The sequence below is a fragment of the Labrus bergylta genome, chromosome 8 (assembly GCF_963930695.1).
Source record: "Labrus bergylta chromosome 8, fLabBer1.1, whole genome shotgun sequence".
NCBI classification, from domain to species: Eukaryota; Metazoa; Chordata; class Actinopteri; order Labriformes; family Labridae; genus Labrus; species Labrus bergylta.
The window spans coordinates 3,105,689-3,177,777 of record NC_089202.1 but is presented as its reverse complement, the minus strand read 5'-3'; positions in this window follow the sequence as shown (position 1 = coordinate 3,177,777).

The following is a 72,089-nucleotide window of genomic DNA, read 5'->3' as shown; positions in this document are numbered from 1 at the left end:
AATGGAACTGTATATCGCCTCATTAATAATGCTTAATATTGTTTATTAATTTGATATAAAACATAATTAAGTGTAGAAAAAATTTACTTAGAATAGAATTATCAAAAAATGTATTACTGACTGCTAACCTTTCAAAAATCATATAATTCAATTCATAAAATCAGATAGGTTATAGTAGCTTTTTTTCATTTGGTGTATGTGTTCCTGATAACTATTATCATATTGTGTTACTGCATACATTACTGTTCGAATAAAATCCTGTAAAATCCATGATAAACAAAACCATGACCACTAGACTTGCAATGGCTCTTATGTAACAGACGAGTAGATTAGGAAATCAAATTGTGTGAGACAATCTGTGTTTGTGTGCTCAACTGTTTCAACTTAGATGCCTTCCTGAGCTGATGTGGCAGCATAGTTGGTGAGTCTGTGCGGTGTAGAGGCCTGGGATTCAGTGAAATCATCATATCTGCGTCAGTGTGTGTGTGTGTGTGTGTGTGTGTGTGTGTGTGTGTGTGTGTGTGTGTGTGTGTGTGTGTGTGTCTGTGTGTTCAGCCCCCCTGCAGCAGTGCACTTGACACATGTTCAACACATGTGGGAACCCACAGACAATTCCACACTCTTACGCAAATGCTCACTTACTCTCGCATGAAAAAAAGATAGAAAATGTAACCAAATATTCTCAATGATGGAAAAATGGAGCCAGTTACAATATGCAGCTACATCAGGTAGAGGACAAAAGTTCTTACAGACTTTAATCACTGAGAACAAAAGAGTTTTTCCATGTTTATCTATTGCATCTGTACAGATGTGTTTCACTCGGCTATGGCCTTGATCCTTAATTGCTCTCTATATAAAGTAAGATAACCAAGACTTGTATCTTATTTTCATGGCAGTCTGTGGATCATGCCATGAATCAATCCTGGAGGGAAAAATAAAAATCTAAAAACCTTCAAATTTACTGTGTTCAACCATTTTGTCAATTTTAGTTATTGCCTGCATGGCGTCATCCAGGTGTTTCTGATCAGCTGATGTGTAAGGTAAAGACATTAGACACTATTAGACTTGATAATTACCTGAGCAACTCTGGAAACCTTAAAGCAGCAGAAAGTGCAATATGTGTTTCTGTGTGTGCGTGTGCATGTGTGTGTGAAGAAGCATGTATCGCCACAGCAACAGTATACAGCCAGCAGGCCAACTGCTACATTTGCTCCTGCAGCTGAAGTGATGATTGGCCGGTTAAAGTCCAGCTTACATCAGCTTTCACCACTGAGCCATAAGTGTTTGTTTTTATGTTATTTTTCTCTGGACTGTAACACACATATTACTTTTCATGTTGATGAATCAGAGTTAAGTCTACCCTCGGGAGCTTTTGGGGCTGATTCTATAATACGTGCTGCCGTTTGTAAGCCCATTGTTTGACATTGCACTGTCAGCTGATCGCACAGGCTTAGTCAGTGGAATTGTCAAGTAATGAAGAAATTTCATACTGACTGTGTTTCTCTATAAAGGCACTTATTTTGCTCATATTTGAGGGGAAACAAAAATACATTCCAGCCATTCTTAGACTCATGCGCTTGCATTTAGCAAATGATTTTTGCAGAGAGCAAGTATACATGCATGTAAAGACTGTTTGTGCACTAAATGATTCTTTGCAAATTTTATACAATAATTCAATAGGCCATTGCAGGTCATAGAAATACTCTGTTTGACTCAAGTGACTCAATTATGATGCTTTCCCAGCTCAACATGGGGCTAAATGAGGTTATAAACAGGACACTGGATTGTTATTTCCATAACAAGACTTCAGTATGTTTGCCAGATTTATTTTTCCATTAAGCAATACATTACAATGGAATGTCCAACGTGCGAGGTGCAATTTCATTTTACTGTTACAATTTTTACGAGCAACCACAGAGAAGCAGACAAGGAATTATTTGAGGTGTGTCCATTTAAGAGGAATTTAACAAGTATAATCTTAGAGTGGGTTACAAGGCTAATTGTGTAAAAGTTAACACAACATGCCTTTCTGTTGCTCTTGGATGTTTTTTTTTTTTATATGTGGCAGCTTTTCCTCTTTGTTCAGCACACAGAGCAAATTGCTTGGCCTTTTTCCTGTTTTATCTGTGCTTCACTCGTGTTTGTGTGCTACCTGTTTGAAGTGAATATGTGTGACATTTGGGCATGGCACAGTGTGAACAGACAGGCCATCATTGGGACGGGGCTGTCGGCTGTTTGTTTAATGCCCTGCCTACTGTGAAAGTCTCCCTGAAACAGGCGCAGTAAATATCCCCATTGATCCAGAGGCAGGAGGCCCTACGATGATGTAGTGGCAAAGAGCCACAGGAGTAAATCTAACCGACAGTAATCCAATCCCATTCTCAAGGCTCTGGGATCTGAGATAGGTGCTTTAAATCCAAAAGTGTGCCTTTTTGCACATTTTCTCCGTCTTTGTTTGTGCAGCTTCTTAGGCTTTTTTACGTCCATGTCTCAGCACTTGAGTCAATACATAGCTTGCTGGGATGCTCCGCTAGCTGTCCTTTATATTTGTTTAAAAATCAAAGTTCCATAATGATGCTGAACACTCAGCCTTAAGCTGTCAAACTCACTCCAATACCAACTTAGAGTCTGTCCTAAGCATGTGCATCCACCTGAAGTACAAATGCCAAAGTTAAGAGAGTGTGAAAGGTGTGTGCGTGCATGTGTGTGTGTGTGTGTGATAACACTCCTTAGGTAATCAGTGTTGTATGTGGATGGTAGACTGATACACTGGAAACTCTGAAACCCCATTAAGGCTGGAATTCCCCTTTGATGGCCAAAAGCTGGCCCACCTCGCACTTGAATGGTTGCTTGGCTGCTCTAGCAAGTGTAAGTTTTCATGCAGGCTCTCAAGATGACAAAGTTATGCACTCCAGATCCCCCTGGAATAGGATTGTGTGGTTAAAAAAATCAAATGCTTTCCTGTATGGATTGTTGAGAGTTGCTGAGGCATAGTGCACTCAAGCCTTGGGTGCATTTTGAAACATTAACAGTTTGGTATCCCTCACCAAGCAAGATGCCTCTAATTGACATTTAGACATATCTTTATTACACTTCACTGCATGCACCCAACGGTAGTCAGCGGTTCTATTACCGTAATTTAGAAAAAGTTCTTACTCCCAACTTATCAAATTCGGGAGCTTGTTCTGTGGCCCAATTCTTCAAATAAAAAATATGGCAATCCAGGTACCACTGTAGTGTCAAGCTAGTTATTAGACATGTGTTTAGACCTTCAATATAGTTGTGAAGTAGGGGATGATAATAATAAGCAACATCCAGAATGGAGCTTTTTGACAATTTACTATTTAGCATAGAAAATAAAAAAGTGCAAAATGGTAACAGTTCGACTACATTTCAGCACCAAAAAGACTTAAAGATAATGGTTTGGGTTTCAATTAGTAGCCCAATTATGTTCATATGATAGCAACTATCCTGATGTACATGCGTAGCCAGGTAAGTAACTAACGTACTTTGCATTACTAGTTACGTAACTTATGTAAGCTACTTAACAAAAGTGTGTTGCGTAAGAGGTAATGTTCAATTTTGAAGTTACTATTATACGTAAATTTAGACACCAATGTTTGTTACGCTGTGGCTCAGTTGATAGAATCGTTGAGTTGATAGAATCGTTGCCTCTCAACCAGAAGGTCGAGGGTTTGATCCCCAGCTGGGAAACATATCCGATGTGTCCTTGGGAAATACACTTAACCCCAAATTGCTCCCTCTGCTTCTATGGCAGTGTATGAATGGGATTAGTTACTTCTGATGGATGATACTACATAACGATCAGTCCAGTCCAACCTCCCTTTTGAAGATCCTGTGTTTTATTGACCCTTTTATATTTCCCCACCAGAACCAAAACTGGGTTCTTCATACTATGTTACCTGAATTCAGAGGAACAAAAGAACAATGATGTAGAGAACAGTATCAAGAAATGATACTGAAAAGGTAACTACAGTGTCATTTTTTTAAAGATTTAATTTGGGGCCGTTTATGGCCTTAATTAAGAGATAGGCTAGTGGACAGAGTCAGAAAGCAAGGAGAGAGAGAGAGTGGGGAATGACATGCTGGAAAGTAGCCACAGGTCGGATTCAAACCTGGGCCATCCAACTCAAGGACTTAAGTCTCTGTACACGCATTCACCGCTATGCCATTTGCACCCATACAGTGTCATATTTGAATGTGTTTTTCTACTGATCAAGTTGCTTTATGAAAAGTGACGTCTGGCATCAAATGTGAACATCACAGAGTGCTGCAAGAGGGAGATGCAGAAAGTTTGAAAACAAAACATTGCCAGTGAAGTAACAAAACACAAGATATATTTTTCACAAGTGCTGAGCCAGTTTTGACGCAAGATTTCGTCGCCCTTTGTGTGTGCATGTTGAACAGCTTTCCCGCTAACTCCTCCATCTCTTCGAGGAGTGTGAGCAGATAAAACCCCCTTGACTTTTGCTCACTTCTCCCAAATCTTTGAAGTTGGTATACCTAAAAGGCCTTGATGCTAACAGAGGCACTGTATATCCATTTGTGAAAGTCTAACAATGGTTGGTCAAAAGCTCGTTGAAGGACTCTCACCATGTTGTCGAGGTCTAGTCAAGGTGGTGGTGGGTTTATCTTTTCTAGATAGGTGCTTAAAAAAGTGGGAACGAGTAGTTGGGGGGAAAGGTGGGGGTGTTTAGGAAAATGGATGAATGTCTGGGACATAGTGGTGGTCTAACTGAAAGGCATCACGTCATCAATTAAACAAACTTGGTGAACAGGGCCAATTCATCAGAGAGCGGCGTGGATCAGCTATTGGGTTCAGCTTTGACGTGACAAATGCCGGACCTCCTCTGTGTGCCCAAGGTTGCCAATCGATAGAGATGATCATTGTGATGTGGCCTTTTATCTCACACAACCTGCTCCCTCAAGCTTTATATTATTCTATTCCCAACACAGAGATCTCAAAGGAAGAGGGGGGTGAGAAGGGCACGGTTCTGGGCACGGTTCTGATTGTATCCCTCATTCTCAGAATCTATTGGCAACATTTGTTCAAACTACTTCTGTGACTTCTAATGACCACCTCAGTCCTAAAAGAGGGAATCTTTCATACCTGCTGCTGCAGTTTGTTTCATCCTGGGATTATTCCCCAGCAGATGAATATCGCTTTGGTTAACATGTTGTTGCCCGCTGAGGGATTGACTCTCTCCTGCTCCCCCTCAGCGGCACTTATTCAAATGTGTCAAATCCGACTGAGAGGAAAGCCTCCTGGGTTGCTATTGATCCGCGCCATTATGGAATTCCATGCCAATAAACTGTCATGACTTACTGTAACAGTCCAATGATTAGGCTCCACTTCGGCCATGTGACCATGCAGAGCTTCCTCATTATCAGAGGCCATTATGAGAAAATGGAGTTTTGCAATTGAGTTATGCAATGATAAATATTGACTTATTTAGGCTTTAATTGTCTGCTTTAACTGTGTTATTGGGCCTGTAGAGTTGCCAGTAATTCCAGTGCTGTGTGCCTCATGACCCTCTTCTTGACTCTTTTTTCAACCCTCCTTTTTTTTAAATAATGCCAGAAAACATATCAACTTTTATTTTGCCTGCCGTTACAATTACCTGTGGTGTTAAATACAAACTCTCCAATAACCTTTTTCCAGAGATGCTAAATGAATACTAACTAAGGTGAATGAATGTAATGCTGTTTTTTGCAGAATGGTTCAAATTTCAGGAAAGCCGCGACTGACTTGTGCTTTTTTTTCCGGACATAACTTTGGCCATACCAGCCACACTCAAAATGCAAACAAGAAGCAACCTAAAACAAAAAAGGGCCCATTTAAATTGGGTATTAATCTCTCTTATGCCTTGCCATGCATATTCTCTGCACAGGACTAAACATAATTAGGGTTAATGGTTTATGAACAGCAGGGTTTTTTGATCTGCAAAAAAGAACGTGTTAGTAAATAGTTTTGCTGGCTGCTAAATCCGGCTAGTTTGGGCTGTTAACTACTTGCAGATTCAGTACAAACATGCTAATTTTACATTTATTTACACTGTCTATCTTTGTCAAATCTGTTCAGCTCCTTGCGAGTGCTGAAACGTTACACCTGCTCTGTAGTGTAAAATATGCATGCACTATCAGTTACATGCTTCTAGCCTGCTCCAGCTGGGAGAAATTGAGGATATTACAACTCACTCTGTGTTTCACCAGCCAGCCCCAGTTTCCCACCACTGATTTGAAGCAGTCTCTGCTATCTGCTCTTCATTAGATGGGATTTCAGCCTCACTAGTAGCTGCAGGAACGAATAAAGACAAAACTTGAAAAATCTACCCCTGCAGTAGCACTTGGCCAGTATGGCAGAGGTTGCTTTTATCTGTTCCCACTGAAATAAAATGCCAACATGTGCAACACAACATACAACTGTTGTTATTTTAACTACTTAATGTAATGGTGGTTTAAGGTTTTAGTATTTTAGGGATTCATTTATCACCTCTTGATTTGTGTTACAAGGGTAAAAAGTCAGATCCATCCCCCAAACGAATACACACTTCTTTCTACTATCTTACAAACGTTTTCTTTGAAAAACAATAACTAGCTCTTTTGACTTCTTAAAGTGGCAGGAAACTACACAGAGGAATGACAGATACAGAGCACTGTAAAAGAGGGAGATGCAGAAAGTTTGGCCTTAAATCTCATTAAAGATTACGGTGTGCATAAAATAGAAGAAGCCCGGCCTCAGCAGGTCCCATGCTCTTAACTGATGCTGTTTTGGATGCAGCCAGATTGGGAACAGCACTTGCTGATGTATGGAATTTGAAGAGTTCAAAGTTGTCACTGTCAGTGATTGACATGATGGAAGGATCAATTTAAAAGCCTTCCTGCCAAGCAATAATCCATCCAAACTGATCACGCTTAAAATTGCCTTGGGGTATTGATTACATGTGCAGGCCCAGAAAACACCGTAAGCATTGTGCAATAACAATCAAGTTGGCTAAGGAGGCAGATTGTTTTCCAATTTCCTCTTTGGCATTGCTCATTCTCTTCATTTCATACACACTGTGTATTATAAGTTTTTCACTTAAACAACAGGGGCCAGTTGGTTACTTTGTCCAGTTTGCAAAAGATTGGCTTAAAAACTCACACTTTAGTATGAAAGTTATGTGTAGCACTTATGAATTTCAGTATTCATAAAGTGGTGTAAAAATGCAAATGTTTTTTGCAGACCTCACTTTTGTATTTTTTATGTATTTGATGAGTTTTGTCTTAAGTGGTAGTGGAAAATTAAATAACTAATACATGCATGCGGCCAAACTAGAAGTCAAGCACCATATGGGCAATTTTAATTTAGAAATTTCATTAGCTGTAAAAAGTAATTTTAAGGCACTTATTTGCACATGGTGTGAAAGAGTTGTTGGAAGTTATTGTTCCCTAGAATGTCTGGGCTAAGCTTATGAAGAATATATGTCAATAATGTTGTTTGTTGTCTTATTACATGCTAGAGTTAGCCCAAACAACTGTCTTCCAGAGGTGAGAAAGAGTTTCTCGCTATTTATGTTGAGGTTCTGCAACCCTACCCTAGCTCAGCTGTCAATCCGCCTTTGGTCTTTGACATTGGGCCTTAGATTGGCGCAACATTGGCGTCCCAGTGTATTTTACATTGTGCTACAGTGTTGCAGAAGCCTGAGAGGAATGAAACACATCCACAGAAACACACACAGTGCTGGTTTTCAGTGACACTGTTTCACCTCTGTGCTCAGAGGGCAGGACAACATTGCCCCACCATTACCTACCCCTCTGTGGCATTTATATCGATGGCGAGGCGCACAGGTTCGGGAAAGAGTGTACGTCGCTTTGGATAAAAGTGCCTGTTAAGTGAATTGTAGAATTGTAGTAGAAAGTCCCATCTTGAAAGGCGGCGTAAAAGGGGCTTTTAATACCAATACTCTGATCAGTTACTGAACAAGAGGATCATATTGGGCCTAATGAAAGTAGTCGATGTATTTCAGATCAGGAAATCTAGATTAGACATAAAATCTACTGGGATAACACTCATCTCCTACTCACATTTGACAGGTAGAGAATCTAGAACCATAAACCAACCAGGTAATGACGATTCTTACTGCAGTCCAAACCAGTACATTCCAGGTGATAAAGATATGGTGCACCTAGTTGCCACCTTAGCAGCCTGCAATACAGTATGTAGGACATCGTCGTCCATGATCACAGTAGACCATTGCATTACACCTTATCATTTCCTCTGCAGCTGAAACTCAAACTGAGACTCATCAATAATGCACCTGATCTCCCATTCAGAACATCTCAATGGCAGATCAAGCTACTGTCGTATCTCCTGTTCGCTTTTTGCCTCAACTTCTCCCACATACTTTTTTTTTTTTTTTTTAAGAAAAATGTCCATACATGTAAATGCACTTTACTGACCACAATCTCCACACTAATGACTGCAAAATGTCCTGGACCCTCATTTGGGGGTTTAGATGTCTGCATAGATTTTCCCATTAGTCCAGTGCCTGAGATTCATTCTGTCTTTTTTTTATTAAACCCCACACAAATGGCTGTCTCCATAATGAGTTTTTTTCTCCCCTTATGCTGGCCACAGCGATATAATGCAGCTGTTGTCTCAGGACAAAATGATATCCCTGACTATATTGGGTGAGAGATGCTCCTCTATTAAGCTCTCTTACTCTCTAACTGAATTATTAAATACACAGAATCTGGTTAAGCAGTGTACATTTTCTTAAAGGTCAGAAAGTTCATTAACTATGGACTGTCATTGATTGCATCCTTATGCAGTCCTCTGCTTGGTGTAGGTTTTCAAACCTGGTTACTGAGTGTATACAATGGTTAAAATGAGACAAATAGTCTGTATATGACGGAAACATCTGGCTTTAGCTCTTACACTTACACTGTGTCTTATACTCTTCTGAATATGTATTAAAGGTAACACTTTAAAAGGCTGTTCTTTTCTTGTCAGTGAAGGCTTTTGAATCCGCTGCCCATTTAGGCTAAAGAACATTTCAAAGTAAAGTCCTTTTGCTGCCCCCCCCACCCCCTCGGCTGTATCTGTGGACAGGAAAATCCATAATGACTATGACAGCCGCAGTATCTGTTTCACAACAGTCCGCTCATGTCAATCAGCATGATGCCGATAAAGATCTGTATTTTGATTGAACGTGTGCAAAACTACTCATACTTTACACAAGCCACTTTGATGTTCGACCATTTGAAATCATATCAGATGCTGCAGGACGAAAGAACACCCAATCAACAGAGATGATTTCATAAAGGGGGCTCTAAGGTTTCAGCGTCATAAATAACTCATGGTAATCCCATATTTCTCTGACTTCTCTCATTTAAGCTTGGGATGGAAAGAGGGCAGTTGTGACAAACATTGTTAGCGGGGCTGCCAAGGCGTTCTGACCCGGCTTTATGTGTCTTGGCCGCTCTGGTTACTTTGCGTAAGGACCTATGAGGTGATGTCCCAAGTTATCCATATCCTCACCTTTTTTAACCCATGACATGCTCTGCTTATAGGGAAAAAAATAGAAGATTAAGCTGTAAGGATGATTTTAAATGAAATCCAGAGATGTTGTTTTGCCTCATATAAGTAAGTAAGGCGTATTTACAATCTATCCAGACAAAAAAGGACGCATTTGATATAATATCCATGCTCTTTCCGTAATGTGTCTCCTTTTGTTGGCCTGCTTCACACACATAATAATGACAATCATTTGTAAGGGTGTGTTCATGTGAGCGCACACGTGCCAGTCTGTCAAGATTTTTCTTATGGCTGGATTCATAAGTCATGAGTCCCCCCCTGCTGAGCCCTCTTCCTACACGTGCAATTTTCCAAAGCCAGCCACTCACCAAGCAATAATTATGCTGAAGTTTTCAATTACACTGCTTCCATTTCATTAACAAAAAATGTTTGGCTATTGTATAATTAGATATATGAGCTTACCACCTACATTTAACATAGCCACTACACAGCAGCTTGATGGGAAACAGAGAAGGGTTTTAGCATGTGTGCATTTACGGTGGTTTAGTAGTCTTCTATAAAGAAAAATCAGCTAGACGTTGTGCAGCAGGCCTCCCGCCTCCTTTTTTTTTCCATCATCTGCTCAGGGCCTCTGATCTACGAGACGTATACAGACCTATAATTGAGCATTATGAGATGTTGGATGAAGTATGGGAGGTTTTGTTAACATGCAAAGTACACATGTACACCCTCTACATGTTGCTGCCTATAAATTTATACGAGATCCGACATTTGAACCATGTGTGCCCATGATTATTAGTTACCTTAGCCTCTGGCATGACATCAAGTAAGGCACAAAAAACATCTTATATCATCAAAGGGGAATATATGTCTTACGTTAAAAAACCCATTTGAAAGAATGCTTAACACTTCAACTATGTCTCCCCTCTCTCCCTAATGCAAAGTATAACCTGTTGATGATATTATATAAAAAATTAAACCATCTATCATCGTGGCTATCTTGCCATCTTAAGTGGCTGTACCCTGTTACCACACAGGCTTGAGTTTCAGGGCAATGCAATTCAATACAAGCCACAGAAAGTCTCCTCTGTGCTGTCATTTTGTCTATTCCCCTTTCACATTCTTTGCAACAGGTTTCCATGGGAGGCCAAGAATGTTCTCAGTAAAAAAGGTATGTGTTGCTGCTTTACCTACAAAAGCAAGAAACCACAGAGCTTAATTGTGACTGAAAGTAACTTTAATATTTTATTAACTGTCCAGATAGGCTCAACAGTGAATGATTCAAACTGAATATAGAGGTTCCAAACACCACTTCAATATTGTTCACAGGAGTTGTTGCTTGACACCAGTGCATCTCTGATGGAAAGCAACACCTCTAGATGTGTCTGTGATGTCAAAAAGCTGACGGAGACCATGTTGGAGACAAAAAAAAAAAAAAAAAGAGAAAGAAATGGAGGAGGGAAGAGCGATCTGATGACGCAGAGATAAAGCTAGCAGGGGACAGTGTTTTAATGAGCTCGGCCTCTCATTGGAGAGACGGCGAGATGTTCAGTTCAGCTGGGTTGTAAAGTGATCCCAGCCATGATATTCCCCGGACATGTGACAGAATTATTAAAAGCTCATCCTCTTAATGCAGCATCCAGAGTGTCACCTTTCGCAGGTCCTCGGAGACACTCGCCCCAAGAGGATTGCTTAGTGCTTCTTTTTTTTTTCCACAGGTAAATTGGCAAAGAACAGACAAGTACCCAATCCAACATTAGTCAAGGCAAGGCGAGGCAACTTTGTTTCTATTACACATTCCATGCACAAAGGCAGCACAATGTGCTTAACACAGGGTAGATATTGTTAAACAAATACAGGGCTAAAATATTAAAATACAGATAAAGTAGGAGTACATAAAATCATTACCGAGTACGACCGATGACGGTAAATTGAACCCTCTCACCACGACTTGGAACATGACTTGCTTTCAGCCACACTTAATGCTCTCTTCTGTCAGTCAATGTTCGAATTATTATGTATATGAGCCCTAATTCCCTGTCATTAGAGTTACTGATTGCATTATGGTGGTCATCAGTTGCAAAAATGATCTCAAAGTGGTGTCCATTTTTGAGGCAATTTTGATACTAAATGGATTTGCCTCTCTGTGTATAGGGGTAAGTCCCCTCAAGCCTGTACTAATTACATCTATAATCAAATGCATTCTGTGCCTCCTTGTTAATGACATTGATCTTTTGGAATATCCGAGCCTATATTCTGTGAGATTATTGGATAAAGTGCAGGGCGAAGTCTGCGTGACCCCGGGAGGAAGACATCGCTGCAGACATAAGTGGGTATTAAATGGATATAATTAACAGTGACCCTTCCTGGCACTCTACGCCATCCGAGGCCTCTTGCTCTATGGATCATACAGCAGAGGGAAGGAATTAGCATGGGTTAGGAATGGGAAAATTAAAATTAAGAAAAGGGAGATGGGCTGAGAGATAGATCAATGCTGAGCCTTTGGGCTTATCAGCTGATGGGGGCCACAGAAGTTAGCAGTCAGGCTTCACTGATGAGGCACAATCCATCATTTAGAAACTTCTGTTCTTCATTTCACACCAAACTTCACCAGATACTTGGATGGGTTGGAATGAATGTTCATTTTCTTCATTTATGTTTTTGCATCAGCAACCCATGCATACTGGGTGGGCATTGACTCGGTTTGCTTATTGATCATTTTAAGGTCATGACCTTATAGCCCTAATCCATCGTGATGATGAAGACAAATGATTCGGAGAGCGATGAATCCAACCTTGCAACATATCATCTAAGTTTTCCCTTTAACAATAAAAAGGCTAATAAAGGCCGAACCTCTTTTGTAAATGCATGTGGTTTTACAGCTGAGTATTTCAGTTTATATTTGACACGTCGACCTCTCTTTTACAAGCCTATCAAGCGACCCCTCCAGCCCTGCACAGGTGGGTCCCATTGTGGCCTGTGTCTGCTGTTTGCTTTCCTGATGTACTGTTGGCATGATGAGGGTAATTGGAGTGTCGGTGTAGTGAATCAGTGCCAGCCTGGGTGGGCAGATTGCATATGATGATCATGTTCTGACCAGATGGCTAGCTGGCACAAGGGCTTGGATTGGCGGAGTGTGTGAGTGTGTGTACTATCATGTGTGTCTGTGTGTGAAGAGGATAGGGTTAAGTGGGTATGAACAGCAAATGCTCATTTAGAAATTTTTGTATATTTCCAACGCTGCACAGATACACACAGAGACTTTGAGCCTTGTGCAATAACAACACATATATTTTTTATGATTTATTAATCCCTGAGGGAAGTGCCCCGGCACCTTTCCAGCTACCAGAACAACTTCCATATTTTGGTCCGCACTGGGACTTGAACTGGCGAACCTCAAATTCCCAACCAATGTCCCTACAGACTGAGCTACTGCCGCCTATAACCACCAATATTTGTTATACAGTCAGTGTTTTGAAAAAATTTAATGCATTAACCAGTTTGCTTTTACTCTTTTCCCTTTTTTTTTTTAAGTACAAATTCATTATACAAGTGAGTCTTCAACCCGAAGACAAAGAGAACACAAAAAAAGAAGAAAATCAAAGTTTGATCCCTAAATAGTAATGCTATTTATATACAGTCAGATACACAATACAAGGTGTTTGGAACATAATGCATATAGTCAGGAGGAAAAAACATTCCTTCATAAAAATTTCTTTACCAAAATAAGTTTGGAAGTTTAGAGGAGTTTGGAGTAAGCTTTAATCAACCAAAATATAAGGTACAAACAGATTATTAAAAAAAAGAGTGCCTGCTTATTTGAAAGATGGAAGAACCAACATCTGCAAATTAAAAGTGGTGTTGGAATTGAATACAAAAATGAGCTACATCGGTAAATGTGTATGCGCCTATATCTTCCTTAACAAGCCTGATCTTTACTGATCACAAAAGGAATACAAATTGCTGTGAACATTTTATGCGCTTTATGTCTAGGTCTCTGAAGGAAACAGGGGCGGTGCATAGACAATGGCTGTAGAGCCCAGATGTGCTATGCACCTTGAGGAAATGCATGTAAAAAAAAAAAAAAAAACATCCAGTAGCAAATATTTGTAAGTTTGATTTTTTTGTATTTCTTTGTCCTTTTCTCCTCCTTGTACAAGTTTGGTATAATTCAGACTTCTCTCTCTGCATCAAAGCCGAGGACCACTCACCAACCACATTGTGGTGGCCAGTCTCATGTTCTTGTCTCAAACACAAGCCACTTGGAAATATATTACTTTCGAAGATGACAAATGGCTCCAGCAAAGTTTTGCACATGAGGCCGGATAAAGTTTATCTTTAGGGCATGTGCAGCTGCCAACAGAGCTTCCAGAAAACTTTAATCTTTCCTTTCAGAGGCTCACTTCCTATTTCTGTGCAGGGAACTTGATGGGAGGCAGACTGGGGGTGTTTTGACACCCGTCTGAGGAAACGAACGTAGTGAGTGGGCCTGCTGCTGCTGTAGTCATGAAGCATGTCTCCTGTGGTTCCTGCTGGCTGTTTTTGTGTTACTTAGCGCTCTGGCTACTTAATTAGAGCTTTAAGTTGAGAGGAAAAGAACCCGGTCGGAGCAGAAAAACCTCTCCGAGTAAGCCAGCCAACAAGAGGAAGGTGCTTTTATTTGGAAAGATCCATCAGTGGGATCTGATGAGGTGTTGATAAATGATTAACCTGCAGGCTACATGATAAGCAGCTTATAAATGTAACAGATATGTGATCCACGTGAAGCTAGATATGGTGTGGAGTTGAGCTGCTCGCCCTCACACATCAGCGGGGGCAAACATCATTACAGTGATGCTGTACGGCTGCACACAGAACAAATAAATTAAAAAAGCATGGAGCAAAGCAAACTGGCAACAGTAAACACTATTGATGTGGCCGGCAGATTTCATTACAACACTCTGCTGTTTCAACTAATGACTAACTTCTTCAGCAAAATCTCACATTGTGAAGGCTGCATCTAGAGGGAGAGGGAGGGAGGGGAGAGAGGGAGGGGGCATTAGTGGGGTATGGCTGTCAGTGGGGGGCTCAGGCCAAGTGGGAAAATGTCAGCACTGTCAATGGGAAGGAGGGCTTGATGTTGCAATGATAGGCCTCTGTAATGGGCACTTTGAAAGAACAATCAGTGCCTTCTGTGAATCATATAGCCCGGGATGTAATTCATGTTTGTGTCTGTGAATATGTGCCAAAGCATGAGAACAAAACTATTTGTAGTGTGCTGAGCTAAAGGTTATGCATGCCCTTATATGAATCCCAGCATCATGGCTCATGACTCATTGTACATCCTGACGTCTTTTGTTGCTGTTTTTATGTTTTGCTAGTTTCTATTATTATTCCAAGAATTTCCTGTTACATGACTTAGTGTTTTTTTTTTTTTTTTTTTTATTGTTGGGACATTTTGTAACAGGCCCTCCCCAGAAACTATCAGTTTCCAAAGCTGATTATGGGTATTTACAGTATTATAATGTTATATCGGGAACATTTTGAGCAGGTTTGGGTGGATGACAAAATAAACCACAGAGTGGAATGTCACTGCCAATGCATCAACAGCTTTCTGGGAAAGGTCTCTCACTGATGACATCATAGGCAAGTGCCAGCATAAAGTTGTGATCACCAGGATGTGAGCCAAAGTAGATTTAACATCTTCCAAAGTATGCTATAATCACTTTTTTTTTTTCCTTTTTTGAAAGGTGACACGTTTGCATTACAGATTTCAGTCATGTGTTCATTCAGGATAATCCGCATTGTTTTTATATGATCACAGAGTTCATTCATACATCTTTTGTTTTATGTTTGAAATAAGCCACTAAGTGATAGAGCTGTGATTCCTAACCTGGAGTACTTGTGTCCCCATAACTTCTTCAGGATTTCTTAGTGTTTATACAGATAGATAGTAAAGTAGCCTAAAAAAAAGTCTAAAAGAAGCAACAACAAACATGTACAGACCTCTTTGTGTAATGACAGAATGTATAAATGTTAGCAAGGCCAGAGGTGCCCAAACAGTTGGTTAAATTGGTACATGTTTCCAACTAATAAACAGTTAATATTTGTGTTCACAGTGATTGATGACTAGTTGTAAAGACTTAAAATGTCAGCTACATTTCTAAAATAGTTAGCTTAGTATGAGACAGTGTCTGTAGTTGAATAAAAGTAATGGATAACATTCTTAGATAAATGGTTGAAATGTGACTTAAGCGTGTTAAACAGCAGCAGAAGATACAAGTAATAGACAAATGGTCAAAATAGCTTCATATGCTGTATGCTATCACTTACATCGTTAACCTAAGCATAGTAAACATTTGCAGTACTTACAAGGCCATGGCAGGTTCTGTCACTACAAGAGGCCAACTCAAACACTTTTGCTTTAGTGTCAGTATTAAACAAAATCAAAAGAATTCACTGTATATTGCGGCTGTGTATTTGGAACATGATGGTGCCACAAAGGGGTATCATTTGTCCCAGCTATGGGGTAGCTACAATACTTGATTTGTTTGCATGGCACAGGTCATGTGAATTAAAAGCAATTAAAGTCAGACTGCAACAAAACAAGAGATGCAGGATAGTAATTAATAATAGATGTCTTCCTCCCACTGTGTGTTCAATTCACCTTAGAGAAAGAAAAAGATAAATCTCTATCACTTAAACCCCCTGCTCCTCCTACCAGATTAAAAATTCATAAGATATATTGAATTGGTGTGGAAATCCCAAAATATATGCAATTTGATCAAGTGGGGATTAAAAGTGTCATTGTGCCTGTCAATAAGGGGTTGGTGGTGACGTGGCAGTATCGCATTGACTCTTGCGTATTAATACTCAGTGTCCTATTGGGCCATCAGCTGATTGTTTGGAATGTAAATGATGCTGCTGATGGCTCCGGTGACTGATGGCTTAAATTCCAATTAATCAATTGCTTCATCAGTTTCCCTAATTCAGATCAAATATCTCCTGAGTGCACACTCTTCTTTCAGTGGTATTAGAAGAAATAAATGCTCCCAAAGTAATTTTCATCAATCTCGTGTACATGCCAATATCCCTCACAAGCCCCGGTCCAGGTTGAGGACTTAATGTCTTAAGTGTGTGTATGTGTGAGTGTGTATATTTGTGTGTGTGTGTGAGAAAGAGAGGGAGGGATTTGCATATTAGAGAGGGATGTGAGGGAGAAAAATTAGGTTCGTATTTGTGTGCATTTGTTTATTATGAAGTTATTTTCTGCCAGCAATAACTGTAAATGAGGAATACAAGATTTAAATTATGATTTTTTTAAATAATTAATTAGATGCATGGCACTTTTCAAGCTGTCAGTCCAAAGTTCCTCCCATGGACGGCATAAAAACCAACACATACACATTTTGAAAATTTAAAAATAGGAAAATTTAGGCAAACAATTTGAAAAGAAGGAACCTTAGAAATTAAAAATAATATGATTCAAATGAGAAAAAAAGATTTAAAATAGTGAACAGGTTCTGCCTTTTTAATATTAAAGTTCTGCTTGACAAGTGCAGTGTCTTTATGTTCTCATTTTGAAACAGAGGGATCATGATAAAAAGGTCGGTCTATGCATTCATTCTCTGTCAGAGAAGCAGGTAAGCATGCTCCACCCCCATGCCGCCTGATATTCCACCGCTCCATAAAGCAGTTATGACAGGTCATAAGATCCCCCCTGTATAAGGACACCAAGCAGCGGCGCTGAATGAACCTGACGTGAGACGGCCTTTTGTATCGCAGGACCTATACGTATTGCAGCATCTCAAAACCACAAGCTGCCACGGAAAGCCTCAGCACTGTGCGATAAGCCTTGTCAATTATACAAAATAAAATCAACTATTCATAAGTAGGCCGTAATAGGATATTGGCTGACAGATTTAATAATTCAGTTTTGCTCAGGCTTAACCGGTATTAGTTTGTAGCTAATGGTTGCCTTTGTAAAAAATTCATTGAAGACAATGCTGGAGTGAGAAGAACACATAATTATGCCTACTTCATTTACTTTAGCCCCCCTGCAATTTAAAAGTGACTTCTAAAGAGTCCTCGGCTGTTTAAGCATGCAGAAGCAAAGGTACTGTAATTTGATTTATGAATTTGATCCCACTAGCCCCTAATTTAATTCATCAATGTTTCAGGAGGAGCAATTATGCATTGTGCTGCTCTTCATAGCTCCATTATCCAGCCTGAATATCTTTGTCAAAGGGTGTGTAATGGTATTGCTACATATTCCATAATGGCCAGACGGGGCCTTGTCCCTCACACCCATTATTAGTGTGTCCTTCTACTTAAATTGGACTTCTTTTTTTTTTTCCTTTTTGAATAATAGCTTTTGACAACAGCAGATAACAAGGACATGACTGAAGTTTAAAAGCTGCGCTCTGCTTCAGTATGCACTCAAGGACTTTTGTTTCATGTTTAGAATAAATATGCCATTTGCCAAACTAAAAGCTTTGTTTGTGGTGTCCTTTGTCTGCTGGTGTATGAGCTGTAGTGAGTATGTATTTCACATCATGTTTTAATTTCTTTCAATCTGGAATAATGGCAACCAAAGGGTTTTAATCCAATTCAAAATGAATTCCTGCACCAATGGGATCAGAGCACATTTGTGCAAGACTTTTACCATTCGTTTGTACATTCATTTCTTTTCATTTGAGAGGCTTTCTGTGTTTGTTTGACCTCTCTACATTGCGTCTCATTGTCAAATGCAACAAAAAAAAAGAGCCACACGGTGAGGAAAACAACTGTTATCAAATTATCTAGGCATGAGCAGGTGGCCAACCAAAAGTAGCCATGAGAACAAGCAGTGATGCATATACCCGACCACACATCCGACCCCCACCACCTCCACCGCCCCTCGACAAATGCTCAGCGGTCGTGAACTACATCGATCTGGGGTATAATTCTCTATGAAATTGATGGATGAGGGCAGCCATTGACAGAAAGGGTAAAGACCACTTTGAGATGTCCCCTGTGAATAAGTATGATGGAAAATAGATTGTTGAAGAAGATTTATGTTTGTTCTCTGCTGCCACAGGAGAGGGCCATACCTTCCGCGTCCAACCGCTCGGCCCAGCACAGACCAATCAAAAATGTCATTGAGGTCAGATTAAACTCACGGGCTCCATTCAGCTGCCAGCTTTGTGATGATTAGCTCATTCTCCCAATCCGAAAAGAGAATGAATTTTTATGTAGACAATGTCTCCTGGAAGTAAGATTCACATGCAACTCATTTGCAACTTTAAAATTAGGGCTGAGCGAATAATCGCAATTTTATTTCATCATAATATGAGAAAAACACATCTAACTTCATCACAGTAAAAATACAAAATATTCTATGAAAAGGAGCAATGCTTTTTCACTCAGCATGCATATTATTGCCTGGGTATGTCCATGCTTTCAAACCATTTTAATGAAGTCAAATGAAGATAACAATACCTGTCATTCCTTCAGATTCATTGGTGCCAGTTTAATGATTTTAATTGTTACAGTATTTGAGTTCAGAAGGGACATGTTTGAATTAAACGGGTATTGTGTAAAACATTGAGAAGAGCAGCTATACATAAAACATGTAAGTCACAGCTATATACATATATATATATATATATATATATATATAGTATATCTTTGGTTTATTCCAATAAATACATATTTCTGGTGGCATTCCTTATAATTTCCCGTACAGTCTTTTCTTCTTCTGTCTTAGTTTATGGCGTACCCCCATATTTGCAGCCTCGTAATTCCACTACTGGTTTTCTTGAGTTTATTGGCATCTATTTGCACACAATGAAGACTTCAGTTTGTGTGTAACACTGCATTTCACTGAGAAGAAAGGCATCCAGCAGCTGAGCTTAGTAGTGAATGTGTGTACACTATGTGTAGCTCCTGTCCTGGCTCCTCTGTGCTGTAGTATTGTTTGGCTGCCAGCAATGTAATCAGATAATACCACTGAGAGGTCAAAAGCACTGCAAGCATCAGCTTCAGATTTCTGTCACCTTTTACAAAAACGACCAAAAGAACCATTTCAAAAAGTATCTGTGACCAGCAAGGTACAAATCAGTGAGCTTTTAAAAGCGATTATGTAATTTGTTTGATTTATGGACCCCCAAACACTGTATGATTTATCATGTTTACCAAAAATGTGCATCATTGTACTCTCTTCTGTTGATCAGTTTGTCATCTAATACCGCCATGACACTGCTATATCTTGAGGCTGTGACCCAGCATAGTGTTTATTGTGATGATTGGTCATGCGACCATTTGTATTTAACGCACCTGTGTATGCTGTGATTGTGCTGGGCAAACCTGATGAAGCTACAGGTGAAACGTGTTGTTCACTCACAAAAAAATACAGTAAAGTTATTTTCAGTTTGTCACAGACTTTTGATTTATTTTTCATGGTATGTTTCTGCAACCCTGTGCACCTGATAACGTGTTTAGGCTTTGCACGGGGTAGTCTGTTGGCCATTTAGATATAACTGTTTATCATCTATAGGCTACATAAATCCAAAATGTCAAAACCAGATGAATGAAAACATTGTCAATCATTTCTTCACTTCACCACTGAAATAATCAGGGCAACTTATTATACTTAATTTGTTGGCGTTTGTGTTTAGCCCTAAGCTAACAGCTATAGCTAGCTGAGCTAAGATGGTGACTTTGGTAGATATTTTTAGTTTGCTAAATATAAGAATGTTAACGATCGCTGTGTCCGAAACCGCATACTTTCATATTATCCAAAATCATAGTAGCCTATGCAATTTTGTGTATGCGAGAAATACCCGGATGTAGATGGTCCAGAATTTTAAAGTATGACACAGGAGTACTAGTCATACTAAACTGCCCCACAATGCACTGCGTCTCTGTCCAACTGCAGAGCTCGCCAGCCAGCCAACAAGAGGCTTAAAATAAAAGTTCCGTGCTGAAATACATTTTAACATGTTGCCAAATAATATCAAAATGATTTGGTGGCTATATTAGTAATTACACCGTTTGCATAGATTCTATTTACAGAACGAAGGTCGGGCTAGCTTGATGCTAGTTTATTGAAAACGGTGCTCGGACCGGAAGTATGTAGCGTGACCCATATTTTATTATGAAGCTGAAGGCATACTAATGGTCGGGTTAGTATGAAGTATGCAGTACATAGTTTGAGTGTGTAGTCAGTTAGTAGTATGTGGTTTCTGACATACCTCGTGTCTTTTTGAGCATGTTAGCATTTCAAAATTCGCATTTAGCTTATAGCAGTTGTTTGGAAAGTACATCATCACAGTGTCGCTATGACTGTAGACTAGTCATTTAATGCTTTTTGTGATACTTTTCATTAACTTTTTTAAGAAATCACAATACATTACTATCCACTCCTGATGAAAACATTCATGTCCTTTATGGGACAATCAATTTTTTTATACACTGTATGTGACATTTCTGTTGCCCATATAGTCCAGAGACAAAAGTCCTTTGCAACAGAAATAAAATGTGTGTTTGTGGACCTTTAACAGAAGCATCCCCCTGTTCAGTGTGAGTGCAGTGCTTTATATTAATATTGTGGTTAGTGGTAATTCAGCCATTGCATTATTTATGATGTCCTTCAAACAATATTAGGTCCAGATTTGTTGGTTGAGCTCATCTCATCTCCTTAAGAAACCAATACTCTGTTATTATTTTTAAGGATTCAGCAATTTTCAAATAATTATTACTCTATTACGACTGTATTCAGAAAGAAATCCAGCGCAAGCATGATGTCCATGTTTAACCTTTTGATGTCATGATCAGCATCTTGTGTGGGCTTTTGCCTGTAGCCTCTTCCCATGATGCTCTGCCGGTAGGGGTCCTCTCTTTGTGTAGCTTTTATTTACATAATCCTCTTATGAAAACATCACCTTTGGCTTCCCAGTGGGTTGAAACAGGATAAAACTAGTATCAATTAGACAGAGAAAAAAAATCTCTTCATACAAACTATAAACTTCTGACCTCAGTGGGTCTCTCTTTCATCGAGCTGCCAGAGGGTAAAGAGGTCTCTCCTTTGTTTATGTTTGATTTGGCAGCGGCTGCCAAGTATCATTTGTAGTCTGCAGAATATGGGGACAATGAGGAGTGTAGCCTCTTTTTTATTATACTATCTTGACTTCCAATTTTATGTGGTGCATAACCAGAACATCAGAAAGACCTTGTAAGACACTACATCAAAAATATTGACAGAAAATTTACTCTGTCAAACACACAAAACCAATTTCCATAATGCATGACCTGTAATTACTGATGAGGTCAGATGAATGTTCAAAGGGCTGTGTTTCTGCATGACCTGGACTAGTAAACCTATGTATTGCAAATTAGTGTGTGAATAAAAAGAGGCATTTGATTTCTTGTATGAAATATGCAATTTATTTTACCCACCTTCACAGTATGTGTATTTTTGGAAAGCTCTTTAAGAAGGACGCAATGTTATGACAGGGACAAAAACATGAGGAAACACTTTTGATTAAAGGTTATTCTAAGTTTTAATTCATTTAACGGCTTAAAGGTGAAAAAGGTGAATTGCTAAAATGTTAAAAGTTGCAAATGTGGATGATAATTCTCTGTAAGTTTATTAGTAAGTGATATTTTACAACAATACAAAATCAACCAATCAGTGTAGAGGGCTGGCTTTAAAATATTCACCTATTATCACCTGAGGTGATGAGAAAGGTGAAGTGAAAATCATCTCATTTGTGTAAATGTTAGTTGTCCTGTAAACAGTGCATACATTGTTTTATTCTAAAAGTGAAAAGAAAAGTATATCTAGCAGGTCTGAGGTTGGTTAGCTCATTCATGTCATTAATGTTTGTGACATCCTGTCACCTGCTCTTTTCATTTTTTTTTTTTTTTTTTTATCCAGGTTGATCCCACTGAGATTAATAATCTCTTTTCAAAGGGAGACCTGGCCAAGACAGTCAGCAGCAAAAAAAAAAGTGACAGACAGAGACACAAAGAGAGACACATACAATTTACAAAACATTAAACTTTAAAAGAGAATTATCAATGAGTCAAAACTGGGAGTCAGTAGTTCAAGTAGTTAAGCTAAAAGCATCAACATCCTAAAGAATCTGCTTCCAGGTCCTCAAGTTTTAAGTCATTCTACAACAGATTCCAGGTTTAGGGTGCAGAACACCCAAAGAGCCCTTTTCCCAATTTCTGTCCGAGCATTTGGACAGAGAGCATTAAGAGGTCCGGAGAACACAAAGAATACCGTCTGTTACTTTTCTGCATGATATAAAAACAAAGATAGTGTGGAAGCAAACCAAGAATGACCTTAAATATAAAGGTGTTATTCCTGTTTAATACAAACAGATATGACATCTTCACCGCGCTGAAGGAGACAGAGCTTTGCTCAGAATTAGGAGAAAGGTCGAGCTGGGTTAAGCATCAATATAATCATTGTATTTAGAAGGAGGACAGTATTAAGAATTTGTATCAGGGCTATCAGGTTAGCAAAACAAATCAAATGATATTCTTCAAAGTCAAAAGAAACCTGTGTTCGTCCCTGTGGTAACCTGTCACCTGTTTGATTTCATGCTGCTAAGAGACATGCAGGACTGTGAGGATGTCCGGGAGGTGAAACGAGCTGTCACACACTCCTGTCATCTTATGCAAAGGTGGAACTTAAACCCTCATAAGATGCCAGCGTTGAAAAAAAAGGACGACTATCCCTATACCAGAGGACCTTTCCATCCCTCTTCACTTAGAGATGACACCACCAAGATCTCTGCTGCAGAGTTTGTTGTCTTCCAAAAGCACTTAATGTGATCAGAGAATTAAAATTTCAGCGAGTCATTTAATGATAGCTCAGGCCAAAGGGGACCGCAGTGCGAAGCTAGAGTTTCCTCTTCTGCAGTCATATCTCTAGCATCCCGAGGCCGCTCGTTTTGTTCCTGCTGAGTACATTACAGACCCCCTGAATGCCTCGCTCGCTCCCTGGCTCCGTTTAATGTGATCACATAGATTTATTATGGGCCATGAGGTCATTGGGATCTTCTGTAATTGGAGCCGGGCTCAATTGTATTAACAGGTCCCCAACACTGTAAAGCAGAAGCATTTACATTTAATTACCTTTATTGAGCCCCGGCTCTTTTTATTGCTGGAGCACATGCTGTGATTGAGAGCAGATTCAAATGATATTTAAATAAGAAGAATTGTTACCCTTGAGCTGACAGGTTGAGTTCATCATGGCTCTTTTTATATCTTTTTATTAATAGAGAAGCCACCATCGCTCGCGGGATCTTGTAAATATGTATTCAGACATTCAAAGGATAGTTTTTCGAGGATATTTCAACGACATGAAAGCCGAGGATTAGCTACCCTCTTAACTGCACACTTTCATTTTTTTTTCCCTTTTAATGTAAATGTATCTGCAAAGAGCAATTCAGTTAAGCTTGAATGAATCAAGCATTTCAAAGTAGTGACACTTGGAAAGGATCTGAATTGAGAGACTTGTAATATTTAAAAAAAAAACTCAAGAATTTGATAATTTAGCAGTTTCATGCTAATTTCTTTGCATGCGTCACTTAACCCTGCGCACTGTATTTGTATGTTTTGGAAGTTGGCCAGAGAATTTGTACAGCTATGCAATATCAATGTCAGCAGCACTTTGGGAATGCATGTCTGCACGTGTGTGTGTCTGAATGTCTGTGTGTGTGTGTAATGTCAGTGTGCCTGTATCTGTGTGTCTGGGCTGTAGATGCTTTGTCTCGTTAATGAGCGGCATTCAGGGCCTCCACGGGGGCCAGTGGAAGATAATCTTCTCCTGTTTTGCTATGAAAGCTCTTCTCGACGTAACCGAAGAAACTCACTCAAATGGCGGAGGGCTCGGTTGAATAATTCAGCATTTACAATCAATTTTGGTCCCCACTTCATCTCGACACCTCCTCGGACCACAGGGCCTGCAGGCTCATCATGGGAATGTTGACAATTCCCTCTACAATGCACTACGGCAACATGAGAAGCTGTGGGAGCGTGTTTTTTTTTTTTCTGGGAGTTTGCAACTTAGTATGTTAAATTATTGAATCCTTTCACAAGCTGCTTTGTTATACGGTAAGAGAAATGCTCCATGCAGGTTAAGAAGATGTGTAAAGCACTTATCTGTTGTTCTTCTGCCAGATTAAATGTAGCCACTGTTAGGTGGGGATATATCTGCTGTAAAATGTTCAATGATGAAAATGTGAGACGGACTGGGGATTGTTTTAGGAGTTACACAGCCGAGGTCAGACAACAGCAACAGAACACAAAGGGCAGACAAACGTTTCATGTTAACAGTCTTTGCTTATAGCTTTTAGTTGGTAGAGCCTACACATTCCTTTCCATTTGGGTTCACGTCTAATAGGGTAGAAAGAAGACATTACCTTCACTTGAAACTGTCAGACATATACATTTCTTCAGCCTCAGCCAATCATATTTCATTTTCAGCTCACGACGTACGCTTGGCTCCTATCCAAATACAGCTCTGCTGCTGTGAGGTGCCTTACACATGTTTTACACACCTTCACAGGCCTAAAAGAAGAATTACCCTAAGATGGAAGAAAGATTGAAACTAATATATCCACAAAATTACCAAGATGAATTAATTCATGAACATTCCTACTAACAGCCATATATAGTAGAAATATGTTTAATTATATAAATATATGTTTAAGTATTTTTGATAGGAAAAACGTTTTTACTGGCATACTAAGTAAAAATAAATAAAAATTGCAGACAGACCCCTGTGAATTCTGTGACAAATATGAGCCTGAATGCACCTATCTCAGCAGCCTGGTTTAAAGCCTGGTTAAAGCTCCTGCGAGGAGGAGGTTATTAAACAGACAAAACTGATGCCTTTTGATGAGCTACAAAAGCAAATGATGATGATGATGATGAATGCTTGAAACGGCTTCAAAGTGATACATGTCAAACCAAATAGTTGACAAAACACTTCAAAAACAGCATTCTTACATTCTCCAACGCAGATTCTCAGTGATTGATACTAATGGTATCTGTCTCTTAAAAGAAAGTGGGATGAGTTATTTCCCGATAAAACACACATGTACAAGACCAAATCAAGCAGAGAGGAAAGAGGTACTGCTTTGTCTCCAGGTGGCGACAAAACTGACACAATCCTAAAGTTACTCAAAGGAGCTTTAAGGACTTTTTTATTTGACTTTATACTTTTACTCTCTGGAGAAATATTTAACTGTTTAATCCTCCTCTGTATAATTATGCAATAGCTATGTTTTATTGAATATCAATATTTGAAAAACACATATTCTATTATGCTTATTTTTCAAAGTAAAGCAGCATATTGTGAATGAATAACAGCTTTATGACTATGTGTGAGTACATGTTGCAGCCTATCCAATGTTAACCACTTGCTGAATTCTCCCTCTACAGCTGTCAGGTTTTTCCTAAATATTTAAAAATCTTTTGTGTGTACTGCAATCTCATTTTAGCTGATGTGCCAGTGTAACAAAAATTAGAATACCTATGCAACATAATACATTTGTTTCAGCCAAACTGAAGTGTATGAGCAAATGTGTTCTGAAGGTTTGTTGGTCTGCGAGGTCTAAGGTTTCCAGGGGCTTGATTTTGCTGTGATGGTGGAGGTGGGGCGTGCTGTGGAGGAGGAGGAGGAGGAGGAGGAGGAGGAGGAGGAGGAGGAGAAGGAGGTGCTGGTGCAGCAGGCAGCTATATTCTCTGTACAATAAGCTGCTGTATAATAGTGCTGTGGATTACCTCAATTGCAGGTGATAACAGACAGGCAGTGGAGCGCACAGGCTGATACAGGACACCCACTCCTGTGTGGGAAGCCGTATGAATTATTTCTTGTCTGCCCACAGACCCGTCCATGGGGGCCGGGGGGCCAGTGATGTGTGTGTGTGTCTGGGTCGGGGGTGTGTGTGTGTCTATGCTATGACTCAGTTTGACTTTGCAGGATGAGTCCATCCTGTATTATTGTGTTACTTTTGTGAGTCATACTGGTTACTTTATACTTTTTATATATATATTTTTTTTTTTAATTGTCCACCATAAAAAGTTGTGCTGAAATCAGGTTCATCAATACAACATCAAATGTGTGGAATAAAATGTATTTTATTAGCTGATTTGGGGTGGCTGTAAGGCTTCAACACATTCTCCACATCACTGTCTGTCAAGTGCTCACTGGGGAAGTGTTGTGTTGTGTGTATGTGTGTGCGTGTCAGTGAGCATGTCAGTCACAGATACTTTATAAAGCAGGAGGCCGGGTAGCTCCGCTCAGTGCAACGCAGTCCGCGGGATTCTTTGTCAATGGTGGATCCATGCAGCAAGGTGATACCTGGTTTAAGCATGATTAAATTGACACCCCATAGAGTGTCTCAGATACGTTTTTTTTTTTTTTTGTGCTCTTGATACTGTGCCGGCAGCTTATTCAACGCTGTCTCACGTTTAGTCTCACCTGTCATGCTGACATCATTGCATCGCAATTACAGTGAGTGAGAGGGAGAATGCATTAGGCCAGCGCAATGGGAAGAGGATCAAGGCAATGTTATCTCTTTGTCTCTCAGCCTATCTGTCTTTCTGCTGCATTTGATTTCCCCCAAACACCAATGTCAACTAAGGACTCCTTTAGATGTTTTTTGTACCACACACAAATGGAATTTTCTCCCAAAAAGATCGTTTTAATGCAAGTTGGAGGAAATTTAACTTATGATGTGTCCTTTCATCAATGTATTCCTGCTTTTCTCTTGAGATACATATTCATATCAAACATTTTTTTTTTTTGTAACTGTCTTTTGAATAAATCTGCTGATTTCATGTTTGTTGTTTGTGTTTTTATGCAAACTCTGACATAGAACTTTCCCAACTTGCCCTTTAAAATAATACTAATTAATTGGCATCTCTTTTCATACAGAAAAAAGTGTAAACATGGCAGCCTTCCAAAAATGATAAATCTTCACAGTCATCTCAGGACCTCCGAGAGACTCGAAGAGTATAACTTCCTGAACATCTGCTCTCAAGATCAGAGCTCTCGGAGACTATTTTGGTGTTTGCAGTTGCTCAGAGGTTTGGAGTTCATGATCTGTGGCGTATTTATTGTTTGCATAATTTCAGATGCAGTCAGTATTTATTTTTCCATTGTTCCCTCAAATGTCCCACATTTCCGCCCAGGCACACTGACCCTAAGATCAGTGTAACTGATTTGCAAGTACTCAGGGATTTTTGAAGAAATATGTGATTTTAATCGGATTCATTAAACATTTTAAGACCTTTAAGAGAAGAGTGTGACGTCTTAGAATCAGACCAACAGTTGGTTACCAAGTATGAAAGAGAGAGAGAGAGAGAGAGAGAGAGAGAGAGCACTAGAGAGTGAAGAGGAGTCACAAAGAGCAGCTTTGTTTATGGCCGTCTCTCTTGGCCACACGCAGGGCTTAGCAAGAGAGCATTTCCTGTACTGATTCATTCTCCACTCCATCATTTGTGTAACTCACATCTCTGCTAACAAAAGGAATCAAATACGTCTGTGGCTCCATGCATGCATTATTTTTCCACTGACATTCTCAGGTTGCAAGATTAGAGAGGTATCCTTTTTTTTTAATCTTGCTGGTTGCCGTGTGAATAGCACCATACATCTAACTTTAAAGGAGAAGGAACCATACAGTAAGTAAAAAGCAATAATCGTGACCCAGGGTGGTCAGCAAAACCGGCTCAATTACAAACTAGGAAAACATTGGTTTCCAGAAGTCTTAAATGACACAAGACATTGACATATTTGTCTGGAATGGATTACCAAGTAACACCCAGAAAGCTAAGTGAATGCCTGAAATGTTATAATAATACAATACTCAGAATTAACACTCTCCAATCGGATTTAGTTGCAACTGTGTGAATTTATGTACGACTTATTCTGAGGCTCTCTCATGTCCTAGTCAAGTCAAGTCAACTTTATCTATATAGCAGTTTGAAGACAACCAGCCATGGTTGAGGACAGTGCTTTACAAAGTAATAAGGAACAACTTGATATTAGAATACATCATACATACAAGGGTAATGTGGTGATGACTCTTTTTCTTGCCTGTAGGAGGTGAGCAGTCACATTTTGCCCTACCTGGTCCAAACCCACACACAAGGAATTACAATAATCAAGTCGAGGAGTTACAAATGAGTTGATCACCATCTCTTAATCTTTAGGACGGGGATGGGCTTACTTTAGCTATACCGTAAGACCCAGCTCATAGAAACTAGATTTCACAATGGATGAAACATCGTCAAAATAAGCGCCAAAACCCTTACAGACAATGTGGGCGGCTGTGGCTCAGTGGTGAAGTCGGTTTGTCTTTCAGCTGGAAGGTCAGGGTCCTGCATATTAAAATGTTCTTCAACCCCAAATTGCTGCCACTGCTTAGCCAGCAGCATGTGCATGCGTGCGAATGTAGCAGCACTGATGGGTTGTGGGTACTTTATGGCAGGTCCTGCTATCAGTGTGTGGATGTGTTGTGAATGGGTGAACGTGACATGGAGACATGGAGAAAACTAAGAAAAGCGACGCACAAGTCTAAGTCCTGAAGAGTTAACAGAAGAGTGTAAATTAGAGTCCAGAGGGCCGAGAGGTCCATCTCACTGTTCAGGGACGACAATCACCACAGTCTTGTTTTCATTTAGGTGAAAGAAGTTAAAGTTCACTCACACTGTAATGTATTTAGACAATCGAGATTCTTTTACAGCATACAGTGCAACAACTCCATAGGTTTAAGTTACTGATTTTATATTAGATTTCATGAGTTGATTTAGTTGAGTTGATCCCAAGGCCCTATCACTTTGGATATAGAGTAAATGACATCGAAACAAACCGACAATATCTTTTTTTTCTTTGTGCATGTTTGAAATCTTTATTTAGACTCATTTTGGGCTCCTCAGCTAGAGATCTTCTATTTTCATTGAGATAGACAGCTGTTTATGCTTTTGACAGATTATATTACTAGCTACAAATCCCCTACTTGGCGCTATCCCTGACTATGGTATAATCAGGGGATGCCAAAGACTTTGATGGACACTGTGGGCAGGATATCACAGCCCTGAAGCATATTTTGAAGACATGTAAATATGCTCATTTGCCGAGGTTGGGAAGAGTAATAAAATAAAACATGCGGGGCCGTTTCTCCACCAGAGCACAGCTACACGGCTTGGCTCCCTCTGTGTGTTTGGGGCCTCGCAGGCAGTGTGTCGCAGCAGCCTCTCTGTGTGTGGCCTCCTTGTTTTGTCATCATTTCTCGTGTTTAGGAATCATCCGCAACAATCTGACCGCAGCGGGTTGTCTATGGAGAGAGCGTACACGTGGCCTGAATGCCCCCCCCCCCCCCCCCCCCCCCCCAGTTGAGCTGTAAATATATATACAAAAACAAAGATACACATGTAAAAACACATACATAAATGCACTCTAAAGTCGCAGCTTTCTTTGCAGATTTATGAAGGCCATAAAGATATAATTGCTTTGGTTACATATGGAAGATCAGAAGTGCCTCATCCAGAGAGTTGTAGCTGTCCGTGTGTCGGCTGGTGTGATGCATCGTCCTCAAGCAGCTGAGGGGAACACCTGAGCTGTTTCCCATATGATGCCAGCAGCGGCAAGTCGAAGGAGAGGAATGCAGCAGGACATGAGCGGCTGTCTTGCTAATGGGACACTTAAACTTCTGGGCTTATGTCATTCAGTCCCAGCGCGTCGCATCCAATCGCCCCCTCGATTGTAGGGATCCAGCTCCGCCACGATCGATCTGTGGCTAGCCTCCTCCACCCTCAGTGGTCGTGGCTCAGGCAACCGGAGCCGTCAGGGTCCTGAGGCGTCCCCCTCTCTCACCGTCTACCTCTCCCAGCCCTCAATGCACACACACACACACACACACACACACACACACACACACACACACACACACACACACACACACACACACACACACACACACACACACACACACACACACACACACACACACACACACACACACACACACACACACACACACACACACACACACACACAATACCGCCCCGCTGCCCCTGCAACTCCTGGCCTGACCTTGATCTGCCTCTGGAGAACCAACTGGAGCACTTTGTTGATGCATTCTGAGCACACAGACAGACGCAGAACTCTGATGAGAGAAGAAAGAAAAGGAGGCCACATTAATTCCAAAGTCATACAGAAGTTCAACCGTTTCCTTACAGCTGCTCATGTGTGTGCAGTAAGGTGCATGCTTAGGGTAATGTACTGATGAAAAATTATACTTTGCTCTGACCTTCAGCTAATGGATATGGTATAGTAGGAAAACACAAGAACTAACATTAAGCGTAGAGAAAGATCAACTAAAAAAAGAACAGAAAGCATTTACCAAAGATTAGACATCACACTTAAACGTCTTCAGCTGACAAGAGAAAAAAAGTTATTTGTCATATATTACAAGTATTAGTTAAGTTTCAGTTAAATGCATCTTTGCAATGCACAAGTCTACTGTACATTCTGAAAGAAGATTGGTGATAAGCAGGCTGTAGGACTTTTATTGATGTGGTACTGGTACCTCCCACCAAGTGACTCTGCATATTGGGATTTCAATGACCATAACATTTGGTGTATCAGGAGGCGGAGAAATTGAGTGACTTGGTGACAGGTGATTTCCTGTCTTTACAAACTTAAAGAGGCACAATATGGTTGACACAAATTAGATGGATAGCTATAAAGTCTGCAGCAGAATTTTGACTCATGAGGAATGATAGTTACTTTGACGAACCCTAACTTTTTAATACAACACAATAATCAGATCAAAATTTCTCAATAGCAAAACTAAAAATCACATTCCGGTCAATGTCAGCTGCCCCCTGTGTCATGTTAAATTAATATGGAGATGATTCATTCATGTGGTCAGTATGTATGTTAGCATTGTTTTTCTGAGCATGTTTACGTGTTCAGGATTGAACTCAGATCAATGCAGACAAACTAAAGCCTCACAGAGATATTTTGTAAAGCTAAATAACCTGTGTTTGGTAAAACTGTAGGTAATGTACTCCAATTTTCTTTCATCAAGCAGAGAGGATAGAAATGCATCGCTCTTAATGTAATCCAAACAAAAGTATAGTGTATAGAAAGAAGAACTAAATGAAATGTGTTGATAGTAAGCACAAAGGAAGTTGAAGTATGACATACATCTGACAAACCATGTAATGAAAACTTCCAGCTAAGTCATGTGATTCACACTGTCCTAAAAGACTTCACCCAACAACATTTATTATGAAAGAGTTGTCTGTTTATTAGAGGATTATAGGTTTAAGGTTGAAACAAAAATCTTCCAGTCACAAACACTTATAAAGTCCTCATTAAGTCCCGAAGATGTTGAAAAAACTTTTTTTTCAATTAAATCTAGTGTTGATTTTCTCACCATGTAGCACTGGTGCTGCAGTGGTTCAGAGGTTGGTTTAAAGAAAAGGTCCAGTGATCAAGAATGAAGATTAGCATCCTGTGTGCACACTTGGACTAAAACTATGACATACATGACTTAACTTCAATAAAAGAAGTCAGTTCCTTCCACCCACTCATTATACATCTGTGTAGCTACATTAATACAATGTTTCATCACTAATTCTCACTTGGAAATACATTATCACAAGCACACCAGCTTAGTGTGGCTACATATTGCCAGATGGTCTACTGAATGAGACGTATGAAACATGGATGCAGTCTCAGTGATATCACCCATTGGTTTCTGAGGAGAGGTTTTGAAGCCAAAGGTTTACAGTCTCCATGTTGGTTATGCTATCTCCACTTAACTTTCAGTCAATGTAGCAACAAGCTAAAGGGCAGAGTTGACACGGGCTACTGACTAGATCATTTTCAAATCTTAACCAATTTTAAAAACATGGGAGACCACAGACATAAGGACAGCTTCAGCCAACTTTAAACCTTAGAATTCTCCAAACGCACACACTAGAAGATTCAGCCAGGACTGTAAACATACAATCACTCCAATTTGGATAGTAAAACATTAACTGACATTGACAGCAAATAGCTGCTGTCTATTAGGAAGATTATTCAGTTTTAAAGGGGAGATAATGAAAAATCCACTTTTCAGTGTTTTTGAACATATATTTGGGTAACCTGAGTGTCTACTGACCCACAAACCTCCTCTGGTGCTTGATTCATGTTATATTTTGACCAAAGCACAGCACAGATGTTTCATTTATATCACAGGTTACTGTTTGAAAAGGTAGAAAAGGGGTATAATATGTCCTCTTTAAATGTTTTGTGTGGCAGTGAATCATTAAAATACCTTCGATAATGTGTCCTTGCCATGTCGTCAGGAGACAACAGGTTGAATCACTACTGTGTAAATGGAGGAGCATTACACACATGCATTTCAATTTCAAAATGCAGCAGAGTATCCATCTATGGTTCCTGTACAGCTCACCTGTCATGACTCACAGGGTCTCGAGTTGCATGCGTCTCTTGGCCCTGTGGTGAACAATGTGCCGTGAGGTGAGTGGGGGCCTATAGGCTTATGAGTGGCCCTCCACCTTTTCCCATCATTGTCATCTAATATTGATGGTGTGTCTTCTTGGCTAAGCTCCGGTAATGAGGGGGCTGATTTGAGATCAGCACGCTGGTGGAGATGATAATCTGCATACGCTCTCTCATGAAAATGGAGAAGGGTCCTTTTGAAATAACCCCGTTTGTCTGGCAGCATAAAGTATGAAAAGACAAGCGGCACGACATGCTGAGTATGACTGGAAAAGTCAGGTGGTTTTGGACTGAAAGTCTGACTCAGAGCCAGAATTATGAAGAGGAAATGAGAGCAGAAATTGAATTTTCATCTATTTAAAATGAAAAACAAGTGAATCACCAATAGTATGTTTTTTTTGGTTTTTAAGTAAGACTCTGCAAAGAAATGAAAATAAAACCTTTCATACTTTGCTGCACTTTCTTTCTTTTTTTCTTTCTCTCTCACACAAAAGTATAAACAGCTTTCACACAACACACTTCAAAACACAGGATATGAATATCCTGACGTCCTACAAACCAACGTTTGTTTTTGTCTACATGCAGTACCTAAAAGCCCATTTCCAAAGGAGGTGTTTGCAATCACGCTGCTGCGATGACGGCTTTGTATACAAGAATTGAAACATGCACAGACAGCAGGCCGAGTGGCTGGACGGGTTTGCAGTTTGCTTGTATTCTAATATCTACTTTATGCAAAGCTTTACTGACAACACTGTGTGTGGTCCCCTCGGGTCCAGTCTGCTGGGCGGATGGCCGCAGTGGCTGCGTTGTTATCTTTTTGACTTCATTTTTCAACATGGGCCGGTGTTGCTTACAATAAAAGTAGATTATGAAAACATTTTGGGAGTCCCAACATGCACGTACAAATTCAAATATCAACAAGGAGATATGACATAAAGGGCACCCAGAGCACTCAGCCAATACTTTTGTATACCACGTAAGTGAAACAGTGGTAGGTTATTGTGACTTTATTTGTCTATATTTCATCATTCTATTTTCAGGTTTGTTTGTTAAACAGCTGGAATATCAGGAACGGAACAAATGTGGGGGTTTTTTGGCTTTGTTGTTTTGCAGGATACATTATCAGCTCTGGATTTTTTTTAAGTTTGATCCCCTGATTGAATCAATCAATAAGATATGATTTCTGCATTTGGTCAATAAATGTGTTAGATAAGTTGAGTAAAGCCTTTGTGCCTATGTTTTTTTAAATTTTTTATGTTAAACCACCTGTTGGGGGCTGCATCACAGCTACTCCCGGCACATGGTCCCTACTTCCTCCGTCCAATGCCTGAGCATCTCTTTGATGGCGTTCTGTTGGTCTCCCTCCTGCCCAGGACCAGCTCTCTGGAGAAACATCACACTGTTGTGGGTGCTAATCACGTTGAGCGGTTTAGTCTTTCATAAACAAAGCGTAAAAATTAGGCCACACTAACAATCTGGTAATTCAGTAGCGGTTGGCGGATGTTGCTGCTATTCCATTTCAGGCTGGATTATGAATCTGTGTGCAAAGCCGTTGCCCTCTTAATGATGGCCCTGTGATATTACAGCTGCTCACAATTAGACAGGACTCCCCTCCGGCCGCCAGAGCTCCCCTACGTAAATAAACGGTGGGACGGGGGAGGCTGGGCACAGTAAGCGCTGAAACAACACGGCTGATTTGGACATCTGGTGCGGTAATCGAAATGTCTCTTACACATTTTGATGTAATGAATAGTGATCAGAGTTCTGCTTAAGAAGTGTCTTGTATGGATTTTGGAGGCTCGGCGTGCTTCATACATCACTTTTTATTTCTTGTGCTGGGTGTGCGGAAGATGGGGCTACACCAGGTCAGTTAGAGAGAGAGAAAGAGAGAAAACGGTGAAAGCTGTGATCATTCCTGTGCAAGTTATTCCTCCAGAGGTCTCGACAAAATAACCAATACCAAGAAGTCTAAAAACTGGATTTTGTAAAAAGACTTAAACAAAAGTCACAATTAATTGCCACAAACTGGACCATAAAAAAAGCAAAATAGGTGCAGAATGTAAGTCTTATTTTCAGGAGAATGCTTTAGTGATATGAAAACTTTTCACTGAACATTAAAGGTGGAGTTTTGGTAGATAAATATGAAAGTTGGAAAATGTACAGATTCTGTGGTATATGTTCACAACGCCAAACTGTCCTCAGAGGAATATTTGGTAACTGGAACACTGTTTGAAGATAAAGTGAGACGCGAGAAGTTGAAAAGATAATAAACATGAAAGATAATTTCAGTTTAAAGGGGCACAGTCAGTGCAACAAAAGCAAAGATGTCCTGACTTTTAGGTATGAGCAAAAACTTCCAACCACTAGATCCTACGCTTCCCATAATGCTTTACATCTTAAGATTTACTTTGAGTCGCCTCATTAGACTGTGATCATAAGAACCGATGTTTTACAACTCTTCTTTTGGATAGAACAAGTCTCTAAAACGCTACATCCCAACTTTGTGACACTGGGTGATGTTTTTAATATTTGAACTGTTGAAATAAATTATCTTGTGTACAATCTATGGAATGCAGAAACAAGAAGAGGAACATTTCATTACATGTGCATTGACCACTGAAACTACAAAATGTTGAAGGTTGTTACACAATCTGTTGAAGACAGAAAACTCTAAACTTTCCTTTCTGTACTGTTCAGCTTGGAAGTGCATGAGTAATGTAATAATCTACTGGTGTTCATTAGCTCTGTTGAGTGCTTTTCTGCATTATAATGACCATATAATGGCAGAGGAGTGCATGTCCATTCTACAAGAGCAAGAGCACCCTAGGGTGCAACCAGTGTTCTCCCATGATGAGCCAATCTTCCTTGATGATAATGTGCTTATATACTGTAGAGCCTACACGGTATAAAAAGGATTCACATATGGTGGTTTTATGGTGGTGATATAGACAGGTGTGAAGTACTGGTTTTTATTACACTGGTGTCTTTATCGACATCATGTTCTTCAAAAACAAAGAAGATGACCCAAGTGCAGAGAACCAAAATATTTAATAAAAAAAAAAAGCAAAAACAAATTATTTATATAATTACATTATTCTCTATCATTTAAATAATGTCCAAACTGAAAAAAAATCCTAATAGGTACCTCGAGGACACAGCACAGAACATGCGTATGCACAGTTAGACGTCATAAACTGACACTGAAGTGAAGGACACACTGAGACTAAATAGACACAGGGCTAATCAGACACAGGTGAGACTAATGACACAGGTGAAGACAATGAGGGCAATCAAAGTGGAGGGAAACCAGACAAAGAGAGGAAGTAAGGCAAGAAACACCGGGGACAAGAGCTACAAAATAAAACAGGAAACACTAAAGACACACAGAGAACTCAAGAATGAAACAGTAACAATACACACAGGACATAGAGAAACACAAGAGTAAGAAATGACTACAGCACGAACAGGAAGGAATAAAGAGACAAACTAAAACAGGAAACACAATTTAAACACTGAAATCAACAAAATACAAAAGTAACAAGAACACTACATGACATTAGAATATATATTTTTTAAAGACATATGCATTATTTTGTTTCATAGTCTAACAAAAAAACTTGGTTTAAGGGTTATAAATTATGTCTTCTAGTTATTAGAGATTACATATTTTTTAAATATTTTTTGCTAACAATAATTGGCTGAAATCATGGTAACATGTTGAAAAAAAAAACACACAAAAAAACAGAGAATAGGGGAAAATTGTCCACCCTTTCACACAGATTGTAAAGACCATGCAGGGTTTTTCTGAATCATCTTACATCCTTCCTCGTCATTTGTCTTATTCCGCTGACTCTCACCTGGGTAACAGGAGTGTGAGTGTAGCTAGCCAGAGCCTCTCTCCTTCAGTCCAGTGATCAATCTGCTTTGATACATAGTTTTGTAACCTTGACTTTCAAGATAAAGTTGCCCCTATCAATGGTAAAGGTCAGGGGCAGATGTTAATTAACCACGAGGGAAATGAACTAATGGGACTTTTCGAGTGGCATTTAACCAGACACCTAATCCCATGGAAAGAACAGCCACAGTATCACATTTTTTATTCGGTGTACAGTTCCATGCATGCTGATGGCAGACATGCAGTTTTGGTGTTGGACAATCACAGTCACTTTTTTTATGCAGTTTTATTGTGTAAACAGTTGTGTTGTATATTAACCAGTTATTTTGTTCACTTCTAGTAATAAAGCACTGAACAAATCTCTGCAGCTTTGCTTTTTCTCACCTCTGAGATGACCGTATTATGTCTTGATCATTAGTGCCTCCTGCTGTGAAGGCTGACCAGTTAGACTGTGAGACAGAAAGACATGGAGAAATCATAACCTTTTTCTACAAGTGTGGCTAATGAGGTATAAAAAGTGTGTTGATATATGGAGTTTCTGATAACACAATTTTACCGTCCAAAAACTGGAATACAGTTTGATCTACAAAAATGGATGAAATCTTTTATTTTCACTACTGCTGAAAATCTCACATCTTGGAAGTGACCTGAGTCCATCCCAGCATGCAATAAGTGGAAACTCAATAGGACTCCCATTCTGTCACAGGGCCAACAAACATAGCCCAAACACTCAAGTTCATATTTATAGAAATTTGGAGTCAACCTGACTGCAGAGGAAGAGCCTTGAAGAGCTCCAGGCAAACACACAAACTGAAAGCAAAGCAAAGCCACATCCTGTTATCTGTGACTTCAGTATAGTATCAGCAACTGTTAATGTTCCTTTCACTGACTTATGCCCAACAGTGACTTCGAACAGTGATTGCCACCTTATGTGGTTTTGATCACTTGTCTGCCTGAGTGGCCATGACTGTCGCTGCTGGGCTCTGCTCTGCACATACGATTGTATATATGCAAGCATTTAAACCCATAGTTTACACACTGTGTGCTCAGGCTTTGGGAGCTAACGTAGCATGCAGGACACATGTCCTTAACGGGATGCACAGGACGCACAAGATGCTGGCAGTTTGACAAACTCTATCGGAGCAACCGATGTCCTATACAGCATCACCTGTTGTCTCTTTGTCTGCTGACTTATTGTAGTTTCAAATGAGGCTTTCACTTTCTGCTATTTACACTGCAACACTAAAAGAAAAGCAAGCTTTGTCTTTACTTTCTCCTTCCCTTGCTTTTATCTTGGTCTTTTCTTTTTCTCCTCCTTGTCCTCAACCTCCCCCCCGCAGCTGTACATGCATGACACCTTATATCACCATCTGGTCCACATTGGAGACTGCCACTGTCATCTGTTGATAATTACTGTCACCTGCACATTACACGGGGCCATAAACACTTGGCGTTACCAGTGGCGAGCTGTGGCACCACAACGCCTGTTTAGGTAGACTTCAGGCTGGTGGGAGAGAGAGTTTCAACGCAACAAACAATGGATTCATTGCAATGAAATGTTCTATTTTATAATAATCCAAAAACATCAGGTAAAAGAGTGCACCTGTAAGGGTTCAAATACACCAAAACTAACAGTTTGAATTGGCTCACTAAATTTGCCACATCCCCTGTTTGTCATTACGGTCATGAAATTCAGGTCAAGGCTCAGAGGCTTTCCCACTCACATGTTTATACATCTAAATCACTGACCTTTGCTTGCACAGGAACTCCATCTGTGCTGATATACAGTATCTCAATGATAAATACTTCCCCTCAAATATTTATAATAGGATCAGGAAACCACAAGAACATAATAGTTTAAATTAGCCCCATCAAACGCAAGTGGTTTGTAAGACAACATCCAATTTCTGAAGTTCAGGACACTTTTTTCACACGCTGTGGTGGGTAGCAAATAAAAAAAGGAAAGGGAGAAAAAAAAGAAAAGGGAAAAACCTCAAGAGTCAAGGGTTGCAATCATAATGATTTAATGATGGGCTTATTCTCGCTGCAGTACAGTGTAAATCCTACCAGCCCAAGAATCTAGCATTGTCCCCTCTAGTGGTTTATCCTCAGATGCTTAGCTCTCTAAATCTGCCAGTGACACGGACAATTATTTGACCCTTGTGAGGAAGTTGAGTACTCAGGCAGTAGAAGCACAAAGGATGAGGTGAAGCAATAAGGTTTTTATGTTTTAAATACATGTGCAGACTTTCCTGATGTCCGATTAAAGATAATTAGAGTTAAGATATTCATATTTAAAGGAATGAAATCATCCATCATGCTTTACAAAACACTGGTACAGAATACCACAAGGTTTTAAAGTATAATTTGGCAGCTGTCTTTTGTTTTCTTCATCAAACTATATCTTTTTGTTTTCTTTTTTAAAATCATTTTCACTCTGTGATGTATATCTATCAATGTTACTGAAATGTTCATTTTAATAACCTTAAATTGATGAATATCCAAGTCTATCTATCGAGCACATTGAAGTTGACAATAGTGCTGTCCAAGGGGTCCATGTCGATAAATGTTTTATTTCTGTCATAATGTGTGTTTCTTTTCTTTTTCTTTTTTTTGAGTTTCCTATTATGTTTATTTGGCAACCAGTAACATTTATTCTTTCTCTTAACTCAAACTGCTGGTAAGTTCTCAGAACAATAGGCCACTGATGCTGCTGCAAGTATTATCTAAATTTCACATAAGAGGATAAAACAGCTTTAGGACATATTTCTGGAAACAGTGTCTAAGCTTAAATTCACCAGTGGACAAATCTGATTGGTACTTATTAATAATGATTCCTGGTTTAGTAGGGAGAGCTGCTGTCAACTGATGTTTGTGCTACAGTACAGTACAGATCATACATCATGAAAGAGGCTTATATTAATACTGATGCCTCTCTATGAAGTACAGCAGCAAACAGCTGCGGGGGTGGGGTGGGCTGTTAGACAAAAGGATTACCTGGGCGCTGCAGAAACAGATTTATTTTTATTTTATTTTACTTTTTTTGTTACATTGAAATGTAACACATGTTTTCTTACACATGCACAGTACAAATAAGCAAAGAGCTGAGATGTACTGCTTTGGCCACAGGGGGTGCCAAAATCAACATAAAACAAAAGTTACTCAGATTTCCTTTTATGTTGTCCTTATTTTTATTTCATTTATTTTCCCATAGGCCTAGTTCGCTGCCACTCTAATCAATCATTGTGTTTCCACAGCGAGAGCATGGACCACCAGCACCAATGCGCTCTGCTCCCGTTCAAATATGCTGGACGGACCACAGCATACATGCAGCGTATATGGAGATAGAGGGTCAATTTTCCCAGTCTACACAAAAACACTTACATTTCTGAAAATAATCACCCTGAAAGCAGTTTTCCAAAAGGTGCATTTTCAGTGACCTTAAACGAAGTTCGTGTGTGTGTGAAAGGTCAAAACTTGCTCCAAAACTTTTCAGAAACTCAGATCACTGCTGACTCTGACCCCAGATACAGATCCCCGGCTATCATTTGATGACAATAGCCTCTTGGAGCAACATGCAAGTTTTGGAGGCTCTCAGGTAAGCCAATAAACAACTTCCCACCGATGCTATTTTTCCTGTGCACTGCATCATGTATCGTTTGACTGGAAACTTGATGAAAGCAAATGAAGTTGTAGTGGAGAGGTCAGGTTTAAGAGTGGATTTTTAGCCTCACTTTCATGCAGTTGTCTGTTTTATTTGTTCATCATCAGATGATAGCTGATGGCTTCCTGTATTGCATTACTGCTGATGCTTCTTTCCACATTTCCTCTACACAAAGACTGTTTTCCTGTTTAGAGCAAGAGCAGCTGAATCGCTAGCAGACAATTAAAACCTGGACCACTTACAGAAACCAGAATTCCAGTATTCCTTCCGTCACAGGTAGAGCAGCTCCTTCATTTTCAGAACCAACATGTCAGTCAGAACCAAATTAGCGTATTGATTAAGCGTATAGGCTACTTTGCTTCAGTTATGTTTTAATTCACAGGAAGAAACCGGAGATAAATATTTAGAGCTTTTGTGCACTTATGATAAAGTGATAAGCTGTTTGTACTACCTCTACCTGCATTTTTAGTTTCAGCTGTGGGATTTTAGTCTTGAGAACGTGTTTAACTTCTTTATATTTAAAAACAAATAATATCACAGTTTGCACTCAGTTGTTAAATGTGTCGATCTGCTGACGGCAGCCTGGTTCATATGTATAACCATTTGTGTGCTGCTAACAACACCAATCTTATATAAACGGGCTCAGTGAAACTCTGGGATTACTTATCAGGTTGAAAACCAGCTTCCTGTGACCGCTTAGAGGGATCTTGCAGAGTTTGAGGAACAAGAACTGAGATACCTTGGGTATGTTTAACCTGCCTCATAGTACAGGCCTCTGTTTTTTTCTGTAGGAACACTGAACACTCTCACTCGAGTACATAAATATCTTTTCCTTGACAATTGAAGACATGGGAGAAAATGTCCCTGATTGGAGTTCCTAAACTGTCCCCAGTGGTCTGAGAGCAGCTGATAATTGTGAGCGGGATAGATGTGTATATCAAATAGTTTACAAAATGAAGCCAGCTGTGTTTCCCCTGCATACTGTGGCTTCCTGACACGCACCATTAAACCTTATTAGCTACTTCCTTTAACTGAGATCCTCCTCACCCCATCTTCCACCCCTCATATTAACGTTTTTTTTTTTTTTCCGTTCCTCCAACTGGAAATTATTTGCTTTATTGTAGAGTGTCAACCTTGTGCTGTAGTTGTCTGACGCGACATAATTGGCACTTTGGAATATAATCATGGATGAGAGCTGTGTGATTGTGGTCTTTTATGCACACATTTCAGCAGATTGTTGATCACTCTGCGCTCTGCGTTTGCCCCCCCGTCGGTCTTTGCTGTGTTTGCGTCTCATCTCTGATTCCTCCGTCAGTCTGTGCACCTTCTCCCAAAGGTCCTCTCTCATACGCGCCACTCACAAGCCATTAGCTTTGAAATGACTCATAAAGAATCAATTGAAAATGATCACAATAGGAAGTGCATATCAGAGGGGGACGCTGCGTGGCTCATGAACAGATGTCGGCATACACGCTGCATGTCAGACACATTATCGCTTTATGCAGACATTACCAGCACAGCCAAATGGCAGAGATAATTGCAGCAATGTTCAGATATGACAATAAATTCTTGGAATGTGCCAGAACAAAAAACAAAGAGAGACAAAAAAATCCCTCCTAATACATGGAAAAAGTTTGTTATTGGGATATGCAACCAAGTCAGCCAATCATAAATCAGAACAAGCACAAAAGAGGTTGACACATGATTTGCACGAGGTTACCATATGAAGCTATGAAACTTTTATAAACCAAGCTATGAAGGTGATATATTGCTTGGGGTTGAGAGTGTTGATGTAACCCAAAGTTGTTGAAGTAATTACTTGTTGTACCTGGGTGGTCCAAATGAGAATAGAGCGCCCTGATAAGTGTGTGTGTGTGTGTGTGTACAGTATGTGCGTGTGCATGTATTGGTGGGTTAAGCTGAGGTTAGTGCTGGCCTTTTCTAATGAATAGCTTCCTAAGTGGACAGATACTGTAAAATAACAGTTATCTGATGGTATAAATAAGAGTTAACCCCTGCAGTGCTGGGCTGGATTGATGGAAGCTTCTTACAATGAAGCCTTTGTGCTGCAGTACAGGAGGATATGCAAAGAAGTGACATTATTCAAACTGATTTGTTACTTTGACATGATTGTTTTTTATTGTTCTAATACTTTTAGTTAAGCATGATGACATGTTTGAACTTTCATGATAATATGATAATAACGGAGGGGGGGGGGGGGGCACAACATGAGTTTTTTTTGTCTTCTCTTCAGCCACATTTTCAATCTTTGCATGTTCTGGTTGGTTGAATGTATAATTTAAGAAAAACACTATGGGGTCAAATGTTGTTGTTGTAAATTGTAAATGGACTTGAGCTTGTAGAGCACTTTTCGAGTTGTCTGACAACTCCAAGGGCTTTTTACACCACAGGTCACACCGCCCAATCAGTATTGACTAATCCCATTCATGCACATTTATACGCCGCCGACGCCGACATAGCAGCAGGAGCAACTTGGGGTTAAGGGTCTTGCCCAAGGACACATTGGTCATGTGACTACAGGAGATTTGGACCTTCTGGTTTAGAGACGACCGACTGAATAACAGCCGCTGCTGCCTTTGTGACACCACTGGAAATCCCCCAAGTGAGCGCTGACTCAAAGTAAGAACATGTCATGGTGTTGGTTCCTTTGACTATCTTTACACCGTATTCAGAATCTATCACTTGTAATGCTAAATGTTCTGTAATCCTAAAGTTTTGTTTTCTTGGGAGCAATAAGCACTAACGAATCAGAAGAAAGATACACAACTAAAAGTATAGAAGTCAAAAAACATATTCAGTTTTGAATCTTTGTGTGGATAACTTGCAAGAGATTAGGGCCTCTGTTTAGTGATAGTGGATTATTTCACTATGAAGTAAACAAATTCTGCAAATGAATTAGAATAATATAGTAATGTAAGCTTACATCTTCTCTGATTCTACATTGATATGTCATTAACAAACTTCTGATTTTATCCACGCGCTCTGTAATGTAATGCATCTATCACATAGGACAGTCAGATTAATGTGGAGCTTAAGAACACTGAGGGCCAGAAACAAGATATTTCTTCCCCTTTCCTCTTAGAGGGGCCCCACATGTCCTTGAAGCTCTGCAGAGTGTGATTTGTAAATGAGATAGGCGAGTATTACAGACCCTTGGTATTTCTCTTGGCGCCCTGTGATCAATTAAAGCGGCGACAATAATAAATGTATACATTTAGAGGGATTTCACTGCGGTGACAAATGATTTTACCCTTGAGCTATTGACATTGTCTGGGAATAAGCTGTGTCCGTCCCTGTTGTGTATTCTGTCTGAGGGTCCCTTCCTCTGCTCGGGGAGTCTGAGGACATGGCAGACGCATATTCATCATTAACATGTGAGCATGGATGCACACACAAAAACACACTCTCACACCACATTTTTTTTCCAATGCATAAACACACAGTCTTTGTAAAGTTTTGGCATTCTAGGCTCACAGGTCAAAAGCAAAGTTAGATTTAATCATTGTTCTTACTTATAATGAGCTTTAGAAAGAAATATTTGTGTGCTTGTGTTGTCGGCTGATAGCATCTTTAGATGGAGGTAATTGGATCCCCTGCAGTCAGCTGAATGATGATTGTGAGCTCTCTTATTAAGTGGGACGAGAAAATTGAAGACTCAGTGTGGTTACATGTTCTTTTGTTGTCCGCCTGACATTTTCTTTGCTCATTAATTTCACAACTCTCTTTTCAAATGTTTGCTCCATTCCTCTTTCTCCATGGCGAAGCAGATTGACTCTCACACACTCCATCTTGCCCCCTTTTTTTATACTTATTTTGTATCTGACATGAAAATTGGAAAATATATCTTCTAATCCCCCTTTTGATTGTATTCATGGCTTTGATATGTTACCTAGTTCATATGATTGATTGGTTTAGGGGGGTGATGGAATCGTAGTAATAGAAGTCATTAAGCTGCTGGGGATCTAATATTACCAATCTGCTGGCCCCTGAAAGATCCATCAATAGGTGAGATATTTTCTCGCACAGAGAGGGGGGCGACACATTTAACATATTTCAATAACGTAATTTTCATGTGGGGCAGGTCAGGCTGCGAGTACAAAGGGCAATAGTGTTGGAGTGTGTGAGTTGAATCGGGGCGTATGCTAAGCAAATCAATAAAACATTAAAGGCAGCATGCAGAGAGCAGCCCATTTGGTACCTGTCTGCCAAGGGCAATGGTCTAGCTACTCAGAAAAGAGAGAAGGATTGGAGTTGCTGGGCTTGAGGAATGCTCTGGCACTAACATAATTGGAAGGTAGTTGCCTTATGACTGCAAATTGGGTTTTTGCGCTTCATCAATAGGCATTTTGACAAGCAGCGTCCATCACCGCGCATCTCACTCTTGCCACGCGAGGCCGAGAAAGAAGTGTCTCAATAATTACATTAAATCTCTCGCTCTCATCCACCCCCAGCAACCTTCCTTATTGTCGGACAAGAAAAGCAATATGGTATAATTAGGTTTGATTGGGATAGTGGTGCCGGGGAAAAAAGGAGGGGGGGGGGCGAGTTAGATACGTTTCCGGTGTGATTCGCAGATGAGTGACGTTACCATGGCGACGTACGTCCATATCCACCAGTGCGTAAAGCATAAGGCAAGACATGTAGGCAGGTAGGAAAACACATAACATCTGTTAACTGAGAGCATGCCAGGCGTATTGACGCTGACCTGCTGAGCTAATGGTGCCTCACTGTAGATGTGAACCAGTTCTAAAAAATGAGGTACAGTGTTTCACCTGTGAGCTGTTGGGTAAAAATATGGAAGTACTGAGGTGGGGGGTTTGCAGAGCTCAACCCTTCCCCTGGGGAATTACTGAGATCAAAATTTGGATAGTCCATGCATTGGTTTCAGTTATAGCAAATATTTTCAAATGAAAAAAACAAGGCTTTATGTAAGTTTATGTTGTTATATGATAGTCATGATCCTGTACTTTAAGTGATGGTGGTAATAACAACAATATCACAATCATCATGTACAAGCATCTCTATTGAAAAAAACTCCTTTGATTTTAGTTTAATTCGAGCATCTTTGTAGCAAAACTTAAACTGCAAACATGTTTTTTCCTGACATGCAAAGGTGGAGGCACTACTTTTTATTTTTGCTTAATGGTTTACGCTAATGTGAATGTTTTCTAAGTATGTATTCTAGCCACAGTAAATTACTGTACTGTAATGTTTTACTTATCTTATTAACTTTTCTTTTTCTCGTATAAAGTGCAGATAATACGGATTACAGATTAATACGTTTGTCATCTTCCCGCACCTTCTCTTTCTTTTACGAGGCCAAAGTGAGAAGAAAGGAGGCCTCTGCATTGTCCTGTTTAAACAGAATGAAATAAAACAAATCAAATAAAATGAATGTCTTCTTCCACATGCAGTCAAAACAACCTACCACCAAGAATATCGCTGAAAGGGAATATCTCTGTGCTGTTCATAAAAGTGAAAATGAAAGGCCTCTCAGATTTACCAATTAATATGTGTATCACTTTTTCGCATCCATTAACTAAATTTTAGAAGCTGCAAAGTAAGCTGTTTAGAGGGATTATATTCAATAAAGCAAAATCAAAGTGGGCCGATGATAAAACATTAAATCCAGCTATATTCTAAATGATGTTTCAATGTTTGTCCTTGAAAAATATATTTACCAGAAAATCAAACTTAAAGATGCCTTAATTTAACTTCTATTTCTCCTATATTATTCAGTAGTTTACATCTTAATGGAACACTGAAATTGTAAAATAAAACACTTTCACTTTAAAGGCCTTTCCTTGAACACACACGCAATTAATTTACAGCATACACACGACCATCTTAAAACACCTGCATGAAAATTCAGTGTGAATGAGGTATGCAATTTGAAGTCGATTTTTCTCCTTAAATACATGAGTAGTGTTTAGATATCACTGCTGAGCTCCAAAAGAGTAAAATCAACAACAGCATCCAGTTGATTTGGAAGGTCGGACACATCACAGGTTCCTGCTAATTGCATTAGCCTCAGAAGACCAGAATGCAATGCACTTTGCTCTCTGCACAAGTGACAGGAAAAAACACTGTCTCTCCACTATCATCAACATGATTGCTGCATGCACCCACTCATGACATCCACAGCTGAACGTGACATGTTAACACAGCAGGATGAGGGCAAGTGGCTTCATCAAAGTAAATTATGATACAGTGGCATGTAACCTCTGCACTGAACCCTGAAACTGACATGACAGAGGATCAGCTGAGCATAATACGTATAATCCTTGAACAACACCTGAGTGGTCGGTATCAAATGCGGCATCAGTAAGGCAACTGTTGATTGCATATCAGTGAAAAGCTACAGTCTGAAAGAGGTTACTTCTTACCCAGGCATAATTTCTGTTGTAAAGATGCTTAGAACACTACTATGGCCAGCACTGAAAAGACATTCAAACGTTTTTCTCAATTTTCACTCACTTTATGTATGTTTGGACCACTTTCACTGGGAAATCTGCTTCTGTTACAAGATCGTAGCTGTTGATGTGCAGTCTTATTCTTCTTCTGTAGGAAAAGGTTAAAATTGTTCTCTTGACAAGTCCTCTGAACCTTCTTGATGACATCATTCAGCCCATTGTGCACCATCTGTATCATAACTGTAGGTAAAATAAAATGTGTTAAAATGCAAAACTACATCATTTCATAAATGGGATTTCAACCATGACAAAATAATTTCTGAGAGAAGCAAACACATGGTCATTTCCATCATCCCCTTAACACTAAATTTAAAAAAATGATGGAATCATGTAAGATTTTTCAGACGCAATAATGTTGCTGTTTTTCCCCGTCGTTGATAAGTGGTTGAATAGGGCTGTGGAATAGTCACACAGAAGTATAAAGAGGGGAACTCAGAATTACCTGCACCTCTAATAAGTGGAGGACAGGTGGCTAAGCAAGTGGTGGTTTTTAACTGAACTGCCTACGGTGAGAGGTTAAGTTTACTTTATACGTTTATCTGAATCAGAAGAGAAAAGATGCTTTGTACCAGATTCAACTATCTAGCTAATTTCCATCATTTTGTCCCTGAGCAGAAGGAGACCTCTTTTTTATAACAAGATAAGATAACACTTTATTGTCCGTTTGCACAGAAATTACAAAAAGGATTGTTAGACTCTGAAATATGTTTCTTACTTATTGTCACACACACACAGTCTTAAAAGCGAACAGAGAAAATGGTCAAGCCCTACTTCGGGTCTTGGTTATGCACTCATTGTCCGTGAGTGCTTCCAACCCTCTCGTCTTTGTGTCTGCTTTCTTATAAACACAGTTCTGGAAAAATAAAACAACAGGAAGTGTATGACAGAACCGCTCTGTTTGGTGTACGGTTTGATGTGTCATCACATTCGGTTTATAGATGTCTCTGTCCTTATTTTTGTTTTGAGATTGTGTAAACTATTTTGCAAGAGATGTACACAGATAAATGGATGTTTGGATTGCTGCTTGTTTAGTCATCTGAGTGTCTGTTATTGCAGTTATAATGGCAGGCAATAATTGTTAAATATCATTTTCAAGCCGGGGCTACACACACATACACACACATGATTTTGGATGCTATTGTGTATTTTCGATGGAAGAACTAAGTGCAATATTTGACTGTTGTATCCTTAAATGGCTTCTAAAATTAGACCTCATTTGTTACCTTAAACAACATGAAAAACTCCTTCTACCCTCTTCCCACCATGCATTGCCGCTGCTCAGGTTTCATAAAATCTAGCCTGGTTGCCACGTGTGATTTTCCATTGCAGGAATCGCCTGAAAGTAAAAACAATTATCCTGCTATTTTGGAGGCATATTTCTTTAAAATTGGACAGTCTGGGGATCTGTAATAAACCTAAGTGCAGGAATGAAGAAAAAGCTCCTTTTAAAGGCGTCCACCTTGGGGAGCATGCCACTGGAAATCCTCTGGCTCTTTTTAATACATCAAAGCAGCGAATTAATCCTGAATACAACACATGTACAGGCAGGTAAATGAAGACAAAGCCACAGTGGGCTGAGGCTACACGCCTCTTATTACAGGCAGCTGATAAACTCCACCTCGAGCCTTACAAATGGCTTATTGGGAGGTGTGGGAGAAACTTATTCTTAATAAGGCTGTCACTTTACAAGGGAAGTGTAAGCAGGAGAAAAATGGAGTTAAGAGCACAAAGACAGTCTCTGCACATATTGGCTGTACCCTTAAATTGTTTTTTTCTCATGCTTAGTCATATACAGAATCTTCATTTTTACATTTTCATGAACATTGCAACAGATGAAGTCATTTCAAAGTGCTATAGATAAGGAGAGCCTAAAACATATAATGTGCTGTAATCATTTTAACCCTCTAAATAGTACCAACATAAATCCCCATTATTTGACTCTGCTGCCTCTGTGACTAAGCTCTTACTCATTGTCATGACAAAGAAAAAGGCCAAGCATGAAGTGTTGTGGAAGATTATGGTTCAGAGCAATGACTCAGGAGAGGCTGACATGACGCTCCAGGACGTCAGAATTGTCTAATTGCAGTTATTATTCAGTTTTAATTGTTGCATGATGTAGATCAGCTGTTCGCTCTTTAATAAGAGATGTACAACCAGTATTTAATGCTACAACAAGCTGAGCAGAGATTTATGATCTCTCACTTAGTAAACAACTTAGTATATTAGTTTTATTTTACACTGTTAAAGTCCCCATCGAGCGGAACATCGAGAGTACCTAAGTGCTGTGTTGTGGCATATTTCCAACTCAAACGGGATAGAACAAATCACAAGATAGTCTGAATTTAAGGTTGAATTAATTTAAATAGATTGTTAGCTTTGACAAAGCTTTTTAATTGGTCAAAAAAAATAGTAACACCCTGTGCAGTTTCGGCAGATATCTGTTCAACATGAGTCTGGTTTTGCTCAAGGTTTCTGTCTCTTAAAGGTCACATATTATTCTCCTTTTCAACCAGTTGAAATAATTCTCTAAGGTCCCCAAAACATCTCTGTGAAGTTTCTTTTTTTAAATCTTGTATTTGATCATGCCTATAAACTTCTATTTCAGCCCTGCTCAGGCTGTTTCTGTGTCTGTAGCTTTAAATGCAAATGAGCTGTGTCTGACCACGCCTCTCTATGGAAGGGCTTGGGTTCCTTGTGGTTTCATGCACCATGCCCTATATTGTTTAAGGTGAGAAGGGCAGACTAAGAGGAGAGCTGTGGGAGTGTCACCCACCCGGGTAGGGGTAACTGCTCTTTGTGATGTAAAACGGCTTTGAGCACAGGCTAGGGACACATAAGTGTTAGAAAAACGTGGTGAAGTGTATTTTGCATAATATGTGACCTTTAAAGGAAGTTTTACCTTGCCACTGTAAGAATGGATTAATGTTGGATCTTTGTAGATAATGTAAAGTTATGTTTTGTTCCATGTTTGTGTGCAGGTACAGTCATTAGACATCTGAAAAGTTTTACAGCTATTTTGATAGAAAAAATATTTAGATAATGCTGTATGAAAAAAAAAAACAGAAAATGGTGGCCAAATAAACATTTTACACAGGATTTTACATAGGGTAGAAGTATAAAATAACCTTTCAGAAAAATGTTCAGCAACAAGTAATTCTCATTTGTACAATCTACATTTTAATTACAAAGGCATGTGGCATGTATTTGATGTCATGATAAATACATTACATCCTTACCTTTAAACACTTTTTTAAAGTTACCAAGACCCTTTCGAGGATTGTATTAACTCCTGGTTTAAAACAGCAAATGAACACATAACCCAACCCAGTCTCACAGCTTTCATTAGACTGGGTTGAATGTCCGCGCGGTACTGTTCTGCATGGGCCTAAAACCAAGTCCCAAACTCACTGAACCTGCCTTTTGCTACCAAATGTCAGACTTGGACCCATCCCAGGATTTATAACTTCTTTCCCAAAGACTCAGTTCAATGCTCTCCTTAACATGGCTCTTTCGTTTATAAAAACTAAGACACCTGACAGCGGCAATACAACAACTCAGTATGACTTGGGAAACCAAAGGCACAATAAGATAATGAGAGAACGTGCACTAGAGCCAGCGCAGCATATTCAGCAGTATAACTGACCATCAATAGAATGATGTGAGAATGATGTTATTTTCGGTCGGATCCAGTTGGGCAGGGCACACACCGTCCAACAAAGCAAAAACATGGTGCGCACAGAGTATGTGGAAATTGGGGGTGGGGTAGAAAACTATGGCATGAACCATAGAGATGGATTGGATGAGCCAACTTCACCATTCTTTAAAAGTAAATATGTAATTTCAATGTAATATCATTGAATTTTAATTGAAGTCCAACAAGGTCAAACCAGTTTGAGTCAAACTGAGCACTTTTATCAAACATGTTGGGACAGTAACTAATTTCTTCCCCACACAAGATTATCAGACAGAATACCCCCACCCCCTCCTCAGGGATGATTTCCTTGTGATAGCGCTCTCTGAAAGCTTCCTGTCACTTAGTGCAGTTTGACAGCATCATCACAGCGACCATTGATCCGATGGCTTGACTCTGCATTATTAAGATGACAGCGGTGTGCGTGGGCCGTGCGCTGTGTGTGTCTCGACTGTAATGCATGTCTCAGATCCATTATAACCCGATTAGATTCCCCTCTTCTGGAAGTGCCGCTCTGTGACAGAGAGCATAATCTTTAATGGAATTTGTGTGAAATGAAATTATACGAGCATCAATAAACATAACATAATTCAGAAGAGTAAATGGGCTTAATTTATTGGCTGGGCAGGCATAATGGCACCGGTGTGTATAGAATGAAGATGTCAGGGCAGACAGGTTTGAACCAGCGGGGTAAGAGGGTTTGACAAATACATTATCAGTGTGTAAATGTGCATGTGTGTGTGTGTGTGTGTACTTGTGTGTTAGCATATAACGCTTTAAGATTCATTTTAACCATGAGGCAGAGCGGGGTCTTCACTGTCCTTACTGTTCTGCATGTAAGAGCACATGCATGTGTGTGTGGAGTGTGTGTGTGCGTGCGTGTGTGCGTGTGTGTGTGTGTGTGTGTGTGTGTGTGTGTGTGTGTGTGTGTGTGTGTGTGTGTGTGTGTGTGTGTGCGTGTGTGTGTGTGTGTGTGTGTGCGTGCGTGTTCAATATTCTTAAGCAGGAATTTGGAACAGCAGGAAACTGGCAGATTCTTCATCCACATGAGTGGGTAAAGAAAGTTCAACCTTTTATTAGAGGGGACTGTAATTTAATGGGCAGGGTGCACGCACAGGGATCGAGAGAGGAGAGATGAAGACAGAAGGAAGAGACAGAGGGGGGGAGAGAGAAAGGAAAGGGAGATAGAGATTAGAAGAAAATGATTAGATCGAAGGAGAAAGGGAAAGAGAAGGAATAGAGATGGAAAGGGAGTCAGGCTGAAAAAGGAGAAAAAAAAAGGTGTGAAGTGTTAGGGTGAAAGTATATTGAGGGGCAGGGTGAGAAGACATGGTTTCAAGTGTGTGTTTGTGTTTCAGTGTGTGTGTGCTTTGAAAAAAAGAAGAAGATTTGATGGAGTGGTTCTGCAGCTGTAACAGTCAAGTGTTTGATTGCCCGGGTGTGAGGTTGTCATTTTGCGCCTTAACCTTTTTTTTGGGTGGGAGGTTAATAATCAAAAATGATCTGCTTCACTAGAGCAGATAAATAGTGTCAAACACAGCTGGGACGGAGCGGGGCTGACTGGCCACCACAGAGCTAAATTGATGGTTGTAGCTGCAGAGGAGACGGGGAAGAAAGCCCCCCCACACACACACACACACACTCCCTCTCCTCCTTGCTCCTACTGTATGACATGAATAGACTTCTAGGTGTTGTGTGTTTTTTTTTTCTGCTCTGTCGTTTTTGTGATGAGCCGCAGTCAGAGGCTGTGGAGGCGCAGATATAAAGTGTGTGTCACCTCAGCCTTTACAACGGCCTTTCAATTTACAATCTGAGAGGTTGACGCTTTGACTCACTCTTTTTTTTCCCCTTTTCAGTCGAGTTGTGTGTATTTAAGAAACGCTGGCCACAGTGTTGACTCTGAGTGAGGGATTATGTCATAGTCAGGCACCCACACACACACACACACACACACACACACACACACACACAATAAAACCGGAAAAAAAAAGGTGCAGGCTGTTGAAGACATGTGTCATTGTCACATTTTCTCTCCACCTCCTCCTCCATCTAGAAGGCTTGACTGTTTTTGAAAGATATACAGTCCACAAAAGCCTCTTCGTCTTTATCCCATAAATCTGTTTGTGTGGTGGATGAAAGGAGATGGACTGACAGGAAAAAAGGAAAGCAACTCAGTTTACTTCATCATCTTTCACTCTCTCACCCGCACTCCCTGCCCCTGCCCATGCTCCACAGCACCAGATTTGTGGCCATAATCGTGGATAACTTACAGTATAATCTTGTTTGTTCCTTTCTTAAATGGAGCGATACGATCTCTCCGGATCATGAGCTGAACAGCAGTGGGGGGGGGGGGGGGGGGGGGGGGAGGAGGAGGAGGAGGAGAAAGGAGGGGGGGGGGGGGGAGGAGGATAGAGAGGCTGTTGAACCTCTTTTCTTTATGTGGAAATCCTATAGTGCTGGCGTTTATGACCAGCTGCCTGACTGCTTCCACTCCAGGATTTACAAACCCCCTTCAAACACAAACACACAAACACACACACATGCACACACAACCAGCGATGCAGTCACAGTGTTATCTTGAGAAAGGACAGTAATAAATATCAGCAATATAAGAGGTCAGCAAAGGTCGATCGCAGAGGAAGATCTGCTGTCATAATTTGTTTAAGGACCTGCGTTGATGTTTTGGGGATTGTTGTTGTGAGTGTATGTGTGTGTTTGTGTATGTGTGTGTGTGTGTGTGTGTGTGGGGGGGGGGGGGGGGGGGGGGGGGGGGTTAAATGCAAACAGCTCATTATTCGGTGAAGTGAAATGGGCTTTTGTTTAGATCAGTCACAGCCGTAAGAGCTCCCAGTGACACGGCCGTATAAACTTGGTTAAAAAAATCCTAACTGTAGCGTTGCATTTGTGATGATTGGTGATGGTTATCTTAATAAATACACTGAAAATCAATCAAGGAGTACTAATGCCATAAATGTTCAAGGCGTGTTGGTGTAAGAGCACTCAGAGGTTAAACTGGTTTGGTTGACTGTTTACATAATGACAATCACTGACGTAAAGATCAGGGATTATTCTCTTAATCTGATGTTGATCTTAAAGTAAAAAATCTGAACAAATAAAAGTGTGCCTAAGGGCTCAAGGTGTCACATTCAGGGAAAAACAAGGAACTGGACCCACGTGCAGAATTAACTAAATATATTTAATAAACAAAAAGGCCAAAGGCAAAACAAAAACTAACTTCAAAAGCCAAAAAACACTAAACACAAAAATACTTGAACACAGGTAAGCAAAGGTCTGGCATAGGACATGGGAAACAACATACAACACCGACAAACGACATACAATGAACTGACACATAGGACAAGAAACACTGAGGACAACTGTGACAAATACATGAAACAATGAAGACACTGTTAAACATCAAGACACACTAGAACAGAGAGGGACACAAGGATATGAAATTACAAAATAACACAGGAAACACTGAAGACTAAACTAGGAAACAGTAGGACAAAAACACACAAGGGAAGCAAGCAACACTAGGATAAACAGGAGAAATAAAAAAATGGAAACCTAAACGCTGAAATACAAAACTAAATAAGACCAAATCATGACACAAAGTGCCAGAAAACGATGAATCCTTGTCAAAAGTGACCATAAAAACCAAAACTGAGAATGTTTTTTGAGCCTCAAGTTGTCGATATTCATGACAAAGATAAGTGCACAATGTGAAGTGAAGTTTGTTTTATTTAAATTCTTTATCCATTAACATGTAATCTAACAGGTATTAACTATATAGCCAGACAAAGTTATGTTGTGTTCATATTGTCTCTATCCAGTGATAAACCAGATATATTTAGTGTCTTTGTACTTTTAGATTATTTTTGGGATTTCATGATCGAATGCTGGTTACATGAAGGACAAAGTTAAGTCAGTGCCATTAAAAACTCATTTAATTTACTTATAAAAACTATTTCTTCTCCCTTAGTGCATCAAAAGCTGACCTTTAGATCACATGATAAAACATCAGTTAAAACAGAAATCCTTAACAAACCCATCAGACAGTATCCACTGGGAGTCAGAGGAGAGCCAGTGAAGCCTATAACTGTTTTATAATATCAGTACATACCAGTTTCACTGTATCAAAGGGAGGGGAAATAACAGTGTAACCATGATACTGTTTATGTGGTGTAAAATGTAACATTTTCTTTTTTGGGCTTTTTTTTGCCTTAGTTTAGAGAAAGGAGAGAGAGAGAAAGAGAGAGAGAGAGAGAGAGAGAGAGAGAGAGAGAGAGAGAGAGAGAGAGAGAGAGAGAGTGGGGAATGACATGTGGGAAAGGAGCCACAGATTCGATTTGAACCTGGGCCTCTCACTTGGAGGACAACAGCCTCCGTACATGGGGTGTACACACGGACCACTTGGCCCCCATGAAGCAACGTTTTTATCAGCTGTAAAAACTGCTGCATACACATTCAGTTTAACAATGTGTTGCTTTATGACAAGATGTTAAAACACATTTACGATAAGACAAGGTATGTCAGAACTGGTTAGCAAATACTTAAACCTAAAATACACTTGTAGGAGGGGCGCTGGTGGCACAGTGATTAGTGCGCGTGCCCCATGTACAGAGGCTGTGGTCCTCAAAGCGGGCGGCCCAGGTTTGAATCCAGCCTGTGGTTCTTTTCCCGCATGTCATTCCCTACTCTCTCTCTCCCTGATTTCCAGCTCGATCCACTGTCCTATCTCTTTGTTAAAGGCACAAAAAGCCCCCCCAAAAAATATCTTTAAAAAATACACTTGTAGGTGTAAAATATTCATTAAGCTACATTATACTGTGTTATATTGAAATGCATATAAAGCCTACAAATGCAAAACAGGAGGATTGTGTGTTGTTGTTTTTTGAATGATACTGTTCAACTAAACATGTATTTAAGTTAGACAGTGTACAGGAGTTCCAGTACAGGTGTAGTGTGAGGCCTAGTTGACACTACCGTTTTATTAAACTCAAAGTTTTATGCTTTTTGTTCCTCTCCTCTCAGGATAAACAACAACTCTGAGAAGCCCATCCCTCAACAGGAGAGCTATACAAATGTACGTCCCTTGTTAATTATTTAAAAGGCTGCGCAGGCTCAGAAGCTTTTCCGATAAAGCTGAGCAGAGATGAGGGCTCGTGTGCTCACTGTCGGGGGGGGGGGGGGAAGAAACACGATAAAGAAGACCCCCGGCCTCGTCTCTGAATGTTCAGAGTGTGTCTGATGGATGGACCTGCATTTCCCAAGCTTGGAATCACCCTCCATAAACACACACCCATCCCCCTTTCCTCTCCACCCCCCCTCCTCGCCCCAGCTTGGACAGGTGATACAAGTGTATATTTATTTATTTCCTTTAATACTCTTCTTTATCTCCTTCATTGTTAGTAGGCCCGTGAGATTGATCAATATTTAATTTTCTGGGTAGAAGGAGTGGGAGGAATCACGGCTGCAGTAACACTCCACTCTCACATCCTCTCTCTTCCTCACCCTTCCTTCATCTCTTGTCTTATCCCATCCCTCTATCTGCCCGACATCGTCTCTTTCACACCTCCTTCCTGTTTCTCTGTTAACTGCTGTTTCTCTGTTAGCTCAGATTGTCCTCCTGGTAGAGAAAAAAAAAGGGCTGAGATTAACCTCTAATGTAATGAAGGATCATAGAGGAACCTGCGATGACCTCTTACAGGAAGGCTTTGCTATGAACAGGGACCTTTGGTGACCTTTGATCCCATATGGTCATTGGCCAGTGCTTGGATGTGCCCTTTAATGAGAGAGCAGGCTAATCAATGGATCATTTTTCACTTTGCCGACTGGGAGGTCTAACTATATGCTATTAACGGAAGAGGGGGAGTATTGTCTTCTCTATTTCTGTATCTGTAGCTGGTTGCAAACTTAAAAGATGCTGACACTTTGATGTGCTGAGTGCCTCTTCGCAAAAAAAAACATGAAGTGGAAGCTGTATCTGTCAAAAATAAAGGATGAGCAGTGACAGAGCAAAACTGCTGCAGTGCTGTGGTTTGAAAATGAGAAATCAGAGGCCCTGCCCTGCCAATAAAGCCTTGAGACAACTGCTTAGTCAGGTTCAACTAATCATGTCTTTTTGTCGATGTATTTGAAACGAGCAGATTGTCTTCAGTGACACAAGCCATCATTGTCTTGACCCCTGAGCCCTGTTTAATTAACCCATACATTTGATTTAAAACTGACAACAACCAAAAAAAAAAAGGAAGACTTTCCGGAGCTTTCTCTCATTTCACAGATGTTTAACATTGGAAACTATCAAAAAGCATCATTTTTGTTTAATGGCTTTAAGTCCTTTGATAAAAATCAGACTCTAAGCTTCATTTAGACATCAAAGGAGCAAACACATGTTGCAGAAAAGAGGTTTCTTTTTTCCTTTCAGATGCCATTTCACAGAGGAATGTTAAATGTCTCTCTGTGGATTGAGCAGATTCTTACAGTAACTTAAAAAAAGACAAAGCATTCAGTTTTTTTCAGTCTACTTGCGTTATCAGTGCTGCTGTACAGTAGATGATCATGAAAGAGAGCTGATAGTTTTGACTGCAGGCCATCCAGGCTCTCTCTCTCCAGATACAGAGGGCAGTGCCACAGCCACTCTTATTATGCCCCCCCCCCCCCCCCCCCCCCCCCCCCCCCTTCCCTTTGCCCTTGTTGGTAATCGTCACCAGAAGGGTGCAGGAATTTCCCAGCACATGCTGGTGATTTTTTGTTGTTGTTGCTCTGTTTGGTCTTCTGCTTCCCAGTGACTGAGGAATTTAAATTTGAATTCACAGCGAGGACAAAGTCAAGTTGTTACTGTCTTAGTATGTCTGGCTTGCTCTGAATCATCCAGTCCTAAAGACTTTGATTTGGAGTGATAAAATGCCATCAAGTAGAGCAACAATAGTGGGGGGAGATCTGGTCTTTAATGGGCCTTTCAGTCTGTGCGAAGTGGCAGCAGCCAGTTTTAACCCGGTCTATCTGTGATCCACATAGCTGACTAATAGTGCCGTGCAGCATGTGGTCTCTGGGGCTTCAGGCCAGGTGTTGGTGTTAAAGCTGGAGCCCTCACCAACACCTGTTAGGGCCAGAATCAACATCCACACGAGCGTCTGCTCAGGTTGCTTTGTTTAAGCAACCTGGCTTACTCTAAGTCATCAGTACAAAGGATTAAAAACATGTTTCATTATGTCTGATGGGAAGGACATACTGCAATATTTGGATTTAAAAAATGGCAATATGTTGATATTAATATTGTAATAACATGATAATAATGAGGTTATAATGATGATGATCTCACATAGGCTACTATCAGCGTTATACTTTCTAAATGAGAAGTTAAAATAAATAATAACCATATTACAATTCACCCAACCCTTCCAAACATTCCCGTTTGTTTTAAGGTAATAGAATGACGTGTTAAACCTTGTGACTTCTTTCCTGGAAACACATCTGGTAGTGTCTGTGTAGTAACCATGAATCAGTCAAAATGCAAACCCGCCTGTTTCTATTGAATTTCATGGTAATATTAGATTAAAAGATCTATCCAGAGGCACTGAGTATAGAAAATGATTCAACGCCCTGCACAGTGTGTACAAATGATGACCTGACCAATTCTAATCAAAACTGTTTCTTGAACCAGGCTGCAAACATGTTTATTTCTGATGTGTCATTATGGGTAATCATGGGATTTTTGGCGATAGCCTGGACATAAACAGGAACTGCAGTTTTTTGCTCTTCCTCATTGGCTTCATCACCGGAGGTTGCAGCTTGCATGTAACTCGTAATGATTTCATTTTTTTATGAGACCACAGGGCCTTATTTGTCCTGGTGATAATATTATGTTATTTAAAGTATTTAGACATAAACCAATGATGTTGTTTTTCAGAGGAAGTCCAAGCACATGATCTTCAGCACAAGTGCAGTTTGGTCTGTATGTTTTCTGTTAAAGTTGCAGTACGTAGAATTGTATTAGAATTTTTACTAAAATATTGAAATTATTTACAAATTGACTAAACCTATGTTGTATTTTTTGTTGAGGACTTACATTACCTCAAATATTTCAGAATCAGAATCAGAAATACTTTTTTAATCCCAGGGGGAAATTTGTTAATGTTGTTCCAACAGCTATCAAAGCCAGAGAAATCCTTCATTTCATAGTTGAAACGGGGCGTGTCTTGTCACGGCAGTTGCAATGACACACGATATGTGTATCATGGCCGTGTAAACAGCGGATGCTACGTCAAAGAGCTGTTGCTGTATGTGCTGCTGTGACAAAAACGTCATGTAAGTTATTCTAAGAAACATTAGCTTTGTTAACATATTCTCTTCCTCATGTCTGTTTCGTTCGTTCGCCTTGACTAACGGTCAACTTGGAGTTCGTTTTCATGCTGGGGGTTGAGTAGCAGAGAGAACTCCCATGATTCCCCGCCAGCCTCAACATCTATCTGTTCTTATTGTTTTGCTGGAGAGCCCCCTGGCAGCGGAATTTATATACTGTGCGTTAAACATTTATTTTAAAAGGATGCAGCATGTGCTGGTCAGTTGTACAAGTGTGTCCTGTAACACTTCCTTTTGTTTAGAAGTTGCCCTCAATAGTAAAGAGAACAAAAAACAGAGATAGAGACAATAACAGAAGGTGACTGAGTGAAAGCTCTACCCGAGGAAACATGAGGAGGGTCAAGCATGAGGGCGCATAAAACAACTCTTACACATGTTCAACACGAGCCTCAGGAAAACAAACCCAAAGCAAAAGGAGAATTCCCCTTAGGAGAGCATAAATTAAATCATATTCCATGCCTGAGAACTTGCCCTTTGTCTCTTTTCTCATGTATCACTCTGTGACCCTCAGCAGCCACCACACACAGCTTTACAAGATGTTACGACCCCTTAAACAGAGGCACTCTAAAGTATTCCTCTCCTGCTCAGTGGTCCACAGAGGCCAGCTTCTTGCCAGGGATTATCAAAGTTAACAGGATTTTAATGGGTCCGGGGAGACCGGTAAAGACCCTACCAGGGCCAGGTAGTGCCGCTCTCCTGCTTCCCCCTCTCGTTCCCTAATGCAGTCAGGCTGCACAACCAGGCACCCGCTAAATAATAAACAGATGGCCACTACCAAATATAGCCAGCTCCAGTTCAAACTACAAAGGGAGCCCAAAATGAAATGATAGGGTATTAAAGGGGAGATACAATTTGCAGGTCAAAAAAGTAATGGTAATCCTCCACTGTGCAAATTGAAAATTAACCTTTTTGTGGTGCTGGATCGTTCACAGCTGATGTCGCACATGCACTGTGGCAGAAAAAAAAAACAATTGTAGGAATTCAGGGGAAATCTCAGGTGAAGGAGTTGGATTATATTTATGACTGTTTTTTGTTCTTCTCATTTGTCTCCCCTCTTTAGGACCCCCTTTCAGCCTTGAAGCCATGATGCAAGCCTGGACGATCTGTTTGTATAGTTTATCGTCTGCATATCATTCTTAAAGAAGCCTGTTTTGTGCCCCATAGATTATCCGTCTGGCTGTGAGGTATGAGAGCTTAATTCCCAGATGATCATATTTGCAAAACAAAATACCACTCATTTTTCATAGAATTATGAAAATGACAAAACAAATGAGTCAAGGTCCAGTGTATTTTTCTCTCCTGGATTAATGCATTTATACTAATAGGGCTGGCCTCTTTTCACTGTTCCTTGGACATTAATCCATCCTCTAAACCCCCTCTGCAAGAAAAGGCTTATGATGCGAACCTTGTCATATTCAGCAGCTGTCAGCGAAATGACCACTGTACCGGGCCAAGCTGGTAAAGTGGCCTATTCATTATCCTAATCTCATTAGTTAAGATCTGTTAAGTAGAGACCGGTTTTAATGCATGCTTTTCCCTTTTAATTATTGACCATAAATACATTGGAGTGCATTAGGGTCCTGGGGCGAAGAGCAGAGCCGCTCCTAATAGATTAGAGGACAAGCACATTATCTAAATGTACATATCTAACTAATCATGCATCCCACTGAGCCATGTTAGCATTGTGACATCAATTGCAGTTTGACATTTGACCGCGGCTGTGGCCCCTCAGATGTCCGGTCACGTAAAGGTCTGACTCGGCCAGAAGGAGAGAAGCAAAAATCTGACGTCATTATTGCAGCAACGCCCAAGAATGCAGCCCCCCCTCGTTTTCCCCCCCCTCACAATGATTAAGACGTTGGTGTTATTTCTGAAAGGTAACAGATTATTTCTAAATTGCTCCACGGTTAATCATGTTACAGATTAAATCATTGGGGGATTAGCTTTGAATACATGAATAAGCACAGCACTGTGCTGGGGCTGTTGTGTCTGCCTGCACAGGTGATCTCATGTTGAGGAGATGGGGGGGGGGGGGGGGGGGGGGGGGGGAGGTGAGATCTGTGTCTCTTCACTCTCCTCTCTCTCCTGCCTCTTCTCTTTTTGTCACTTTCGCTTTCCATCTGTCTCCATACACGCTTTTCTTCCCTCGCCCTCTCTCTATCTCTCTCTCTGTCCTTCTGCAGCGCACTACACACACACACACACACACACACACACACACACACACACACACACACACACACACACACACACACACACACACACACACACACACACTCAGACACACAGACGTGCAGTCATTCTCTCAGTGATGAGGGAGAGAAGTGCACCGTTCTCCACACAGAGGGGCTCTTTTACAGTTGCAAGAGACTATTGTGTAAAACAAGAGCGAGGGCATGCTCCTTAGAAGTATCATCCCAGCTGAGGATCATCCTGGCCTTGTCAGTGTGTGTGTGTGTGATCTTTACATTTTAATCTCATACAGTTTCATTCAGTATCTGATACACGTTAAAATGTCTTGTTGTGTGTGTGACATTTTGATCATTTCATTGTCAAAAAGCTTAACCTTATTGTTCATCATTATGATGTGCCTAATCCCTTATTTTAGGTAGTGATTAATTTACCTCAAGATAAGGACTATAAATCAGTTGATTTTTAGCCTACCATGCCATCTTTGAAAATGAGGAATTTCATGATTTCCAGGTGCAACGCTTTGCTGAATCTTTAGTGCGGGAGGAAATCATGATCAAGTCCAGCTGTGATTGTGAAGGAAATGAGAGACAAAAAGTCAGATTATCGAGCTAAAATGCAACCTTTACATTATCTTTTAAGAATTATTTTAGGGACATAGTAATTAGGACTATTCACATGGCTGTAATCCTCAAGGCGTGACCGAAAAAGTAAGCAAGAGCAGGCCTTTACTGAGTTTTTTTGTCTTTTCAGAAGCAGCTTTATTTGAGTTTTAAAAAAAAAACGACATTGTATTTATTGCATCTCAAACCAACAGTGTTTAAAACCATCTTTATAAAGGTCATCATTTATTGAATACATTAGCAAAAAGAAGCTCCTGTAAATTCTCCATGGCCTCTTTTTACCCATTGATTTATTATTGATCTCTATATCATAAATATGATTAAAATATGTGCTGTGACCAGGAAGGCAAGCTATCCAGCCACTGTAAAAAAAAAGTTGACATAACTTGTATGAAAACTTGCAGTAGTTGTCCTTCCCTGCAGCACAGGGCTACAGAGGATCTGTTGAGCAATCAACACAATCGTCCCCTTACTCCATATCCAGTGAGAGAGACACAGAATAACGCCTATTGTCTTGTCCAGCAGATATCCGTAACAGCATACAGTGTGTTTGTGTGTGAAATAAGAGCCTCGCTGTTACTCAGCCTTGATGACTGCCTTTAGCAAAGTCACCATTTCCACATGTATAATGTAATGTCACTAATGTGAATTGCTCCTATAGTCTTACTGTCTGCATGACTCCATTAAGACAACTGATTCTATAGGCCGTCAGAAGAGGTGAAATTAAAAGTTGTTTTAAAGCAGTTTGAACGATCGTGCAGGATTGAACTCGTGCTTTAAGAAATTTCAACATTTTATTTTTTTCATGTGTTGGAAACAGCCGTGCCTCTGGAGTCTTTCCTTAATAACACATATAAGCATGTATGCCTTTAATAAGCTGCTCAGCCTATTTTGAATGTTTAACATAATTATAAATTAAGATCATTATTTGTACTGTACATTCAAAAGAAAACAAATGCAGTAATTACTGTCTTTTCATTATGCTTTAACAGGTGTCAAATCACAGTCTTTCACTCAAATCACTTTAATAACTGACAACTTATGTGTCATTTTCATGTGTGTGTGTGTGTGTGTGTGTGTGTGTGTGTGTGTGTGTGTGTGTGTGTGTGTGTGTGTGTGTGTGTGTGTGTATAACTCATCTCCATTTTTAGCTTCATCATTATCAGACTGCTTTATACATTCTGGTCTAATTCGACCGAGACGATCATTGGCCAGCTAACATGTATGGATGGGTGTCTGGGAGCAGCAGGTCATAACAGTCATATTGTATCGGCCATATTAGCGAGTCAATAAGAGCCCAGGGCGGCCTGATTTAATTACAGCAGCAGCCTGATTACAGCGCACTCCCTGGAGTAAGTACACACTATATATCATAATCATAACAATGGTGCAAATTATGAACAGGTCAAAGTAATATCCCCGTGTGCTTTGTCATTGCTAATCATTCTGCTGAATTATAGCGTGCTGACGTGTGCTCAAGCTCGGCCTGAGGTGGTGATTTTATTGGATTTTGATAAATGGGAAAAGAGAATAAGAAACAATATGCAGTTTATTCATGAATACTGAAGAAGGGGAAAAAAACATTTTATTTTATTCTTTTTATAAAAATGAACAGGAGACGTGTGTGTTCATTACTTATAACAGTGAAAACAGAAGAGCTTAAATGACACCCTGGAGCTCTTATAAGCATTTCTGCCGAAAGCAAAAAAAAACATACAATTATTTTCTTTGTAATGTTCGGAGAATTAATGAACTATCCCAATCAAAGCAACTTGACATTTAGTCACCTTCTTAAATGACATTAATTAATTAATTAATTACAAAGGTTTGTTTTCTTTTTCTATTGTCTTTCTTTCAAATTAAAGATTCTAAACCCAAACATGGCACATATCATGATGCAAAACAAATTAGTCTGGAAATGTTATTTGGACATAATTTACATATAAATGTGTTTTTGTATTAAAACAGAGAAAAATACAAATGAAACATAATGAGAGATGACACCCTGAAGACTCACATTTACTATTCAATAACAATATCTTCTTGACCTTTCAAACATTTATAAGCTTTGAGCCTCAACCTGAGTTTCATGGTCTGCATTGTGTTTTTATTATTGTGAATTATTTTACATATTGAGCAATACTCTGTGGTGGTACAGATTATGCAAAATATATGACATTGCAACTGATAAAAGAATGAAATCAAAGTTGGAAAGTAAGCCCTTCAATAAGTACAAATAAAAGGTATTACTACTTTAGATTCATTTTTAACTTTTTCTATTTGAATAGATTTAGATGGAAGTATTTCTACTTTTTAGACCACATAGTTTATCCTGAAGCTGTAATCACCTGTTACATGTTTTTTTTGCAAATGAAAGGCCTTGCACTCCCTCACAGGTGTTAGCAGTCACTTTGGCCTGTTAGTCCTGCTCAGACTGGAGCTGTGAACAGATCTGCTTGGATTAAAATGAGGTCATCAAGCACTCATTAGAATTTGAAAACTGAGCCCCTGTGGCTTGGATTTTTTTGTTGTTGCTGCAAACAGTAGTATTTCTTCTTTTATAATGTAAAGTTTTATTTTTTCCCATAGTGACTACCTAGTACGATTATTTTTGTTTCCACAACTGTCTTACTTTTCATTAAGTATAAATTTGATTGCAGAATTTAACTTGAAAAAGGAACATTTTCTATCATGGATATGAAAGCTTACATGTTAAATAAAAACAAAATCTCTTTCACCACTTCAGTGCATAAATGTAGATCAAACTTTCATACATGGGGTTACGTGTAAATGGACAATCCCATGCCATTGCATGTTTTATCCACAAGGTGGCAGCAAAGTACCAGACACGAGTGAATTGACAAACATTCTGTGTCCCTGTGTGTGTGTGTGTGTGTGTGTGTGTGTGTGTGTGTGTGTGTGTGTGTGTGTGTGTGTGTGTGTGCGTTTGGTGTACACATGTGTACACCATCACATGTTTGACAGCGCTGATCTGACCCGATGCTAATGAATGCTGCCAACGTGTCTGACACAGAGTGACACCAGGACAAGAAAAAGACCCTCTTCTCTCCAACGCCTCCATCTCTGGGCCTTTAAATAGCGGCACGTAGCCGGCTGCATGTTTATTAGTCATGTATCAGACAGGCGGCTGATGGACATGGATGCTCATTACCAGTTAGTGTTGCTTCAGAAGAGACCAATCTGTGCCCTGTGAGGGTCATCACTCAAAGGCAAACATGTGTGACACAGGCACAACTTGAACTTGAATAGAAGATGAGGCAGATTATATTCAGCTGAATGAAAAGGCAGCGTTCAGTGATCGATCACACCTGTGTACATGCATGTCAGAGTCTTGTTATTCTATCAAAATGTCCGCTGGCTCTAGAGCTATTTTCTTAGTAGGTTAGACTACCCATCATCTGCATAGTTACCATTTCTTTTTTGTTCTATTTTGAGATTTCTGATCTTTTGAAAACTGTGCAAAGTGACATAGAGAGACAGACCTGCTCCCTCTGTCGCCCTCCATGCATGACATAACCATGTCTGCTTTTAATTAAAAAGACACAGACTGGAAATATGAGCAAAATATTTTAATTGCAGTCACTATTAGATTTCCCTTATTTCACACATGCTGCCTCAGAGGAATGTGGCACACTGCTGCAAATCCAGTGATGGGATCAGTCAGTGAGCATTAGGCCTGGGAGCAGAGCAAGAGGGGAAGAGGGCTGTATACAGTTCACACAGGGGCTAAAAGAAATGCAGTTCAGTCTGTCTGGAGAGGCAGGTGGTTTCATGTAAGAGGGTTCAGGGTGCAGTGATTGTGACGTTTCTGCTTAATGCCCAATGGAGCCAAAACAATGTACTCCAGTACAGGTGCAATATGACAGAAAACAAGGTTCACCAAGGAACAGTAAGTTTTGTTTCTAATTAAAGTGTGTATTCTTAATGGTAATGTCTAACTGACTTTGATTTCCACCAGATGGCGCAAGAAAACAATAACTGATCATTACTGTGCCATTCTTGTATGCTTAAGTACCTTTGGGGAGTAAGTAAAAAACCTTTCGTCCATTATTTTTGTTTTTTTATTTGTTGCTTCTGTCAATGGTGGTCACCTAAATTCCTTTAATTACACTTTCATTCTATAATTATTATATTGTTTTACACAGCTATTATGTGTTATTATACTATAATTATTATAAGAGGATGTTAGAAGTTATTTTAACTTGATGACAAAATGTTATTTTTAGATCTTCTCTTGTGATATGTCTCTCTGTTTTTCTGCAAATACTTCATTAAGTTTAGTATTTTTAATGTATTCCACTTCTTATTGGTTGCATATTAGGAAGCATTTGTTATTTCATAAACATCAATTTAATTCCAACACTATATGGAAGGTTTTTTTGTCTGGCATTTGTCTTCATATTATGTGTTAAAAAGCTTGAAAAGTTTAGAATATAAAGTTATGTAATACATCAGCAAGCCAGTAGATGGCAGCAAGAACATAAAGAACAAACGTGGTTATCAACAACCTGTCACTAGTGCAACCTGCAAACACCAGCATGCATTACAGTAACTCACACAGCTCTTCACCTCATCTGAAGACTGATAGCTTCTATTAGTCAGGTTTGATTTCAGACACACTATCTGAGAAAAGGCTACTTAAACGTTTTACTAAACCACATCACTTGATAGTGGTTAGTTTGTTACAGCAGGTGAGCTGTTTGTTATGAAAGCAAAGTAAACATTTCATCAGACTAAACACTCGATAATCATGGAAAAGAATAATCCTGTTGATTGTGAAGTAAATGGTTTTACTTGTAGCTTTTCTTTTCTAGTCTTCTGACAACTCAAATCACTTTTACAAGGCAGGTCACACCTACACATTTAAACCCATTCAAACCCTGATGGCAGAGACTGCTTTGTAAAATGTGCATCAGTAATAACTAATCCATTAATACACATTCACACGCCAACCTAGGGTTAAGTGTCTTAGGACACCTAATAGCAGGAGCTGGGGAAAAAGTGAAGTGATTGTGTCCCCTGAAATAGTTAGAGAAGAGAAGAACATTTGTCTGGTTCCCCTGATATACTGTGTGTGTGTGTGTGTGTGTGTGTGTGTGTGTGTGTGTGTGTGTGTGTGTGTGTGTGTGTGTGTGTGTGTGTGTGTGTGTGTGTGTGTGTGTGTGTGTGTGCGTGTGTTACTTTTAACTTTCTTTAATTATAAATATTTAGCGAATTCTTACCTTTTCAACACAACCTTGAAAGTCTGTGACTACATGCATTTGAATGCACAATTGCAAAGAACACCTTTTGATTCTTGAATCTAAACTTTCCAAACACATTGAAAAAGTACACATAGACACACATAGACACATAAACACACACACATAAAAACATACACATAAACACATAGAAAAGTACTTTGGAAATCTGTATTTCAGAATTTTTCCTTTGTACATTTTTTTCATATAATGAAGTTATTTTCTTTATTAGATAGATCTGTGTTAGTGTGTTGTGACATCATTTTCTCCCCTCTCACATGGGACTACCCGTCAGCATTTGAGATCTGAAATATTCATAGACACGCCTTCAAAAGGCAAACATTGGTGATCACTTAAAAATTAATTTACAAGTTTTTATGTGTAAATTTAACATATTGCACATTACAATTTAAACATATGAAAATAAAGAAAACAGACTTCAATGTATTACAATAGCCTCACATTAATTGCCTATTCGGACGATCTGGCTATATATTTCTTATGTTATAATACATCATTTGTATTATATTTATGTATCATTTGTTGGAGATGAAAGTATGAGAGGAATCCCATGAGCAATGTCTGGAATGGCAACTTGTGGCAGTGGGCTATTTTCTCTAAAAGGAAACAAACAATTAATATTCTTAATGGCCTCATTAGCTGGATGTACTGAGGTCACACAGGTATCATTTTAGAGACATTTAACACATGCTACAATCAAGATTTTAGGGACAGCAAAAATAATAGGACAAAAAAAGAGTTCCCATTACTTTCAAGGCTTCTCTGATTAGTGTTTTTCCCACACAGTCTTTGAAAGCATCACTCAGGTGTTTGAATGCTGGTCGAAATCCAACAGTGGGATGTTCTTTAGCAGGACATGAAGGAGAGAATTAAAGAAGTGGAAGGGGGCCTTCATGTAAGAGGTCACATTTAAATGTCATAGGAGTCTAAATAGTACAGCTGCATACTGCTGTGATCAGATTACAGATTTTTGAAGACAAAATCACTAGACCGGTGTACACATAAGGTTTGGAAATGATCTTAATAAATCAGTGGGTCAAATGTTGTCCCCAACCCCTGAAACAAACAAGAGTACAAACTGCCCTAAAACTGACCAAATGCTGTTTGTAAGTAGAAAAATGCATTCCAAGGACAAATCTTGGCAGGTTTTAGGCACTTAAAGGCTCAAGGACTCTAAATCAGTGGTTCTCAACTCGTCTAGCATCAGGACCTACCACCAACTCGTCCTTGAAAAATTGCAACCCAAATTTTGGATACTTTTCGACCAATCAGATTTATTTACTGTAAAATTGTGCAGTTACGACCTCAGTCAGTACACAACATGTGACAGAAGCAAGAAACTGAACAAAACAAAATATTTAAAAAGTGCTTCACAGACATTTTTAACCAAGTTTTTTTCCAGGCACACATTTGCGACCCACTGAAAATGGCTCCGCGACCCACCTCTGGGTACCGACCCACCAGTTGAGAACCACTGCTCTAAATCATGCAAGCTGAGAGATCTTGGGGGGAAAAAGATTTTACCACATTCATCTCGAGCCAGTGAAACAACCAAAATATATTTTTCAGAAATATTTATTACTCAGTTCACTTTTATATTCCCTCTCGTCTTGTGTTATTCACCGAAATGGAAACAAAATCACAGACAATGCATTTTTTTCTAAAGCTGGCACATTGAGTTGTCAAGTTTGGTCATCTACAACTTGAACATTATTTCTCTGGATTACAAAAAAAAAAATCACTGGCAACACTTTTAAAATGTCAGCATGAAAGGCAATACACAAGATGTAAAAAGCTTACCCAAAGTGCACAAATGACAATCGCTATCATTAAAGTCAGTTAGTCTGGCTTTGATTTAGCATTCATATTTAAAAATACTTGTTTCCATTGGTACCAGTATGTGGAAGTTCACACCCTTTTTGATAGCACCTTTCTTTGCCTGGTTTCTGATGAGACAACAACCCAAATATACAGTACGAGTGTCACTCTGCTGTTTCTTTCTATGGTGTCTGCCCCCAGAGGGCGGCCATGATGGTTTGTATGCTGCAGAGACATGACCCCTTCAAGCCCTCTGAAATCTGCTGCTTTTTAAATCAAGCATTGTCAGTGTTGTAGAGTGGAAAGAGAGTGCAGAAACTATCTTTCACAACCAGTACCAGCCTCTTTTAAACAATCATGTGAAAGTAGTGTGTGACGACCAAACATTTACCCTGAACAGTTTTCCTGGATATATATGTTGAAGTGGTGAACTAGTTGATTTAAATGTTTCTTCACAATCCAGTGTGCTGCTGTTTAAGTAAGACAATCTTCATGTACAAGAGGTATTTGATTTTCTTCAAATTACATTCAGTTTAAAAGCTTCTGTGGATGGTTATATAACTTAGCATCATGAACAGGTTAACAGAAGGCACTGCACTGTAGACCATGGGCCGCACAAAGTTCCCATTTAAATCAAAACAACTCCCTCCAGACTTCAGATGAACACGTGGTAATAAATGCAGTCAGTTTTATTTACAGCGGTTTTCAGTCTTGGATTTTCTGCATTTGAATTTCAGTCCAATCATTGTGTCCATTCATTTAAAAGAACATGAAAGACTAGATGAGTGATTTGCTTTACCCTGATGGTACAGAGAAGGCATTTTGCTTCTGTTCCGTCAGTAGTCCATGGGTCTACTTTTTTCTTTGTTGACAATCTTCCAGATGAAGCTTGAGCACCCCCTGACTGTGCAACCGCAACAACAAACCATTTTGCTAATCATTTGACCTACTTGTTATACAAACGCATCGACGGGCCTATTCATAATCAGGGTCACACTCTTGACTATATATTATTTCTAAGGGCCTTGAAATTACTCGAAAGTGCACTCTTCGACACATCTGACAGATTTACCGCTAGAGACACTGATTCCGACAGGCGCACCTGGTCACATTCTGATCTAATCTGACTTCCTCATCTTTGTGTGAATATCCTTTCAATAATTTTAACTCTTCAGTGACACAAATTACGGACAACATTGAGCCTATAAAAACCAAAGGCATTTCTGGTCAAACAAAATCACCTTGGATGAATGTGGAAAAGAGTGCGGGCACTCAAGAGAACCTGTCGCAAGTCTGAATGAAAGTGGCGCAAAACCAAATTGCATGTCAATTATAATATCTATAAGGACCTACTCAGTTAATATAATGATGAAATGATAAAATATAGACAGCATTACTTTTCTCAAATTATCTCTGAAAATCTGAATAACTCCAAATTTCTGTTTAATACAATCGACAAACTGACCAACCCTGCTAGACAAATTCCTGCTGAGCTCCAATCTTTAGAGAAATGTAATGAATACTTTCAATTCAGAATTTCATTCATGAGAAATAATATTGTGGCTCCCTCTGCTGGTGGGTGTGACCCCTCTACCTTAACTCAGTCACATGCTGCCAACACCCTTTCCAACTATACTCCTATTCAACTTAGTGAATTACAAGATGTGCTAAAACTGCTAAGCTCTGCAACATGGGCGCTTGACCCCATGGCCTTTAAACTGTTTAAAGATATTTCAAACTGCCTGTTAGATGATGTCCTTCATATTGTTAATGTCTCACTATCTTCTGGACTCTTCCCAAAAGGCTTAAAACAACTAATTATTACACCACTGCTGAAAAAGAATACTCTCCATCCATTTGCTCTTGAAAACTATAGACCCATCTCAAATCTTCCATTTCTGGGGAAAATGTTTGAAAAAGTTGTATACCTTCAACTAAATACTTTTCTTTGTCAGACCGTCTTTGTTGCAGCCCAACCTGCATACACTTTTCGTTCTTTTTCCCCTCGGCACTCTGATTGTCCTCCCTTTCCCCGGCGCCACATCCTGCATTTCTAACCTCGGCCATATTCATCATCATACCAGTTAAAACACAGATACGCATCTGCTTAATAAAATCTTTCTGTCAATCTTATCAACTTCAAAAATAATCTTTATTTAAACAAGCCGCTTTGTCCAACAATGACTATGGTAGGCTACTACACTCTACTGGATGATAACATTAACCTCTTAGCTAGCTGTGACCAAAACAATGGCTTTACTTAAAGGGATACTTGACCCGTTGAAACATGGATCTGTATTGACATTGGGTCATATATGTAATAGAAATGTGAAATACATTTTGAAGTTGGTGTCTTCTTGACTGAGAAAAGGCAGAAAGTGACTTTTTGTCTCATGTGGATGAAAGACACCAAATCCCAGAATGCACAGCACCGCAGGCCACTCCCACTAAGGTCAGGTTTACAGACATATTTACTTCAATACATAAGGCCATTTCCTCAACTGATTCTGAGATTTCTTCCAGAAGGAATTGGCATCTTGGAAATTCCTGTCAGAAAACAGACTCTATGTCTGTGTCCATAGGCAAACAGTGAGAGCACCAACACCACCAGTCCGCCCCAGCTCGAGCCGGCCCCGGCTCCTCGTCCTCACTGCTGCAGACAGGCAGGCCTTATGTCTCGGCGAGATGGTTGCTGCCGACAGGCCGGTTTTGTTTCTCGGCTGCGGCGGCCCCGACGGCCAAGACACAAGACCAGCCTGTCTGCAGCAGCCGTCTCGCCGCTATATTTATATTTTTTCGCCATTGTCATCTCTCTCCATAGAGCCTGTTAGCATAGCTTCCAAGCAATATGGCGGACATTAAGTTTAGATTCTGGGAGTGAGTTCCCACCCACTGATCTGTGATTGGTCTGTAGCTTCAGTGGTTGAAAATATGAGGAACTAGCGTTGTAGTTTCACCCTGCTAACCACAACAGCTTCCAGTGACGCAAAATGACGATTTTTGCGTCACTGGAAGCTC